General features: G+C 43.1%; 1 protein-coding gene across 1 annotated transcript; it reads left to right on the top strand.

Moving 5' to 3' along the window:
- Positions 1-9,588: 9,588 nt before the first annotated feature.
- LOC138545507 (E3 ubiquitin-protein ligase RNF170-like) lies at positions 9,589-56,610 on the top strand. Its single transcript, XM_069642073.1, has 6 exons — positions 9,589-9,920; positions 27,942-28,017; positions 30,107-30,215; positions 41,824-41,897; positions 43,824-43,934; positions 54,458-56,610. The coding sequence occupies exons 2-6, from the start codon at positions 28,006-28,008 to the stop codon at positions 54,755-54,757; spliced, it is 606 nt and encodes a 201-aa protein (XP_069498174.1). The 5' UTR covers positions 9,589-9,920; positions 27,942-28,005; the 3' UTR covers positions 54,758-56,610.
- Positions 56,611-72,089: the final 15,479 nt, after the last annotated feature.

The raw sequence follows: 72,089 nt of genomic DNA on the forward strand, positions 1-72,089 counted from the left end.
AAAGAAACTAGTAGATCCTTACCAAGCGGGTTTAGCACAAGGACTAGGGACTTCAACAAATCAATTAATATCAACAGCTCTAAAAAAACAAATATTGATGACCAAGGAACCCTTATATATGGCCTTTATAGACTTTTGACTAGCTTTCGACTCTATATCAAGGTAAACACTGTGGGAAAAACTGAGAGACGATGACTGCCCAAAACATATCTTGATATTGATATTGATATTTTATTTCTATCGTGCTCATACACAAGTGTTTCAGAGTGCGACAAGGCAAGGGATGGGAACAGGGGAGAACAAAACAACAATCTTACTAGGCCCAGTGACATTGAGAATGCGCAAGTGCATTGGAGATGGGAGGGGAAACGTGCATGCAAGGGGGGAGAAGTGGAAAGTGCGGAGAAAGGAGAAACAGATAAATAATAATAAATAAATAAATAAATAATAAAGGCAACAAACAGTGGTAGTGCAGCCAGCAAGTGGCAAGTGCTGGGTTTAAGGCAGCAGACAGGGCAGGTCTGATACGTGCAGAAAAAGAGGGAACTGTCTGGGTACAGATACAGACCCCAGTGCAAGGGGTGGCCCGGAAGCAGTGTGGGAGGGTGGCAGCGTGAGCAGGTACTAGGGCCCGGAGGAGAGAGGGTGGCCAGGTGCACAGTGCCAAGAGAGAACCGATCAGCAGGGGAGAGGGGGAGCGAAGGCAGAAGCAAAGAGGAAGGTCTTGAGGTGCTTCCAGAACCAGAGATGGTGCTCCTCAAGTTTTAGAGTGGCAGGGAGGCTGTTCCAGAGGGAGGCCCCAGCCGAAGACAGAGATCTACCCACAGCTCGTTTCTTTGAAAAATGACTGACCCTGAGGGAGGTAGAGGAGCGAAGAGTTCAAGAGGAGAGGTATTTGCGGAGGGATAGATGAAGGTATTTTCGACCCAGGCGCCAGAAAGCCTTGTGGACAATGCAGAGGGTTTTGATTTTATCCTTGCATCCAATGGGAGCCAATGGAGAGATTTCAGAGCTGGAGAGATACGATCCCAGGGCTTGAGGCCAAGGACAAGTCTCGCAGTCCTGTTCTGGATTAGTTGCAGAGGGCGGAGAGTAGAGGCAGGTATATTTAGTAAGTGGCTGTTACAATTAGTAGCAATACAACAACTCTACATAGAAACGACAGTTCAGGTGAAGCTAACGCAAGAAGGTCTGCTAACCAAACACATCTATACAACTCGTGGACTTAAACAAGGCTGTGTTTTGGCTGCAATCCTTTTGAACTACTACATTAGAAAACTTAATAACCATAGCTACACAGTAAGGGCATTTCCACCGAAACTGGATCAACAACTTGTATATCCTTTGCTATACACGGATGACAGTGCTGCTTGACAGAACTCCAATAGGTCTACAAAGACAATTGACAGCACTTAGCCACTTGGCGGAATAAAACAAATTGAACATAAACATAGCAAAATCACATATTATCCAGATTCAGTTACCAGCATCAATAAGCAAATGACAGAAGTTTAAATGGCAGATCCACAAAGAAACAGTAGAAATAACGAAAGAATATAAATACCTGCGGCTTAATACAAATAACCACAAAACAGAACTGCCCTTTAAAACTGCAGTAGAGGAAAATATTCCATCACTAATACCACAGGCAAAAATGATACAAAAGAAATATGGTATGCACACATATATTCCTCAGATAAAATACCATAAAGAAAAAGTGGTTGCAACAGTGATGTATGGAGCCCACACTAAAGCCCCAGAAGATCAACCAAATTGGAACACAATCGGAGGGCGATTCTGGAAAACGATCTTGCCAGTAACAAAAAACGTTCCTATACAAATAATATGTTACGAGCTGGGCCTCATAGCTATGGAAACAACAGTAATATGGAACACGATAGCACTTTATAGCAAATGCATTAATAAAGAGGCTAAAAAAGACAAGATGATACCTGTGCTGGCAAAACTCCTAGAAACAAAGAAACAAACACCTCTAGAAACATGGGAACAACATTGTATCACTCAAATGCAGAAAGCGGATATTGACCTAATGCTCTTGTGGTCAATCCCCACAAGAGCCAAAGACACATGCTGGCAGACCGCCTGGATCAACAATTGGGAGGAATGCAAAAAATATAAGACCTTTTCCACAGGAAATTTTCTGTTACAAAAAATTAACAGCCTAGCAACATATTTCAAGAAATTCCAGAGTAAAGAATATTGTGACCAAATAATGCGTCCAAGATTTAATCTAAGGCCAACGAACGCTGTACGCTGTACTTGCAATAAGAACAAAAACTCCTGGGAAAAAGGATGTCGATTTTGTGAAGCACCAGAGATAGAAGATCCACTGCAACACCTGATAACTGAATGTACAAAGCTATAAAAGCTACGCCAAGAATTCTTTTTCAGTTTCTTTGAATGCTATCGCAACATGGATCAAAAACAAATGTACGAGATGATCTTTAATGCCAGAAAAATATCAATAAATCTACCAACGATAAGATTTCTAACGAAACTGAAAATAGAACCTAAAAGAACACTGTGCGAAGTCTGTAACAAATAAATGAGAATGCATGAAAAAAGTCACTACAATCTGAATAGAAATAAGAGCGGAATAAAGGAAGTAGAGAACATAAACTGTGAATATGCGTAGTAACCAAACCCTAAGGAATTTAAGTTCTAGTAAGTGCCTGTGTAGCAGACTAGAGTTCTTAAGAAAACTGAAAACTCATGAGCTAAATTGGGTAATAGGAAATGGCACTATGGATAGAAGCTTAATTCCTGATTCTTTGCACACTAGCTACTAATTATTTTTAAAATGTGATGACTGTTGTGTATCTCTTACAGTCTCTTCCCATTTGTTTGAGTCTTTCATGATAGCGCACAGGAGTTATTTGTTGATACTTGTAGAAACAGCAGAAACCGAATGTAGCCAACAAACAATTATCTTTATAGATTTGGAAAGTTGTATTTCAACTGAAACAAATCTTTTAATAAAAAATAAAAAAAAAACTATGTTCATTCGTCTTGATCAGCACATTATTTACATACACCACAAACTCTACAATTAACTCATGGTTGCCATCTCCTGTGAGGGCGCGCGCTCTCACTCCTGCAGAGACGCTGCAGGAACAGCAGCAGAGGATGTGGCAGGGAGGACTCTGCACAACCCTATTCATGTGAAGGGGGACTGGTCTATAATTGCAGTGCACACCCGCTGTAAATCTGCAGTACTGCTCAAAGCAGGGATTTATTTTCATAATGTGTTTATGGCACAGAATGTGCATGTCGGGGCAACATGCAGATATGCACATTCTGTGCAAGAGGGATAGTTTGTAAATTAGTAGTTCTTCACATGCTCACGTGATCCTCATATGGGAAGTTTTGCTCCATTATACCCATTATGCTCTTAATTGGTGCATTGTCAGAACGTTGTTACACATTTTGACTGCAGTAAATGCAGTCAGGCTGTGGCCAGTAGATGATGTTTAAGATAAATCCTCACTGTCCCCAGATTATATAGGTTCTTGGGGCCCAATCCTTACCAATAAATAATGTGTTTGTGCTTAAGGGGCTGGGGCACCCTCAGGTACCACTTGATAAACACAAGTCAATCCAGTCACACTCAATGGAGATAGCCCAGAGAATGGCCACGGGGCTGTGAGAAACATGGTGCTTTGCTGCTGTTTATCATTCAGCATTTAGAATGTGCACCTGGGGCTCTAACCAGCGCAGTCAGCAAAACCCTTATGCAAATGATCAAAGAGACCCTTCTGAAAGCGGGGAGCAAAGGGATGTTGAAAAACAGTTTAGGGTTTTATTTAAAAGCATACATATTAAACTCAAGAGTGTGTGTGTTTGTACATAAGCAAACAATAAACATACCACTAATTCTGTCAACACTAGTACTTGACCCCTGATGTCCGCACTTAGCCTATGGTCTTTATTTATTTCACTGTTATCTTATGTTCTGCACTGCCCCCTCCGCTTTCCCCTTGCCCCCTTGCCCCATCCCCTGCACTTGCGCAATCTCAATGTCACTTGGCCTAGTAGGATCGCTGTCTGTCCTCCCTCTGTTTCCCCTCCCTTGCCTCGTCATGAAGTGAAACACTTGTGTATAGGCGCATTATAAATGCCATATTATATCATATCATATCATGTCATATTATATAAATGTTCAGGCTTTCAAACTATGTTAATTTTTACCAAACATGGCATGATTGTGTTATGTTATGTTCATTTATACCGTGCACCGCTACCACCCAGGGCCTGTCTGCAGGCGCACATGTTGCTCCGCAAGAAAAGAGGGCGGGGGTGTTAGTGAGGATAGGATAATAGGATAAGTTCAGAAACAGGACAAACTGGCACCTGTGTGCGTTATATTGCATGCGGGTTGGTAGTGCTGCCCGACTTGTTGTAACCTTAAGGGTAAGACTGAGTGCCTCGGTTGTGTTTATGTTGGGTGTGTGTGTGGCGTGCGGTTAGGGTGGAAGTATAATCATGTGGACTAGTTTGTAAGTATCTGACCACCTTACGCATCTGTTTACATGGCAAAAAGGGACTATGGCTCAGAATATTTTTTGGGTCACACAGATTGTCATATAAGCTAGTGGATCTAAATATCCTGATGCAATGCTGCACATAAGAAGCAGTATTTGGGCATTTTAAATTGCACTTGGTATGTGATGACAGCACCTGAGTAGGTGATGCTGTACCTTGCTTGTGATGACTACATCTGGCATGAGAGGGTTCAACTGGGTTACAATGTCATAATTTGGGCATTTGAGGCTGCACTTAGCATCTGAGGGCGGTACCTAAGTTTGTAACAGTGTACTTTGCATACAATAATAACACCAGGCTAAAAGGACTTAACCCGGCATAAGGTGGCAGTACTTTAGCATTTGATGTTGCATGCAAACTATGATTGTAGCTCATGCCATCATTGATTTTACCCATTAGCTACTCAGAATTTTAAAATCGAGTTGATAGTTATTATTATTGTGCTCTTTGATTTCATTACTGCATTGCGCCTTCTAGATGTGAAACTAAGGTAACCAGTGGCTCCCTTGGCCTTATGGCTAATCGTTTTCTGTCTTGTTGCTCTGTGCGGCTTGGAACTACATTTCCGATTGTGATTCTGTGGTTGTGACTCCCATTAGGACTTTACATTTTTGGCAAGTTCCTATTATTAACATCCCCTTCCAGGGTTTTGTATATGCGTTTCTTTTACCATATCATCTGATACTAACTCAAGTACTGATCACACGTTTAATACTATGCATTTTGACAACCCTTTTTACATGTGTCTTCTTAATACTTGCTCTGCCTGCCTACATAACACTGAACTTTGTGATTTTATTTCCACACATAAACTGGACATGTTTGCAATTTCTGAAACATGGTTTCACAAAACCTCCCAGATGTCTGCCAACAATACTATGCCTGGAGCATATAAAATGTACAGGACTGACCATATTGGCCACAGAGTAGGTGGTGTAGCACTTGTGGCTAAAAAACTACTTGACTCCCATTTTGTTCCTACTCCATCTTTAGAAGGCTGTGAAAAGTTATGCATTAAACTCAAAGTGCATCATCATTTCTCTGTGACTATAATTCTCTTATAACGACCTCCTCAGGCTCTACCTCTGTTTGAGGAACACTGTCTTGCTCTTCTAAATGACCTCCCTAATGCCAATTCCCCTGTTATTGTACTGGGTGATTTCAATTTATGGGCCAATGAACACTCTGATAGCAAAGCCCTATACATAATATCTGCTCTTGAAACCATTGGCTTCTCCCAACTCATAAAAACTAAAACCCATCAAAGTGGCCACACTCTCCATGGGATTATGTCTCGCAACTTAGCTCATAGTCACGTTTACACCGAGATTTGTCCTTGGTGTAATCCTTCATTAATTCATTTCAAGACCTCGCTACCTGCAAGCCCCACTTAGACTTAACAGAATCCACGGATTGAGGTCACGTGTATGAATCTCAAAAACATACTTCCAGTAGAATTTAGGACCCTTCTAGCAACGAATCAAAACTCCATAGAAACACCTGTGACTGCTTCTCTCTTGTCATCTCTCCAATGCTATTAAGACTACTATGGATAATATTGTGGCTCCTGAAAGAATGAAGAAAATCAAAACTGAAACGATAAAAAATTATTGCTTCTCTGACAACATTATTAATGCTAAGAAGAGGAAACGAGCATTGGAATGGGAATGGAGGAAAAATCCCGAACCTTCCACATCGGGAAAATACTAAAAAGCCACTGCATTCTATAAGAACACCATTATTGCAGTAAAAAGCTAAAAACCTTAATTCACGGATTAATAAAGCCAGCTCCTCCCCAATGAAGTATTTAAAATTCTTAAGGAATTTGAAAATGTCACCTATCCCTTCCCCTCTATCAGCAAGGATTCCACCTGGTGCCAATTAATTCAAGTTGAGCTCATTGCTAAAACTACTAGCCATCAAGTGAATATTTCTAAGCAACTGAGTCATCTTAACTCCAATGCTAAACATATCCCTATGTAGTCTAACATCTCTGATGCCCCTAGTTCATCTATTCCTAAATTTGAATTCTGATATTATTATGAGCCTCAAATCAACCACCTGCTCTGGGGACCTCTGTCCTACTAATATCCTGAAAGACTCCCTAACTGTGACTATCCCATGGATCACCAAGCTTATCAATTCATCCTTCAGTGAAGGCATTGTGCCAACCTCACTGAAGAGCGCTTGGATTACCCCGCTGCTCAAAAATAACTATTTCGACCCTTCCATAGCCAACAACTATTGCCCTATAACATGGGCTCCATACATATTAAAATGTCTTGACAGAGTTGCATTTTGTAGAAGAGAAACTTTTGGGCACTGATCAGTTTGGCTTCAGGGATCGGCACGGGACTGCGACAGCACTGTTGGACCTTAAATCCACCATCTCAAAGAATGTAGAGAGGGGCCATCCTACCTTGTTTATGTTATTGGACCTCTCTGCGGTCTTTGGTCTCATAAATCACAATCTCCTTCATGAAAGGCTGCTCAATATTGCTAACTTCTCAGTTAAAGCAGCTGACTGGATTTATTCCTTTCTGACCTAGAACGCCAAGAGTTGCTTTCAAGGTTGCCAAAGCCACTTCTATTGTCTCTATGTGTCGCTACGGTGAGGGGTGACACAGAGCTTGGCAGCGTTTGACATGTTTACCTAACTATATTGTATTGTATCTAGGTGAATGTAGAATGTAGCCATTGTATTGAATCTAAGAGAACGTACAATGTAGCCATTGTATTGAACATAGGTGAATGCAGAATGCAGCCTTTGTATTGAACCTAGGTGAATGTAGAGTGTAGACAATGGGCCTCATTCCGAGGTGGGCGCAAAGGGATACCGGGCACCGTTAAGGACATCGGTGCCGGTAATCCCTTTGGGCCCTACTACGAGTTCCCTTAGCGGGCCCCTTCCTTAACGACTGGTTTTACCTGGCTTCAAGGACGGGACCCGCTAAGGGAAATCAGAGCCAAAAACGGTACCGCAAATTGCGGTACCGTTATTAGCTGCTTCCCCCTTCCCATTGAGCCCTATGGGGGCTCAAATGGGAATGGGGAATGGTTTGGTGAATGGGGACTTACCAGTCCCAAGGTCGGACTGGACCGGTAAGTCCCCATCTCACCAAACCGGACACGGTACCGGTATGGGAGGTAGTCATGGCGCAAATAGCGCCATGACTACCTCCATACTCGGAATGAGGCCCAATGTATCGAATCTAGGTAAATGTAGAATGTAGCCAATGTAGGCAATGTATAATGCAGCCAGTGCATTGAGCCTAGGTGAATGTAGAAAGTAGCTAGTGTACTGAATTCTAGATGTATGTAGAACGTGGCCAATGTATTAAATCTTAGTGCATGCAGAATGCAGTCATTGTAAGAATGGAGGTGCATGTAAAATATAGCCATTTAACTAAATCTAAGTGATTCCAGAGTGTAGCCTATGTATTAAATTGAGGTAATTGTTAGAGTGTAGCCAATGTATTGAAACTATCACTCTCCATGCTTAGGGAAATTAGCCGAAGGCACGGCCAGCGACCCTCACGCATCTGCTAGCATACACTACTCTAAGACACTTCACACAGCACCTCTGCTGTACGAATGCAGTTACCCGTCATGACAACATTTTATAGGTAGCTAGAGCCACAATGATGCTCCTGCTCTCGCATACCCTCTCTAGACTACCTCTCACCACACATCCACATGCCAGCTTGACATGGGTGGCTAGCAGGGACTTGGCCACCCCTTCATAGGTTCGTACTGGCTGAAATCCACACCAGCATACTAGCCTTTCCTCGATGTTCCCATACCTGGACTTCGGTCCCGCCGCGGGCGTTCAACCTTCAGCGCGTTGCGACCATACCAATGGTGAGGCGCTATATAAATGGTGCGTAACATTACATTACATTACCCATTGCGTGCTCATAGCCATGCTAATCTCTTTGGCTATTCGCAACCACTCCTTGCCTCTCCCTGCCCAAAGTGCATCAAACTGGATCTGTTTGGACTAGCTTTGTCACACAGGAACATTAAACTTGATGCTGTAGAGGGCCTACCAGTGTTATTTCTAAGACGTTTTCTGAGAGTTAATGACTTAACTGTAGCTTTAAAGAGCTCCTGTTATAACACCATTGTCCTAACCAAGTCTGCCTTCAGCCACTTAATTTATAAGTAAGATATGTGTACTCACATATGTTCCTTGCACCAAAGTTCTGGTTGGCAAAGTCAAACGTTTTGGTGGCTTGTGTATGAGTGTTGCATAGACATTTTCCAGGCACTGACATATGCCCATGTACTCACACCATTTCCAACTTTTGCCACCTTATGGCCAGGTATTGCAGTGCATGGCAAATATCTACCCCCTTCCCCATGCCTACACAAACGCCCAAATGGTTTGGCTGTGCTAGTGCCCGTTTTCAATGCTGCCACTACAGTCACATGCGAACCCTTGCAGACTGATAACAACATATTCCGGACCTCTGAATACCTGCATCCTAAATGTCGGTGATCCAGAGAATAGCACACAATGTATATGTATCAAAGCACCCTGCACACAGAATGCCATGTTAAGGGCACTTGTAGAACATCCACTCTATTTACCAGCACACCCCCATCCGGAATGCTTTGATAACCAGAATTTCACCCTACAATGAATTGCCATGACAGACGCTGGTTTCTAAAGCATTATGAATATGATTGCAAAACCTCACTGCTGAACACACAGTTTGCACATTTGGTACGAATCTAAGAATCTAGGTAACGTCGGCACTCAAAGAGAAAGCCCCAGGGTTCGGCACGTACAGATCCCCTTTTCATAACGGTAACAAGGCTATTACCGGCACAGGTGATTCCCTTGTACGGGAATACATGCCCAGCTGCCGCAAGGACCCATTCCCCGTTGTGTAATGTGAGACAATCAGTCGCGCAGGGGCAGGTCAACAGGTTCCCTCTGTGGCCTGCTGCGGCCTATCGCACTCTGTGTGCACAGCGGCCGCCATGTCAGATGATCCGAAGACCTGTGACAGGGCAGCGACAACATTGACATTTGAGCACCGATTCGTTAGCATTGCAGTTGTTAAACTCGTGCAGAGGCGGGTCCTCAGATGGTTGCCATACCTTCAGAATCATGGCTAGTCCCGGGTTTTTTTCCACGGCAGAAGGGCTTCCTTCCTGCTGTTGCTACATTTCTGAAAACCTTGGAATTACCAGGCCAGGTTAATGTTTCACTGGCGTAGACAGGCTGCCTCTGAGAAATGCGCGCGGCAGGGGGAACATCACAACACTTTCTCGTCAGCGGGGGGGTGACTCGGTTGTATTGTCCACGACAGCGCCAGCCCTGCTCTCTGCGGTACCCCGGAAAAGAGGTAGGATTTGCCCATGAGGCTCAGCGGCGGGTGTCGGGGAGGTGAAGTGCCAAACAACGTGTAGTAGTACTTTTTGTTGTTGATGCAATTACTGCATTCCATTTCTTTTATATAGCGCCTACGCCTCCAAATTATGTTTCTGATCGCTATACTGAATCATTATTATTGGGTCAAACAGATCTGGATCGGAATAAGCCCGTTTTCCACCGTTAGTCTATAGGAATTAAGGCTTGCGTTGCCGAAATGTAGACCTTAAAGATAATCATACTGTAGCAGGTGTTTGTCATACGACACCGACCAATTGCACATAATGGCATAAGGTGATAAATATTCTCCCCGTTAATGGATTTTGATAATGTTCTACGCATGCCTGCACTGATGGAAATGCCAGCGGTAGTGAAGGCACCCATACATTGGTAATATCCACGCAGGTTTTCAGGATAACTATTAGGAATGTGCATATGACAAATGTAAATGTGTTGAATTTCATTGGGCATTATTTGTCTCTTTACTGGCTGGTTTGGACTTGGGAGGATAGCTCATGGGCAACGTGCTCGACTTGGAAGCAAGACGACATGGAGCAACACAGGATCCCCGAGTCCGCGCTTAGAAACCTCTGGGTATTAAGCGCGTTATAAATAACCTATCATATCATATCATTTGAAAATCAACTGGACTGTACTACTTGCTGAATGCAGAATGAACACTTTAAGCCAGCATTTATGAGGGTATACACGCATTTCGCCGACCTATTTTTGGTCGTGGGACTTTTCATCGACGACCCTTTCATCGCCAACATTTTTATTTTAAATTTTTTTTTTTTAGGGGGGGGTGTTTGTGCGGGTTCGGGTATGATTATTTAAGCAAGGGGAGGGGATTGGGGGGGCGCAGCCCCCCATAAAAAAATAAAAATAAAAAATGTTGGCGAAGAAAGGGTCGGCGATGAAAAGTACCACGACCAAAAATAGGTTGGTGAAATCACGTAGAACCATTTATGAGTCCTAGCGCTTGAAAACCTGCATTTATTATACATTTTCCTACTTGTACACAGCGGTCTTAGTGGAAGCTCTGGCGCTTGAGGAAACGCATCCGCAAAAGTGGCCCTGAAAAGTACTGGGTTATTCACAGTCTGTAAATGCATGTGCCCAAGTCCCAAGGCAGTATTGCAGAAACTTTGCATCAATGCGAGTGGAATTAGCACTAGAGCAAAAAATGCCACAGTGCAAACACGTTGGTGGCATTACAGAAACTTTGTACCAGTGCAGGTGCAATTAACACTCGTGCAGAAAAAGCACTTGTTCAGTCCATTTTTGCATGCTGGCAATGTTTGCCCTAGACTTTCACCCTTTCAGAAAAATGCATTGAAAATATAGTTCATATTACAGAAAATTTGCATCGGTGTAAGTGTAATTGGCGCTGGGGCAAAACATACTCCAGAGCAAAAAATAAATAAATATTCAATTAATGGGGTTTTGACTCACGACAAAGTAATAGGAAAAAACGTTTGCCCTGATGGAAAAATGCAGTGAACGAATATATGTTGAAATAGGGCAATTTTGCCCTAGTGCGAATAGAACTTGCACCAGAGCAACATTTCAATAAGACAGTGTCAAGGTTTTTGCACGAAGGCACTTTTACCCTGTTGCTAATTACACTTGCACCAGTGTACTGTTTCTGTAATGATAATGAAAATGCTACCCATTATTTAAATGCACCAGGCCAATATTTGCCATGGTCCTAATCCTTTACCTTTGTGCAAAGGTGCACTGAAAGAGTATGGTTTTGGCACTAGATACCTTTAGCCCCATTGCTAATTGCACTTACACTGGTACAACGTTTCTGTAACACAACCCCACAGTTTCTGGTTATTATATAGGACCAAGTACAGGAAACAAGCACATCTCCCGATTATTACCTCCTGCCCATTCACATCGCCATACATTCACTTAGTCACATTTGCTTTACTTTGCCTGTCTTTTCACTTCCCCTAGCAGTCACTGTGTCATTACAGCGGGAGGCCTCTGTTACCCTTCCTTCTTTTTCACCTCATAGTCTAACCCCTGTCACCTCTTTATCCTAACACTAATCGTTAGCTAACCAAAACCACAAACATTGCCACTTTCACAATGTGAAGATGAAGGCAAAGTAAATGTATGAAGAAGTAAATGTATGACAAAGTAAATGTCTGTCGAGATGATGATAGATTCAGTAAGGGTATGGTGAAGATGTCTAGGCAAAGTAAAGAGGGGATAACCTCAACAGCCTCCAAGCAAGTTTCTTTTCAGTGGTTTGTATTTCTTTACTGTCCTTTTTGTTACATGTTAACTACATGGGTATATAAGTTGTAAGATTATAGATCATAATTGTAAAATTGTATCACACATTTCAGTTTCAAGTAATCAAGGCCACTTGTGATAATGTGTGCTATGTGGGTCACATACTCACATAGGTTTGTGTTATCTAAACACGCGGGCAGTGAGAGCCGATTATTCTTTTCCTCCAGCAGATTTAGGTCTATATTCCTTCGGTGGGCTCACAATGTGTCACACTTCGGTCAAGCCAAGATGCTTGCAAAGCCGTTACAGTAGTGATTTCCTTTAAGGCCCTCAACGCATGCTTCACTCTTCTAGTGTCCCTCTACCCACCACTTCTTTCTTCAACCACTTCATCTTCTTTCCACCAAAGGGCTAACACGATATAGGGCCTTATTAGACAGCAACCCAAACGTTTCGTGTTCCATCTCAGATGAATTAGGAATGGGCTTGAATGGGGGTATAAGTGACCAAATGACAGTTAACAGACCCACAGCAGAAGTGTTCTGTGGTCCTGTGAGGTAACAGAAGCTCCACGGTGAATGGCTAGCCAATGGGTGGAAGGATTCCTATGCATGGAAGCAGAGGTTAGGTAAAGAGTGAGTTGGTGAAGTCTTGGCTTGAGCAGGGGTTGAGCAGGGGTTCTGGTCCTAAGCTCTTCCCGGCCACAACAGACCCAAACAGGGAGTTTCCGTTTGCTGCGTTTGGCCCTCAGCTGAAGATGGCCATGCTCGACACTCAGGGGAGACTGAATAAGGGAGGTAGTGTGTCAAGTGCCCTTCTGGGAGCCAGTCCCCGGGTTCCAGGTGGCTTCCACATATGCAGGCAGAGTCCTGGGTGTAGGCCCAGGGAGCTTCATCTTGTAGGCGGGACCCCTCAGATGGTGTACAGGGTTCACTGGCAGAGCAAGATGTGGCCAAGGAAATAAACACGTTATTGAAAAACAAACCTCAGCCAGTCAAACCTCGGGGAGCCAGTCACAGCGTTCCCAATGGCTTCGACACTTGCAGGCAGAGTCCTGGGTGCACATGGACCCTAAATATCACATGCCAGTTGAAGGCTTCATTGTCACATCCAATGTTTATTTCAGTAACTCCCTTAATGACTGATGCTAGTCTGTTAGAAAAGCAGCAATGGCAGTCTCAAAAGGTTAACATGTTTGCTGACACACTAGCAGCTGCCCTAAAGAACAGACTTGTTATCACTAGCAAGATTACACAAAATTTAACATTTGTTTTTATTTAGAATACTGAATTATATGCCGTACCTTCACTTGGCTATTTGGCATTGTTTCCGATACCACCTGAACAAACGTAACCTGTGCCTTCTTAATAAGCCTGTCTAATCAGCCAAAGTAAGCCTACCCACTACACCCAACTCAAAACACACCTGCAGAGGGGATATGCTCTTTATTGTGCAAACCTTCCAGTGTCTGGAGCAGCCTTTCTGGCCATATAATATCTTATTCCTGGTGCCTCGGCTTGAAGTACCATCAAAATATTCCTTTTCCCCAGTGGTCAAAGTGTACGAAAAGAAGTAGTGGAACTATGTTTGCTGCGGGCCTGCCCCCGCTCATCACAAGCTACATCACGGCGCCCCTCCCACGTGCAATCCAAACTCCCAAACAAATGTTCACTGCAGTGCACCGAAGTGCACGTTTCAACTTCTTTCTGCACTTTTATTTTAGAACTAAGCCATTCCAGAACGGTTTCCTTTAAAAGTAAAAGTATAGGAACAGTAAAACATAATTAAAAAAAGTAGAGTTCTGCTCCCAACTGCTCCCGCCCACTTCGACCACTGCTTTTCCCTACCTTGAGAGATGTGTTTTCCAGCTACTTGCTACCATCCCCCCATTCTAGGTTGAACACACATTCGCAAAAGATTCAATTCACTTTAACAAGAAGGAAATGAGAGAAAATGTAAAACCTGTTCATTTGAGGCCATAAACACCTTTCTTCACTGCGGCCTCCACGTGTGGTTCCATCGTCACTTTGTAGCACATACAAACTGCTAGGCTTTTTAAATAACGATGCCACCTCCCAATAGTTGCTTCGGCTGCCTGTAAATTGGCCATGATTCGACCTCTCTTTGAAGGATTCAGCTTTGACTACTTTTGTTCCCGATGCTCCATCGTTTTTAATTTGGCACAGGCCAGGATCATCTCCTATGCGCAAACCCTTGAAAAGTCCAGATGCATTCACTTGGCTATTTGGCATTGTTTCCGATACCACCTGAACAAACGCGATCCTGCCCAGCATCTTCTGCCAGTCGATACTCCAACATCATGAGTCAATACATTTGTGTATTGCCCCTTGGTCGGGGAAAAAGTGGGCCTGGCCCCCGTGCTGGGCTCGTACCTTAGCGGGGTACAGCATGGCATACTGTATGCTCCAGTCTCGTAGGGCTCTCTTTGTAGCCAGGAAGGAAAGGCGAGCCTGCTCGACCGATGGAGTGAAGTCCAGATTGAAGGAGACTCTGGCATTCTCTTACGTGAGGTCTCCCAGTTCCCTGGCCTTCCCCTACCACCTCTATCCCGTTAGCCTGAGGGTCCTTTCTGGCCTGTTAACTCAGATCTCGTGGTTTCGTCAGTTTGCCTCTCCTGCTGCCGGGCACTCGCGGTATTCCCAGCAGCCCTCACTCACGGAGGAATCTCTTCAATCCTTATGGTGCCACCGGCACCTCAGCGACCTCGCCGCTGCTCGTGGCACGATGCCAGGCAGTCGGTCAACCGGGGCCTCCTTATGTGCCGTGGATGCCTCTCCCCGCCGGGGGGAGGCTTAGTGTCAATATACTGCAGGGCCGGGAGCCATGCCCCTGTTACGATTGTGCGGTCATCACTTCACCAGGCCCTCTGGCCATGCACTACAGCTCCGGATCCCGGGGACTGGAGCTCCCCTGGAGAACACCTCGCACTTCTCGCCCGGGCTCTGCACACTCCTTAATGCCTTGCCTTCCTCAACACGGCCGGACCCTCTCCCCTGTAGAGCTTAATCAGACTGAAGCATCCAGCAGCACCGGGCGTGACTGGACTTTTGCCCTTTCTCCTCGCCTCAATACCCCCGGAGAGGGGCCGGCGCAGCGCCGCTCTGTTCCATGGGAGGGAGCACCAACTCCCTCCCGGCTCCACAGCGGGTCTCTGCTTAGAGTTTTCTCGTTTTTGTTGCGGCGAGGCTACGAGGAGCCTGCGCCTCCAGCCGCCCGCCCTGCAGGTGCTTCGTCACTGGGGCCGGGTCAAAGGCACGTTTCTCGGTCCCCTCTCCAGCCAGGCCTCTGGACCGCCTCCTTCCCCCACCAGGGCTCGGTCCACCGCCAGATTCGACCTGCTTAGGTTGGTTTGGCATCACTGTGTTCGGTCGCTCATACCAATTCAGAGGAATAATGCCCCTCCACTGAATGCCAACCGTTTTGGCGCTTTGTGTAAGCATGGGAAAGGCATTTGCCAGGCATGGCATAGTGGTATTAACTGCCCATCGATAGCAGCAGCTGCAAAATGGTGAAAGTACCTGGGCATATAATATCAGTGCCTGGAAAAATGCCTAATACTTATGGCTTTGCCAATGATTGTTTTTAACATGACTTCACTGAAGGACACAAATAGTGCTTATACATAGAGTGGCTGAAGGCTGATGTGGGTAAGACATTTTTATTACACCAGTAGTGTCTTTACGGCTCCTTTTAATTCATTAACTCTCAGAAGGTTGCTTTGAAAGAACACTGGCAGGCACTTCAAGCACTATGTTTGATGTAAGCCTTGTCAAAGATGGCTCAAAGAGTTCTCATGAGCATGCGATTTGGAAGGGGCTTGACCATAAGCAGTCAATGGGTGAGTACATAATCAAACAACAATACGCGTTTTGTGTCCATCCTCATATTACCTTTCTCCCTAGCTATACTCTAATGAAAGAAGCCAAAACTAAAAACCACCAACCGTCACTGATGCCATTTGCTCTGCACTTGCACTGCTTGCACTCATGCACATGATTTCAATCACGTGTGTTCAGGTTCTGCCATTGTTGCAAACAGAGCTGCTTAAACTAAGGGACGCAGCAGACTATGCCAACAGCCACTCAACCGGAATTTACTGTAACCAGGCAACGGTAGAACCACACCACTCACATAAGAAGGAAACGAGTAGCTCTTGGTTTGGAAAGTGTCTGGCTACAACGCGACATGTTTGTGTAGTAGATAACACCTACATGAATATATGCAGTTTACATTTGTTTTACGTGAAAAGCACAATGATGGGTGATTTGGGGAAGCAGCAATGACCTGGCACGCGCTGCACTCTGTTAATAAGAGCACGTTTGTCAGGTTCACGCTTGAGCCAAAATTCGGCTGCCAACACCCGCCTTTGACCTTGGACGTGCCTCAATAAATAGTGCGCAGCGCTGCTTGCCACGCCGCCTCTTCACTCTGCGCGACCGTGGGCCCTTTTTGCTTCGTAAATGGGTCAGTGGGGGGAGTTGGCCTTACCTTGACTCATTTCCATAGGCCAAGGACTAGTCGGTGTTCACACAGAACCTTTCTTTGTTGATAATTGCCCAATATTCACAGGTCAGAGTTCGGATCTATTTCTGGAAGAGGCGAATAGGGCGATGGGACATGGATTAACCCTTGAAGCACTATCCTCTTCACCTAAAACAGCCTTTCTCATTTAGGAAATGGTAGACGTGGTGAAGTCAGAAGTGATATGTTTTTCTACCATACACATGTTTTGAAAATACAGGCTTCTTTCGTTTTTAGATTTAAAATTCCTGTCTGTGTCCTATTGAAACTGTTACCTTCTTTTTAAACATTGTGTATAATTTGCCTTCAGACCATGACACCATTTTTTCTGAAATATGGTTGCAGCCTTGCCGTGGTGCTCCAGCCCACAGATCCTTATTCTGTGCCATCTACAACCTTAAAAATATCTTGTCTAAATGCCCAGGACAAACGTTAAAGATGTGTTTACATTTGTTTGAAAACAGTAATTTCACCAGGTTTGCTACATTTCTGACACAGCGGGCGTGATATATTTTTTGCACCAGGGGAGCCAATCAGTTGGCTGGAAAAGTGGGTTAGAACACACTGTGTGATGCCTGCTTTGTCCAGCCACCCAACGCCCTTCCCCGGGTGGCGCAATCTTCATTGTGCAATCTTTCCCTGTTGCCTCCCCGCCCTCAAAGACATCCTGCACCCTCTACCCGCCTCCCTCTCTTGTCCCCCACTTACCTGCTGGATCAGAGTTTTGTGCTCCGGTCCTGGCACTCCTGCCGCCCACAGCTACCATGGAAATAGAAAAGGTACTAAGTCAATTTTCCTATGGTGGCTGCCATCTTGATTTTGATTTTTTTAAGGGAGATTGGGCTTAATTAATACGCGTGGAGCCCATCTCCTGTAAAATATAAAAACAATTTAAAAAAAAATGCTCAGCCTGGGCAAGCCATGGGGTGCGAATAGCAATCACCTCTGCTCAGGGGGAACATATAGTTACAGAGGGCATATAGTTACCTAGGCTCGGGCTGTTACTGGCCCGGTACTCCCCTTGGGTGGGGGTGATTGCTACAAGCTACTGAATTTGTTGAAATTAATACATTTGACCAGCTGCCTCTGTTAAAGCATATTCATTGCTATCTCGATTAAAAACGTGGGCCCATATTACAGAACCATGAGGCTTATTTTAGCAGTACAGTCCATCATTGCACTGTCACAGGGTCTAAAATATGCCAGTTATTAGGTTAATTTCATAAATATCAGGGCCATTTCAAAATTACTACCAGCCTCAAAAATTGCCCGAATGCAAAAACATTCTTTTAATGCAGTTTCGCACCAAGGCAAAGTGCTCAAACCAATCCGTCATAGCAAATGGCCAAATGTGCAAAAAAGGCACAGAAAGAATATTTTTTTGCAACAGGTCAATTTTTGCCATAATCCCTGCACAAATAAATATGTTTGTGTAATACGACCCCAGCAGCAATACTGACTAAATGATATTGAAATGGCAACACATATATTTGCTGACCTCTAAAAAAATGCTTCCCTAGCTGGCTATCAACATGGTCACAATTTACAGCACTTCCCCAGGCACACAAGCAAGTATGGCTGCCGACCTTGCCTGTCTTGCCTCATATCATTCAAAGATATACCGATTGATCCATTTAAAACACGAACATGCTCCTGCGTTAGGGCCTACAGTTTGGAACACACTACCCAATACACCTTGAAGACACATCATCCGTCTTAAAAAATGTAAAGAAATCCTGAATTCAGAAAATATACAGATATTCTGCGTTATCCATTGTACTGTCTGTGGAGCCCATGCACTGTAAGCAGAAGTGAAGTCTATGATAGGGTCCCCGGCCCCTCAGAACCCTGCTGTGCAGGTGAACTGTCTTGCCATGAAGCGTTGGTGCTTCTTAAGCATTGTGGAGAATTTGGAAATGTTTCATAGTTCATGCACTAGTTTGTGTCGTGGGTGTAATACCCAGTCAGTTCCTGGCTAAACCCCCTCTGACAAAGGCCCTGGAGTATCCAGGATGCCAAGAGTGGAGTGCAAACTATGGCAAAAGCATGGTCAAAGAACAGTGGGAAACTTAACCAGCCACTTGCCCCTCTTTGCCAATACCACTGCAGTCTAGAGCAGTGGTAGCCTGCCAGTTTATAAAGTGGAGCGACCCATGAATTGCTCCATGGGTGCCCAAAGGGGAGCCCAACCAACGTATGTTCTTTCTCTGAAAACGTTTCTTAAAATATTAGGTTGACATCATGAATTTTGTAACACAAATTACAAAGATTTGCTCAAAAGCTGTAGAATTTACAATTGGTACTGGAGGGGGAACACACGAAATACTCTACCAGGCCGCAATTACTTTGAATTACTAAGTCCATTCTTAGTCGTTTCCTGAGACATGGGTTTGCATGGATGTTCTCCAGTTTATAAAAATGTTCTGGAAAGCCCTTATTAAACCTTCTTTACAACTCCCCCTCTAAATCCAGAAGCCCGTAAAAGTGTAAGATGATGCTCTTTTTTTGCAGAACACCTTTCTGAGAATTGCCCTTTTAAAGTAGATTCTTTAAAGTGCATACTGTTTTGACAAACAACAGGACCCTCACATGTTCTAAAAAATAATACAGTTCTGCTCTTGTTGGTGGAAACTCTTTAGGTGGAAAAATCACGGTCTCTACATTATCTCTACATTATCTCTACAAACTCTCAAAATGCTGAGAGTGAACTATCTTCCCTGACTGTATTTGGCTGTACAGTTGCATCTCTCGCTGCACCGCGGCTCCACTGCTTCCATAGGCCCGTTTGGCAGGGGCCAATCTCATCATTTCATAGTCCTGAGAAAGCACCATCAATTTTTCAACCACTGTCCTGGATACACTTGGATCCTAATGCGGCAACACTCTGCATCAAGAATGTCGTACAAGCAATAGGACGGACATGGCAACTATTGAAAAAAAAGATCGCAAATCACCTGTCAATGTTGTTGATTTGTTGATGCAATGCCCAAATGGGCTGATTAGCACCTGAAATAATTAGCCCAAAGCAGGAGTAACATGAATAAGCTGATTTTGGCGTAAGATGGAAAGCCTCATTGTTAAATGTATTCAATACCACTATATTGGTTTAGTCACAGGAATCAACTTATTGTATTGGCCCATTGCATTCTCATCAAATGTTAGGTTACTCATGTAGCGCGTAGCTGCCGCTGGTGTGGGCGTGTAACACAATTCACTAAGCATTACCCCGTTTTTATGACTCTGTTGAAGCATGTAACAACTCAGCTTGTTTACTACTATAATCAATTTGTGCACAACGACTCATTGATTGCTATTATTTTAGAAGGTCTATAATTCACCCTTCCGCATGGACAATAGGACACTAAGCAGCACTCCCTTTGTGGGAAATGAAGACTCAATAAATTAATTACTGCTGTTTGCTTTGAAACACATTTGGATGAAGTTGAGAACTTATGGTGCCTGCAATTGTGTTCTGGAAGCTTATTGTGTTGCTTCTCAGGATACTCTCTCGCTCGTTGAATCGCTGCCAACTTGGCTTGGTTCTTTGTTTTGATTTGTTGGTTTGCAGAAGAACTTTCAATGAAGGACCTGGGTCAAGGTCCCTGAAAGAAGATCTTGGTGCGCATAGTCCCACACCTTTATAAATCTTTTGCATACGTCATCCAATGTCAAGAGGAAAATTGAAGAGATCTTTGCTTCATCAGCGGGTTGGCAGTGCCGGGGTCCCCTTTGAACCGTATACTGTGTTTTAAACGATGCCAATTTCCTCGTATGCACATTACTCCTATTTCCCCCTCCCCCCGTTGTTTTCATTAAACCTTTTCTGCTTTCCATATATGTTGTGTGTTTGGGGGTAGGCAGGGTGAATTGGTGGGGTCGGTTAGATGCGGGTCTATGTAAGGATTTCTAATTTTTTTAAAACACAAAGTTGACGAAAACGACGCTAGGAAAAATGCACAAGTTGTGTGCAAACGAGGAACTGACCTCGTTACAAACATGCACAACCACTTGAACAGCTTAAGAGCTGATTCTGGGTTTTCCTTAGCAAGGGTAAATTTATGGTTTGACCCCAAAAAAAACTTAATTGCCAACACCAGGATTATGAAGTTAGATATTTGAGGATTCACAAGACCAGAATTAGGATTTTGTTATTTCACAGCTGCGAATATGTGCACACTCACCCAGTCCAAATGGCAATCCTGCCAAGCTGGGACGTGCTTTCCGTCATGCAGACCAACCGCATGTTGGCAGATCTTCCAGGGCGAATCCTGGTATCTTTCCAATTACTCGATACGCCTTTTGCTTTTCCCTGCCTGTAATTAGTCACCCAGGGGTGTATTCCTGCCATTGGCAAGACGACAGCATATGAGGCTGACCAAACAGAAGAGAAGGCGTGGTTTGAGGAAATGTGTATTGTCACGCAACACCCAGGAAGAGGCATGGACGCATCCGTGTAGAGTGCGTTTTACATCTTTGCATTTTTTCAGCACTAGAAGCAGAAGTGTGGACTTTGTCAATGCTTTGGGAATGCGGAATTCAGAAATCGCCAAGAGCAGGATGGCTCAGGGTCAAAACAGAACAGCACAGACTGCCCACAACCAGTAGGGAGCCCTTCTTTCAAAAAAAAAATATTATTAATTTGTTGTAGCTGAAAATACAGCCTTTCAAATATACAAAACAATTTATACATAAAATAAATTTACAATAAAATGAATATTTTTTTTCATCATAATAAGAAATATTAGTGATTCATGAAGCAAGACATTCTAACATTATTAAGCCATTCTTTTGGAGGCAACATAGTCCTGTAGTGAATAATATCATGTTAGCCAGAACTCATTAATTATATAAACCGAGCCACATAAAATGTTACACCAAAAACCCTGACACCAAGTTCAAGGACTACATGAATAGAGCCATCACCACTTTAACTCTCTAAAAGTATTTCCCACTGCAAGTCAGTGTCAAGAATTTGGTCATCTTCAAACAACTGTCGAAAAAATCTTGTTCTTTGGGCTTGTAGCGGTGGGCATTCAGCAGTCAAATGTAGGGAGCCCTTCAATCATTTTGGTACAAAACCCTGATTTCTACACGTTTTTGACGACAGAAATGTCATTGCAGTTTTATTTGCTGCAAAATATAGTGTAGACGCTGCACCTCTCCAATCACCCAATCCCCATCTCACATTGCCTCAGCCAAACCCACCTCCAGCATTTTTCCGGCAAAAAGTCTGTAAAAATAAGCGCGAAAAAATAAATCTATGGTGACATTTCTGTGGGAAAAAGACTAGTCACCAAATGAGGTCACACGATAAATAATGTGTTTCAAATGAGAAAATGGCACTCCTGTTTAATAGTGTATGGTGTGACTGCATGCTGCAATTAGTGTTTTCTGGATCAGAGGATGTAGGGTGTGATGCATGCTGCAATTAGTGTTTTCTGGATCGGAGGATGTAGGGTGTGACTGCATGCTGCAATTACAGTGTTTTCTGCATCAGAGGATGTAGGATGTGACTGCATGCTGCAATTGGAGTGTTTTCTGGATCAGAGGATGTAGGGTGTGACTGCATGCTGCAATTAGTGTTTTCTGGATCAGAGGATGTAGGGTGTGACTACATGCTGCAATGAGTGTTTTCTGGATCAGAGGATGTAGGGTGTGACTGCATGCTGCAATTAGTGTTTTCTGGATCAGAGGATGTAGGATGTGACTACATGCTACAATGAGTGTGTTCTGGATCGGAGGATGTAGGGTGTAACTGCATGCTGCAATTAGAGTGTTTTCTAGATCGGATGGTTGAACTGAAGATTTTTCCAGAGGAAAGAAGGTAGGCCATTAAGATGTGATGATCTAATGGAGGAATCTGAGGGATGGCTTTAACAGCGTTTGAATTCCACTTTAAAGTAAAACATGCCTATTCTGAACCAGCTTTGATGCAGGCCTATCAATGTGCAACAAATCAATGCTACCACTAAGGTGGCTTTCTATGGTGTGAGGCTCCTGTGAAGAGCTCTTCTAAAGCTACCGGCTTAGTCCTGGGCTGAGGTGAGAACAGCATTAGTTTCTGGAATGTTACAACACTACCTCAGGGTCGATATGTTGCCGACGTGGTCCTAGCATACGTTTCGGGAGTGCTACGACAGTACCTTAGGGCTGACGTGGTCCTAGTATTCGTTTCTGGAGTGCTACAACAGTACCTTGGGGCCAACGTAGTCCTAGCATTAGTTTTTGGAGTGCTACAACAGTACCTTAGGGCCAACGTGGTTTTAGCATTAGTTTCTGGAGTGCTACGACAGTACCTTAGGGCCGATGTGGTCCTAGCATTAGTTTCTGGAGTGCTACGACAGTACCTTAGGACCAACGTAGTCCTAGCATTAGTTTCTGGAGTGCTACAACAGTACCTAAGGGCCAACGTGGTCCTAGCATTAGTTTCTGGAGTGCTATGACAGTACCTTAGGGCCAACGTGGTCCTAGCATTAGTTCCTGGAGTGCTACATCAGTAGTGCAAGGTCAACATGGCCCTAACATTAGTTTCTGGAGTGCTACAACAGCAGTTCAGGGCCGACACCGTACTCGCATTAGTTGCTGGAGTGCTAAATCAGTATTTTAGGGTAGACCTGGCCACAGCATTAGTTCCTGGAATGCTAAAATGGGCTCTTTGAAACAGTATTTGCTTCCTGTATAAGCGCCTAACTAGCAAACAATAAATAAATAAATAAGCCAGTAGTTTAGGGTTGACGTGGTCCTAGCACTAGATAATGGACTGCTAAATCAGTAGCTTGAGTCAACGTGGTCCTAGCATTAGTTCCTGGAGTGCTACATCAGTAGTGCAAGGTCAACATGGCCCTACCATTAGTTTCTGGAGTGCTAGGACAGGATTTCAGGGCCGATGTAGGGCTAGTATCAGTGCTTGGAGTGCTACGCCAGTAGTTCAGGGCCAATGTGGTCATAGCATTAGTACCTGGAGTGATAGGACAGTAGTTCAGGGCCAACGTGGTCCTAACATTAGTTCCTGGAGTGCTATGTCAGTAGTTTAGGGCCGACACAATCCTAGCTTTAGTGCCTGGAGTGCTACGACAGTAGTTTAGGGCTTATGTTGTCCTAGTATTAGTTCCTCGACTGCTACAACAGTTTATGGTTGACGTGGTCCTAGCATTAGTTCCTGGAATGCTATGCCAGTAGTTCAGGGTTGATGTGGTCCTAGCATTAGCTCCTGGAATGCTATGCCAGTAGTTCAACGTTGACATGGTCCTAGTATTAGCTCCTGGAATGCCATGTTAGTAGTTCAGGGTTGACGTGGTCTTAGCATTAGTTCCTGGAATGCTATGTCAGTAGTTCAGGGTTGACGTGGTGTTAGCATAAGTTCCAGGAATGCTATGTCAGTAGTTCAGGGTTGACGTGGTCCTAGCATTAGTTCCTGGAATGCTATTTCAGTAGTTCAGGGTTGACGTGGTCCTAGCATTAGTTCCTGGAATGCTATGTCAGTAGTTCAGGTTTGACGTGGTCCTAGCATTAGCCCCTGGAATGCCATGTTAGTAGTTCAGGGTTGACGTGGTCCTAGCATGAGTTCCAGGAATGCTATGTCAGTAGTTTAGGGTTGATGTGGTCTTAGCATTAGTTCCTGGAATGCTATGTCTGTAGTTCAGGGATGACGTGGTCCTAGCATTAGTTCCTGGAATGCTATGCCAGTAGTTCAGGGTTGACGTGGTCCTAGCATTAGCTCCTGGAATGCCATGTTAGTAGTTCAGGGTTTATGTTGTCCCAACATTAGTTCCTTGAATGCTATGTCAGTAGTTCAGGGTTGATGTGGTCTTAGCAAGAGTTCCGGGAATGCTATGTCAGTAGTTCAGGGTTGACGTGGTCCTAGCATTAGTTCCTGGAATGCTATGTCAGTCGTTCAGGGTTGACATGGTCCTAGCATTAGTTCCAGGAATGCTATGACAGTAGTTTAGGGTTTACGTGGTCCTAGCATTAGTTCATGGAATGCTATTTCAGTAGTTCAGGGTTGACGTGGTCCTAGCATTAGTTCCTGGAATGCTATGTGAGTAGTTCAGGGTTGACATGGTCCTAGCATGAGTTCCAGGAGTGCTATGACAGTAGTTCAGGGTTGACGTGGTCCTAGCATGAGTTCCAGGAGTGCTATGCCAGTAGTTCAGGGTTGACGTGGTCCTAGCATTAGCTCATGGAATGCCATGTTAGTAGTTCAGCGTTGACGTGGTCGTAGCATTAGTTCCAGGAAGGCTATGTCAGTAGTTCAGGGTTGACATGGTCTTAGCATGAGTTCCAGGAATGCTATGTCAGTAGTTCAGGGTTGACGTGGTCCTAGCATGTGTTCCAGGAATGCTATGACAGTAGTTCAGGTCCGACATGGTCCTGACATTAGTTACTGGAGTGCTATTACAGTAGTTCAGGGCCGACGTGGTCCTAGCATTAGTTCCTGGAATGCTATGTCAGTAGTTCAGGGTTGACATGGTCCTAGCATTAGTTCCAGGAATGCTATGACAGTAGTTTAGGGTTGACGTGGTCCTAGCATTAGCTCCTGGAATGCCATGTTAGTAGTTCAGGGTTGACGTGGTCCTAGCATTAGTTCCTGGAATGCTATTTTGACGTGCCATGTTAGTAGTTCAGGGTTGACGTGGTCCTAGCATTAGTTCCTGGAATGCTATGTCAGTAGTTCAGGGTTGCCATGGTCCTAGCATTAGTTCCAGGAATGCTATGACAGTACTTTAGGGCTGACGTGGTCCTAGCATTAGCTCCTGGAATGCCATGTTAGTAGTTCAGGGCTGACGTGATCCTAGCATTAGTTCCTGGAATGCTATTTTGACGTGCCATGTTAGTAGTTCAGGGTTGACGTGGTCCTAGCATTAGTTCCAGGAAGGCTTTGTCAGTAGTTCAGGGTTGACATGGTCCTAGCATTAGTTCCAGGAATGCTATGTCAGTAGTTCAGGGTTGACGTGGTCCTAGCATGTGTTCCAGGAATGCTATGACAGTAGTTCAGGGCCGACATGGTCCTGACATTAGTTACTGGAGTGCTATGACAGTAGTTCAGGGCCGAAATGATCCTAGCATGAGTTTCTGGAATGCTATGTCAGTAGTTTAGGGTTGACGTGGTCATAGAATTACTTCCTGGAATGCTATATGAGTAGTTCAGGGTTGACGTGGTCCTAGTATTAGTTCCTGGAATGCTAAGTCAGTAGTTCAGGGTTGACGTGGTCCTAGCATGAGTTCCAGGAGTGCTATGATAGTAGTTCAGGGTTGACATGGTCCTAGCATTAGTTCCAGGAATGCTATGACAGTAGTTCAGGGTTGACATGGTCCTAGCATTAGTTCCAGGAATGCTATGACAGTAGTTTAGAGTTGACGTGGTCCTAGCATGTGTTCCAGGAATGCTATGACAGTAGTTCAGAGTTTACATGGTCCTAGCAATACCGAAAATACATTTTGAACACGGGCTAATAATAATTACTTGTTTTTGATATAGCACTTAGATTAAAGCTCTTTAATCAAGACATATTTACAAACATTAATATTATTACCCAATCGAATTTGGCACTCATTTATCGAGCTCGGAAGGATGAATGGCTGAGTTGGTCTTGCTGGGATTCGAACCTGTGACGTGCAGATGAAACTTAGATCACAGCAAGGAGCGTTTACTGAGCCATTTTACCGGCATTAATAATACACCATGGGCCTCATTCCGAGTATGGCGGTAAGGGATAGCGGCCACCGCTAACGAGAGCGGTGGCGGTAATCCCTTACCGCCATACTCCGAGTTCCCTTTGCGCCATGGTGGTTTTAACACCTGCTTTTAGCAGGTGTTAAAAACCATGGCGCTAAGGGACCTTGATGTTAATTACGCCACCGTAATTTACGGTGGCGTAATTGACGCCTTCCCCACTCCCATTATGCCCTATGGGGCAAGAATGGGAATGGGGAAGGGTAAATGGGGATTGAGGAATTACCGCCCCGCCAAACTTGGAATGGGGCGGTAATTCCGCCATCCACCAAGGCGCTGCCGGTCCGGGTACGGCGTCAACCAAGGCGTTAATAGCGCCATTGGTTAGCGCCGTACTCGGAATGAGGCCCCATATAAAATACAATACATTATAAATACTAAGTTTGGAAAAACTAAGTTTAATCAGTTTATTAAAAGAAGGCTCCTTAACAAGCATGTTACAACTATTAAATTGATGTTGCACAGTGAACAGAAGTGATAATTTTCAATAAACCTGACAAAACAGCGGCCTAGCAATGATGGGCAATGGGGCACTGGCCTACCGTTATGGCGAGTCCGCCACTGCTCCTGTCACGCAGAGTGACCCCTCTCAGTAAAACTGGCGTTGACATTTCTGCCTGACAGTAGTGTCTCCAGGGACGGAGGGGTGGGGGGGTGGCTAGCAGGCTCTCGTGTGGTGCTGTCACACGTGGTGACCCGCAGGGCTTCTGCCCCCTGCATGCAGTAGGTGGTACTCTGGGGGCATGGCCCACATGGAAAAAGCAGAGCAATAGGTTTTTGTCGGTACCTCAATGAAAGCGTAAGGATTCGATACAACAAAACATTTTGGCTAGTAAACAATATGATAAAGATATTCTAGGATCTGCCGAAAAGCCCAAAAGGCAATGCTGCAGCACTAGTCGCGGGATCTAAATCCAGTAGATCCATTAACGCCACACTCAGCTAGGTGTCCACAATCATTTCGAGTAAACATTCGCAACATCCATAGGTTTCTTTGGGGGAAACACGTGATGGTGGGTCAGGTTCAGAGCGGATGGTGTTCTGATCAACTGAGTGCTCATTTAAATGCGTGCTGCAGTGAGGAAGTCAGAGTTTTGGAGTGAAAACCTCGGGTGCACTGGCACTGATGGTGAAATGGGGCTTTTGCTGATTTTATTAATAGGAACAAGGATCACAGAAGATCCATTCAAAAAGCAGGTTGTTAATGTTTGGGACTCTAATTGTGGAATCTTTTGGATTTGGCAATGCCTGTACATTTTGGATTTGGCAATGCTTGTACATAGCATATGTGTTTTCTTTAACCAGATTGGAGATTTCTGATATAATGCATTTTTTCCTATTGAAAAGTAATACTTTGCATAACTATAACAGCTACGGTGTAGTTCTAAATATATCTATAGTGAGTGGTACAGAAAAGGGAGAACATTCCCGTCCTCTTGGTGCCTAATGTAATTAATTCTACATTTACAGATTTGCGCATGTGAACAAATCGAAGAGGATCAAGGCACTTGGAGACAGTAGACTACTTTCTGCTATGAACCACAGGGTATGTCTTGATGTTTTTTCATCATGTTTTTATTTGTATATATGGCTCTCTATTGCAGAATTGGTACGTTCTGTTACATTTTGTTAAACAGGTTTTCTAAAATACCCCATATCTACTTTTCATGGCTGTTGGCTATAGCTGACTACAATTAGCACCTGGGGCAGGTGGGCGGGGACCCAACCAATCAGGTTGCTTGGACAGCAGGCTGAATCTACCGATCCAAACATGCATTCCAAGTAACCTGAGGGGTGTTCCTCCACCCCGCCACCTCCCCTGACCCCCTCCCTTCCCTTATGTTCAGTCCCTCCCACCCCCACTTAACTGATTACTGCAGCTGTGGCAGCACCCGCCACCGCTGCTGCTTCTACTCCGTTGTCCATGCTGGCCGCCATTAAAATGGAAGAAGGGCTCCGGGTTCTTTACTCATGGCGGCCATCTTTAGTGAGTATTTTGTTTCAATTAACAAAATACTTTGCTTTTAGCACCCTGGGTTTCCGTAGTGGAATCCCATGGTGCTAATAGCCGTATGCACCTGTTCCACAGGATTGAAAGGGTGGCAGCGGCACCGGGACCCTCACTAAAAGCCTTTTCCACGCTCGGGCCTATTAATTCAAGCTCTGTGCCGTTATCACCTGTCCCAGCCCATGGAAAGGGTGCATATGGCTAAAACATAACTCTTTAGACCTCATTAATAGTTTTAGTTTATTTTCTTTTAAAAACAACCAAACTAAAATACTGTGTTAAGTATGCGCTAATGGGATTTAAGGTCATGCAGACCCTTCAGTTATTACCCATGTTATTGTCCATAGGATTCCAAGGGGATTGCAGATTACTGTATGCGGTAAGTACTGCACACAGGAATGGTTTTGTGGAAGACATTACCGCTACATGAAAATAGGCGGTTTTTAAGGAGCTCGGTTTTGAACCTCTAATGTTATCAGTGCAGTAAAAGAAGAAGTGATCTTGTTACCGCCACTTTTTTACCACACTGAGAAACTCTTAATGAGGCCCTGTTATGCAGTATGGACATTTAGAAAGCAGTTCCATCACTAACTTCTGTATGCCCAGCAGATATCGCAACTCGTGTGCAGTACATTATGATTTAGCTATATTTATTTATAAACCCCACAGGGAAAGCAATACATTTTTTGCACAAAAAACGCGTACAAAATGTACCATTGAAAACAGAGCAGAGGACATTGTTCTATACACCGTTCCTGTGCAAGTTATGGAACTGACTTTATACAGACCAGAAAACAAACTACTTCAATTTGACCTTTGCAACGTCTGGGTTTCCCAGGAGCCACATCGGCATACCATATATAGCTATTGATTTCCCACGGCTAAGGCGAACAAGGCCTCAAACGGATAGTACCTGAATCCATTGAACCTGTGCGCTCCCAGGGTCACACCTTCCATAGCTACCAATCTGCACGCCCGACGCTGTATGGCAGTTATCACACAGTGAGGTGCTGCTGAGCTGATCATTAAACAGGGATGACGTAGAAGAACGTGGCGTGCTATGATCTGCTGGGAACGTGCGTTAACATTGCTACCACGGCCAGAATACGCGACGCCTACGCTACACACCCCAGAGGCCTCTTTCAATGGCTGGCATCATTACATATTTGCAGAGTGGAGTCCCTACCCTATGACGTTCAAAAATGTGTGCCTTGAAGCCAGTGAAAGTACAGAAGGAAATTTGAACCGTGTATTTTTAGAACCCAGGCCCCTGCATCATGGGAGATGGTAATGACGTTTGGTATTTTTCTTTAGAACAGGCAAAGAATACTTGTGAGATTAAAAGTTGAGTAAGACATCATCTGTATATTGTTTGCATTTTCAGTTGAGGTCTTAGTGTAAGCATGTTTAAATTAATAATATTCTTATTTTGTTTTTTGTATTTTGCAATAGTGTCCTACACGAATATTTTAGTATCAAACAAGGTTCTTGCTCACTGGGGTGCAACAATAAAGGAATGGATTCTTGTACCCCATAGGGGGAATGGGACGATACATACTGGCGTTCAAAGTAGACTCACCAAAGCCTATAAAATGGCTATATTTCTTTCTTTTTCATCTGAAAACAGCAATCCCTGAAATACTGGCAACCCCGCTACCACAGTGACTTGAGCTGCCCCATATGCCTACAGACAGCCGCCCTCCCAGTGGAAACCAACTGTGGGCACTTATTTTGTGGTAAGTGACTAGAGTGTTTGCCGCATCCTTATCGGGATGTGTATAACATGGAAAGTGAGTGACCACCACATTTACATATGCACCCTAAAGCCATGCTTTCATGGGAAACCATGTTGCTCAATCTTTCATGAATGTTTGCTTTATATATTAATCAACTGAAAAATACAAAATCTCAGACTCCAACGGTAGGCAGCATGAGTCGCCTAACTGGCCAGCAGTAACTCAAGGTCTACATTTACCAAACCTCCATTTTGGCTCCTTAGGGATCTCATTAAGTGATCAAACACAACAAATATAAGGCTGAATGGGTATCCATCCCTTCTGAGAAACTGTAATAGTTTTGAAAATGCTCTTGAGGAAACCACCTGCAAATGATTATAATAAACACAACATGCTCTTGTATTGTTTTTAACCAAAATCACTAAACTCAAAAAGGCTATTAAAAGCCACAGATCAATTTGGTTAACGACAAGGGCCAAATCTGAAAGGCAGATCAGTTTGATGATGCAATGGCGCCTAGACAAGCATAGTTAATTTTGGATGTGATTATCTCTCTGGGTGCAGTATCAGGGCTTAATCCCTGGTATCGTCTCTCCCGAAGCCAGCACAACATTCTCCTCTCCCCAGTCCTATGCCTTCCCATCTACAGCGTAACCTGCTCCATTTTGTTCTCTTAAATCAGGGGTCTGCAACCTTTGGCCCGCCAGATGTTTTGAACTACTGTTCCCATTAGAACTACCCCGCGTTGTTAGTGGTGAGATATCATGGGAGTTGTAGTTCATAACATCTGGAGAGCCAAAGGATAAAAACCTGTGCGTTATAGTATATATCCATCCTTTCCAGGTCTTAAATCTCGCCTTTTACAAGTAATTCCTCGTTTTCTCCCTTTCCATGACCCAAAGCTCTCCCCTTCCTTATACCCGGCTTTAGCTCCTGCTTGGAGTGAAACATGACTCCTTGTCCTACTCATTTGTTCACCCTCCTTCTAATTATTGCAAAGCACCATCCAGGAGCGAAATAATTCAAGGCATAGAGTCCTATCACAAATACTAGGCAGCAACCCAGACCCTAGAGACACACACATTCTTTAGTCATGCAACACGCTATAGACATTCTGAGTTCTGCTAAGAGAAAGAACGTTCTACGTGTCCTAATTCCTGGCCAGAAAACTGGGCGCAGAGCTCACTTGCCATTGTGACACTGTAAGCAGGCGAGGAAGAGTACAATTCACATCCAGCTCCCTCTACACCCAGAGTCACCTAGAATTCGTATCAATATCCAGTATGCTGATAAGAAAGATAAATGTTGATCCCCTGGGAAGATTTGCTGTCGATGAAGGGTGTACGGCCCTGGTAGAACTGCAGGGCGTGACCGATTTGTGGAAACCTCTTGGCCATGAAGTGCATTCAAGCGGCCTACCTTATGTGCAAGGATTTCTGAATTTGTCTTCTGGGTTTCCTAAGGGAAATGTGTTGGATATTAGCCTGCGGTGGAGGTTGGCCATTGTTTCATGTATGTAGGTGACCCCAGAACATGTTCAATTGTAATCCGGTCTCTGCATCCTAATTGCACTTTCAGAGTAGTGTCTGTTCACTGAATCTGGGTTGGCTAACGCGAATGCTTTGAAGAAGTCACTCGTTGGAATTTCTTATTAATTACCCGTTAGTATAACTTTGTTTCATTGAAGTTAGAACTTCTGCCTCATTTTAAATGTTGTCCAATACCAGTTAAGAGCAAGGAAACCCGCATGGGACACTGTCTCAGCTTTCCGCATGCTACCACAGGTGTTGTCTGCCTTCCGTCTTAATGGATATATTTTCCTTTCCCACACTATTCCCCAGGCCGCAAACCGACTTGGCTTGGACGATTCTGCAGGCACTGGATCTAAGCATAGCACTCAGATCCTTCCTGGATGGGCCGGTCTCTTTAAGATCCTCTTCATGCACAAGGCCATCCATGGAGGTGCACGTCAAGACAGCTACAACTAGGGGTTGCTCTCCTCCAAAAAGCGATATTTAGCCCTCAGAAAAGAATGAGAATGCACACATGCAAACATTATCCATTCCATTCGGGAGACACTAGTCCAGGCCTGGTGATCACTTTGCACTCTGAGACATGTAGGTCTGGGTTTATAATGAGAAACTCCAGGACTACAAGACCCAGAGTGCACACTTACAAACGATACTGGACTAGTTTCTCAAAAATGTAATGGATAATGTTGGAATGTATGTCGGCATGTATGTGAGAACATAATTGGACATCATTGAAAAAACAGCATCAGGGATATTTAAGCCATCAGCGTAGGCTACACCTCAATCACTGAGTAACTTGCCCCATAGGGATGCTCTCTTTGGGTAAGAAGTAGGCCTGTTTGCTTGAACACGGTTGGATTTTGCCTCTATCCTTCTCCCGTTCTCCTTCTTGCTTTTGAATCTGCCACAAGTTGTGAATAGGGGAATTGGGGCGCAGGAGCAAGAGAAGATTCACTTTATGGTATCTCTGGTAGCGGTAGGCCCCTCTCCTGTTAACATCAGCACCCATTCTGCAATCCCTCTTGTCACATCATCGGCCAATTATCCTATTCGGTCGTGGTAGTGGCAATAAATAGGAGTGATGAGCAGCATGGTGCTAATCCCATGCAGTGACTCCTCCACTAGGGTGGCGGTATAGCCGTAAATTGATAATAGTGTGACTGCTCTAACTTTTTAGTGCACCTTAAGACTTACTATGTTTTAGTGCATTCTTGCTTAAATGCAAAATGGCTGTACCATATCCAGACCTTTGCTATCTTGGTACTACCATGCCACAGCTTTCATACACTTGTGCATAAGTGCAGCCTGGCCTTACTATCATAGAGTTGCTGATGACTTATTACATTGTGGGCCTGTTATGGTAGCCTTTGGCTTTACTGTACAATGGTTTGACAGTTTCCTAGCTTAGTAGATTCAGTCCTTAAAAAACACCTTTCCTTCAGGTTGGCCTCGGCCGGCCTGACATCTAAGCGCTCTCTTTAGAAAGTGTTTAATGCTGTAATATAGTCATTGGGTGTCAGTCATGTGTGTTAGTATACTTCCCCATCGTTCAGTATTTCCATATTGTCATCAAAAACTGTACACCCTGGTTTTGGTACATCCTAATCTTAGTAAACTTTGGACTTGCGCTTTCAGCCTTAGTATGCATGGCTACAATGGATATACAATATCCTGGTCTTTGCACATTCTGCTGCTAATACAGAAAAGTACAGAAAAGACACTCTGAGATGGTCCCCATTCACTATTTGTGCACTTCTAACTCTACTTTCAGCAGCACAGCACGCCATTATATATGAGACGAAGAACTACCCTAAATGGACAACATTTTTAACAGACCATTGATCAAGTGAATAACATAAAAGTGATTCCTTCCTTGCAAGGAGTGTTATTTTACTGTAGGATGGGTACTCTACTTGCATACAACTATAGAGAGCACAGGTGTCCCGCTGAGTTAGAGATCATGTGTGTATGTACATACACATTTGTTGTGTATGAGCTGTTGGGTGGAACGTGTCGTCTTCATAGGCATTCCTCTGGGTGTGGAATAAAGAAAGCCCACTATAGCTTCTTTCACTTGAGTGACCTTTTGAGTGGAGAAGGGCTCACACAGGTTGGTGTGAAACAGCCAGACACACACACACCCGCCCCACCCATTCGGAATATACCACCTGTCCTTGAAGTCAGATGAAAAAACACTTGTCGAAGGCCCCCTGGCTTTATAGTTTCATAATCCTCACACGCCATATGCTAAGACACTTGACAGCACATCTGTCCTTCAGGATTTCTTCCAATAACCATCATCATCGTTGGTTTTTCTCTGATGCAACATGGCGAAATATATGCAATGTGTGGCAAATTGATTTAAGATGAAGTCGGGATAATGACAGCCTTGCCGCACCCCTTCATGAAGCGCTGTTTGTTCAAAGAAGTGATTAGAAATGTGTAGTATCAGTAATCCACAATCCAGCCCGAGAATGCAGGGCTCGTGGTGAGGCCAGGCAAGCACGAACGGAGATCTGATGAAGCACGTCATAGTGCGAGGACGGCGGAGACGTGGAACGGGCGGAGATTCAATTGCCAACGGGAGACGCTCGTGAGCTGGTGGAGCCCGATAACAGAGAACTACTTATTCCCCCATGTAACCACAATAAATATATATATGTATGTCATACCGTGTTACGCGCCTTAATCACTTCAAGTGGCGACGAGGATTCGGGCTCCACCGCCTCCTTTCACCTGCGCCTCCAGCTCGTGGAGAACATTTCATGGGAAACCGGGCCACTCCGCTCCGTTCCCTGAGCGTGGCAGTGGCCCAGTGATGATGATGGCCGCTCCGTTCCTGCGAACGTAGCAGCGGCCACCGTATTAATCCATCCGCCTGCCGAGCTCACATCAGCCAAGTAAGTGCCTTCGTTGTTTCTGTGCGAAACAGTCCAGGAGCAAACCCCGCCCACTCAGCCAGCCCACAGCCGTGTACACGGACATTGCATACCGTATATCATGTTATAGATGGGCACATGAACACTGTTTGGCACATTACACTTAACAGTGTGGCAAATGGAAATACAATTAAGACTATAAACAATACATTGTGAAGGGAAACACTGAAGTGGAAAGGTGAATGTGAACTATAATAATAATAATAACAAAGCTAAGTCTTAAGGGATTGTTCAAAATGGCATTCAGTGGTGTTCCGCCTCCCATGTTCTTTTTGACGGATGTAGGGGAACCCTCAATACCGTGGAAGAGATGGATTAAAGCCTTTGAACACTATGCAGGAGTGGTGTGTGGTCCAAATTGTAGTATAGAGAAAAGAAAATCTCTTCTGCTACACTGCTTTGGACCAGCTGGGCAAGAAAAATTCGAAGATTTACCTGAACTATTGCCTGAAGAGAGTGCGGATTTAAATGACTATGAATGTTCAGTGAAGAAAATGGGCAAACACTATGAAAAGAAATTAAGCACTATTCTAGAACGGTACAAATTTGGAAAGAAAGTTCAAGAGGAGGGTGAAAGTGTTGAACAGTACATAACTAATTTAAGAAAATTAGCCAGAACATGTAAATTCAATGCACAATTGGATGAGAGACTACGAGACCAATTCATGTTAGAATGCAGAAGCAGCAAAGTGAGGGAAAAGTTATGGGCTGAAGATGATCCACCTCTTGACACAGTTCTTAGGATAGCCAAAGAAGTTGAACATACGGAAAAATGTGTTCAGGAACTGGAGAACAGGATGCAGTCTGTAGAGATCAAACAGGAAACTCCAAAGAATAATAACACGATGAACATAAATAAAAGCAATGAATCAATAGCCCAGGTGATGGACGCATCTGGCAGCAGAGACAAACCAGGAAGACCTCGTAAAGCATCGTGGAATGAAAATAGAAGGGGCAGAGGTGGACCCAGAGTAAATGAGAAGAGAAGAAGTCCACGTAGACAAGGAGGCAATCCACGAAGAAGAATTGATGGGAGATGTTTTAGATGTGACAGTACTGAACATTGGGCTGATAATCCTGAATGCCCAGCTTTGAAAATTATATGTGGCAAATGCAAGGGCAAGGGCCACTATGCCAGATGTTGCAAAGCATCAAATACTTCCATGAATTGGATCGGCAGTGATAATGACAGTAATATTGATGATGATGAATGTGTTTTTGCTATATCCGATGAAGAACAGGAGGAAGAAATGGAAAGCCCTAAAGCCATGGTGTGTATAGATGGGGTGAATATGCACATGATGGTTGATTCTGGTGCCAAATATACACTTATACCACAGGAGATGTGGGACAGAAAGAAACATGAATATTTACATGAACCTGACATTCGACCCAGAGCCTATGGTGGAATTAAAATAGATATCATCGGATGGTTTTGGGGTTCACTCAAATTTAAGAACAGGAGAGCGAATGGGAAGATTTACATTACAAAATCTGGGAGAATTCCTTTATTAAGCTGGACTCATCAGAGCAAACTCAGAGTAAAATTGGACGCCAATGCTGATGAGTCAGTGATGAATATCGAAAATGACGAAACAAGGAAACACGGAACACATGAGAAAAGGGAGGAAATGATGAAGAAAGTTTTCAAGAATGAAATTGGGTGTTTACGTGGATATTCACATAAAATCAGGATGAAACCAGGATGTGTTCCGGTGGCGCAGAAATTACGGAATGTTCCTCTTTCTATGAGGGAAGAAGTCAAGAAAGAAATAAAAAATTTAGTCGACCAAGGAGTCATAGAAAGCATTGATGCCAGTGAATGGGTGTCCCCGTTGGTTGTTTTAAGGAAGAAATCTGGAAAGTTGAGAATATGTGTTGACATGCGTGAGCTGAATAAATGTGTAATTCCCGACAGACACCCACTTCCAAATATTCATGAAATAGTTTCCACGATTGGTCCATCGAAGCACTTCTCCACCCTTGATTTAACTTCGGCATACCATCAGGTGAATCTACATAAGGAATCCAGAGGCATGACAGCGTTTATTACGCCAGACGGTCTATATCAGTATAAGAGACTACCGTTTGGGCTTATATCAGCTGCATCTGTCTTCCAGAAGGTCATGCATAAACTGTTTGAAGGAGACCATGGTGTTATATGTTTCCAGGATGATATTTTGATACACGCTACCAACCAGGAAACACATGACGAGAAAATACAACAGGTATTTAAGAAACTGTATGAAGCGGGAATGACTCTTAGTAATGAAAAATGCAAGATAAATTGTGATATAATTGAATATTTGGGACATACTATATCAGCAGAGGGGGTAAGACCCAAGAAACAACTGTTAGAAGCAATAGAAAACATGCCAAGGCCCAAATCCAAAGAAGAAGTACGCACATTCATCGGCATGGCCGAATACTATTCAAAATTCATGCGTGATTTTGCTACACATACTGTCCCTCTACGTGAACCATTGAAGAAGAAAACATTTGCATGGGATACAGAATGTGAAGAAGAATTTAAATGGATAAAACACGAACTGAATAAGGCACCATCATTGAGGAATTTCAAGAGTGGAAAGAAGACCGTTATCACGACAGATGCCAGTAATGTAGGCCTTGGTGCAGTCGTCACACAAGAAAATGATGGTAAAGAGAGGTTGATAGCCTTTGCTTCCAGATTGCTGAAGGGAGCTGAAAAAACATATGCAGCCATTGAAAAAGAGATGTTGGCCATTAAATGGGTGGCAGAGAAGTTTCGGAACTTCATTTGGGGTACAGAGGTGGAGTTTCGCACAGACCACAAACCATTAGTCCATGTCATAATGAGTAAGGGTTTGGACAATGTCTCGAATCGTATGAAAAGATGGGTCGTACTTCTACAAGAGTACAACTGTGTGGTGAAGTATGTACCAGGCACGAAAAATCGTGCTGCTGATTGTCTCTCAAGGCTCACAAATGTCTCGGAAGTAGATGACGGTGAAGATATGGAATCTGAGGTTGTGTTAAATATTGAAGAACTATCTATATCGGAGAAAGAATGGAATGAAGCAGAGGAATTGGATGAAACATTCAATAAGTTGAAACGCATCATTATAAGTGGTAGTTCATTGACCAAGGCCAAGTATGAAGAAAATGGGCTTTTGGAATATTGGAAAGTTGCGAATGAACTGAAGGTAGAAAATAATAGAATTATGAGGAGTGACAGAATTATTCCACCTGTAAGCCTACGCCGGAAGATCATTGAGTTAGGTCATGAGGGCCACCAGGGAATTGTAAAGACGAAGAGAAGAATACGAGATGAATTCTGGTGGCCAGGATATGATCTACAGGCTGAGAGAGTCATACGTGACTGTATCCTTTGCAAAGAGAGTGACAAAGGATGTGTGAGTGAGAAATACCCCATGGTAATTACTGAACTTCCAGGTAACATTTGGGAAGACCTGGGTATGGACATAATAGGTCCAATTCACAGTGAGGGAAAACAACAGTATTGTATAGTGATTATTGATCTTTTGACTAGATGGGTTGAAGTCATGATTAAACCATGCATGACTGCAAAAATGGTAGTTGATTTCTTAAAAGAAGTATGTGGAAGGGAAGGGTTACCCAAAAGCATACTAACAGACAATGGAGTTCAATTCCGTTCAAAAGAAATGCAAACATTTTGTGTGGAAAACTCCATTGTACACAAGAAAAGCGCCATATATCACCCACAGACTAACGGAGTAGTCGAACGTTTTAACAGAGTGCTTAAAGATGCTGTGAGATGGGCTTGGGCAAACGGTATGAAATGGGAAGAAGCTGTTAAACAAAAGATTAATGCACACCGTTTCACAACACACTGTACGACAGGCCTGTCGCCGTTTGAGATGAGTAGAGGTAGGAAAGCTAACACTAAGTTAACACCATCCTGGTTAAAAAGAATGACCGTGTTAAGGAAGGATTTCGGAGATGCATGTCAGAACATCAGAGTTATGCAATTAAGAAACAAAAAAAGTCATGATGTGTCTGTAAGTACTAAAAGAAAAAAAAGAGGACCACCATTGATGGTTGGGGGGCTAGTGAGAATCAAACTTCCACCCGTATTGAGAAATGGTCCATGTAAATGGTCCAAGCCAGTTGGGGTCGTAGAAGTGTTTAAACATGCGGTGAGGGTTGAAGATGGAAGAGTCTGGAATATGGAGAGAGTGTGTGTGTGGGATACTCCTGTGGGGGATGCAACAATGCATGGTAGTCGAGGGGAGTTTAGAGAGAGAACGAATGCAAATGGTACCAAAGATGTTGAAGAATATCAGAGAGATGTAACACAAGAGATAGACTCATCAATGGTTTCCTTGCCAAAACCTAAAACAGATATCTTGCGCATATCAAGAAGAGGGAGAGTCATTCATCATCCCTGCAGACTGAAAGACTTTGTGTGTGAACAATGAGCCCAATACAATTTGTAAAGGGACAGACTAGTTGTGTTTTCGAATGTTTAAGAAGGGGAGATGTGTAGTATCAGTAATCCACAATCCAGCCCGAGAATGCGGGGCTCGTGGTGAGGCCAGGCAAGCACGAACGGAGCTCTGATGAAGCACGTCATAGTGCGAGGACGGCGGAGACGTGCAACGGGCGGAGATTCAATTGCCAATGGGAGACGCTCGTGAGCTGGTGGAGCCCGATAACAGAGAACTACTTATTCCCCCATGTAACCACAATAAATATATATATGTATGTCATACCGTGTTACGCGCCTTAATCACTTCAAAAAGCAAGAACATTAGACCAGGGAAGTGCCCAGTTTTGAGCTACATTGCTTTAAAGTGTTACTTTATTTGCTCCATGCATCAGTGTTGGTCATATTGCCTATAGTTTGACCCCATATTCCCGAAAATAGGTTAATACATTCAAATGCAGCCTAAGCAGGGTAGGACTAAGAAGGGCTGGGAAAGAAGTGTGTTTGGTCAACCCCCCCACCCCACATAGACTTGGAGCTTCCTAGGATGTTAGATGGTGGACAGATTTCCTACCAACCTTCTAACAAATAAACCGACCAAGAGACTTTCCAGCGTGTAGATCAGGAGCCTGTAACCTTCGGCATTCCAGATGTATTGGACTACAACAACCATCAGCCCTAGCCAGCTTAGTAAATGGTCGAAATTGATATTCCAAGACATCATTTGGAGAGCCACAGGTTGCAGTGACCTGCTGTAAACAGTCCACTCCATCCCAGAACTCAGAACATTAGCAGGTCACACGCATCCCTTATGCTGGCAAATGAGCCTGATAACACTGGGACTTTTGCCAAAGGGTTCCTTCCTGTAGCTTCCAATCAGCAGACACATGGTCATGTTTTTGTCGCGGTTATAATCATTTGGGAAGAGATGGCTTTGACACACATGAATTCTGCTTGGCTGTTGCGTTTCAAACACAATTAAGGCTTACACCTGTTTGTATAATGAAGATGTGTGACTGACGTTTAGCTTTAATAACGTACACTGTACAAGCAGCTCTTGGAGAACAGTGAACGGTTTACTCTCCAACAAATATCATCAGGGAATACATGATATGTTGAAAATAGTCTGCACTAGCGTATTCACAAAGGATATTTGGGATTAAACACCCTTAAAATGTCACAAACAAGTGCTTACAATAGTCAGTTTAATGTATTGATCCAATTTATGTAGGTTATATTCTCACCAAGCACACCAAGGCTTGCACCGACCGCTGTTTAGGTGCTGTCATATTTGGGGATTTGTACCGCATATAGAGACTTTCTGAAATCCCCATTCAGATGTAACTGTATTGGCCAATTGTGTGTGCCTTGCACAGACACATGCAGACAAAGCATTGGCATTCTTTGGGTGGGCTGATTCACAAAACCAAATATGCGTGGGAAATGCATGTGCGTGGGGATCATATTCACTTTTGATCAGGCTGCCTACAGAGAGTGGGAAAGGTTGGACCTGCCTCTGAACAAAGTCCGGCATCTGGCCATGGATCCAGTGCATATTTGAGTTTGGCTATACGTTCACCACTTGAATATGAATGGAGAGGGGGCTGGCGTTCATGAATGGGCACATGCGATAGGGGTGCACTTGTATATGTTAATGTCTTCCTAAAACACACATTGTATTATACAAATGATACTTCACCAATATTAAAGGTAACTAGGCTGCATTGTATTACAGAAAATCCACACAGATTCTGACGGGGACCCCATGTGTCTTTTACATCATCCATCATCGGTTACCATCACCTTGACCCTTGCAGAATCCAATGTCCAGCTGGACAGTCCAACGACCATGCCTGGGCTACATTTCTACCAAATGGGCAACCTGAGGCGCCACCCCCCCCGTCCACGCCAGCTTGGCCTACTGGGCGTGAGTGGACCCCTCAAGCCACAAACCGTTTAGCAAATACATAGTTCATCTTAGTTCATCATTTTTGATAATGGTCCGAACATTTTCATAATCCATTGTGTAGATCCCTGTCAACAGCGCCAATAAAATGCAACACTCAAATAAACACACAGTATAAGTTACACACTCTGATATTCACAAGCAATTTGAAATGATCCAACAAACAGTTCATAGCTAACAACAACTGCCAACATAAAGGGTTTGGAGGGTGGGCTAACTTTGTCCTGAAGGCACGGTACAGCGGGGGAAAGAGGAAGATGCCTGAGCTTGCCTGTCTTAAATACCCTGACCCCTTTTCTGCCACCGAACCCTGCCCCCTTTGCATTCCCGGAAGCCCTCATTGCAAACTAAGGCCCCAGCCATTGCCCACGAGGCTGCCCCTAATGGCCCTGCTGTTGTAGGGCCATGGTGTTGCCACCAGGCAATACATACAGGCACAAAGGTTTGAGGGCAAAGTGTCCCCACCTCTCTGCAGCCACAGGTGCTAGCTAATGTGCCTTGATTTGATAATATCTAATTAAAAAAAGGATGAACGATGAATATTGCCCTTCAGAGATTTACTCCAAAGTATGAGCACTTGACTGATATTGACAAATGTACAGATTTTGTAAGATACTTATGTTTTCTTCAATCTCTGCAAGGACAAACGTGACATGTGTAGTAGAAGAAAATGTATTTAATTTATGGCAACAATTACTTATACAAATATTGCTCTTCCTAGGTTCCTGTCTAATGGCCTATTGGAAGCATGGTTCCTGGCTAGGGGCAGTTAGCTGTCCTCTCTGCAGACAAAAGGTAACACTCTCTGAACAATGCCGCTTGTTATATAGGTGTGGATGTAGAACAGAATGTGCAGCTTGAGATAGGACTAGGAGTTATGGATCCAGTCCAGCCACCATCTTATTGTCACCTCTGGCAAAAAAGGGGGGACTCAGTTACCTGGATGAGGAATCTTTCCTGATATGCACTGGGACTAGTGTGGAAAAGTGGCCTTCAAGAGGACATGGCTTTAGAGGGGCAAGCTACTGTCACACTTGCCATCTACCTTCATGTAAATTCTATACCAAAAATTATCCAACTAATCCTCCTCAGTTATGATACGATAATAATATTCAGTGTTAACAATTATGCATTCTGTAAGAATAACCATGATTATTCTCATACATGCCTGATGTTCACATTCTCAGATTTTCCTTTTTTGGCATCAAACGAAGAGGCAATATCTTAAATGAGATGTACAATACCTAATGTTGTATGGCCAGATTCTCCCCAAATCAATATTTTCTAAAGCAAGGTTATCTGACTCCAGGCCTCTAGGGCCAGATCCATGTTGTATGTTCAGGACACTCCTCATTAATATTCATGAGATAAATTTGCATACAATGATTCCAAATGCATGCAAAGTTTGTCTCATGAATATTAATCAGGGATATCCTGAAAACCCGACAGGTCCCTGGCCCCCGAGTCCTGGAGTTGCACAACCCTGCTCTAAAGTATGCCATCGGAATTTTTAAAACAGTCTCTCATTCCATAATGTGCTTTCCACAAATGTTTCAAATACTAGCATGCAGGATCGATTTAGTGACATAGTGGAAGGGCTATTTTAGGAAGTCAAACCGCCTCTAAAAATGTATAACATCTGATTATGGAAAACAAAAAAAGGCTTGGACTGGGCAAGCGTGTGTGTAAATTGTGTGATGGGATGAATGTGGATGGTTGGTGTGAAGAACCGAAATTGATGAAGTAACACATAAAAGAATTCTCTCGAATTTCCAAAGACAATATCTTTGCTTTACATTGACCTTCAATGGACAAGCTCTTGAATTTACATGGCCAATCACTGCACTTTCCATGACAATCTCTTAAGATTCTATGGTTCTTCTGTGCTGGACCACCTGTCTCTTTAGTTACAATAGGACAAGATGCACCCCATGGGAGAAGCTATCTTATTTTTTGAGCCACTCCATTTTGTTTCATTTTCTTCTTTAGATAGCTGAGTCATACATTAGAAGTGGGTTACATTTTTTCCAAAAGACTTGTCAGATATGTGGAAATAATAATCTGTGTGAAAAAGGTTTCTCGAAAGATTTACCTTTTCACTTAATATACAAAAAACCACAGCAAAAGCACAATTGAACATAAAACAGGGAATGTGTACATCTATTTTCACATGCCCATTTGGCTTCTATGTTCCTCTTTCTCGTGGATTAGTTTTACCCAGAGAAATGTGTTCTAATATTGTCCCTGCAAAAATACAATGGTATTTCTTCTGAGAATGTTTTTGGAAAAGGTTACCACTCCTTTGCACCTATCCCAACTTCAGTGGTCTTGTGGGTGAGAGTCAAGCTTCAGATATTCTTCAGCACTACAAACAATACCTGTCACAAAAAAATCTCTGATTGCACCTGCCGCTAGGTATGAGCTTTACTCTGACTCTAAGATGAATCCTCTGGCTAGGCACAGTTTTTCAAAAGCATGACTAAGTTACTTTCATATATTTTAATCTTCTGAGGGTGTCTACACAGCTAAGGACTGCTTGTTAAAGGCTTCATAATCACTAAATTGATAGAGGTTGTTATAGTTTAATAATTACATAGGAACATTGGTAGAGGTTGTTACACCCATGTCATGTGATGTGACATAATTAGGAATTTGATATATCTTGTTTATTTGTAATCCATTGGTCTGTATCTACATTCTGATTATCTGTGTTTGTTTCAGGTTTCCGGTCTTCGTACCCTCTTTTGTGAACACCAGCAGGATAAGCAGAGCCGAGGAATCGTGGACAGCATTCTGGATTATAACAGACGCTTTTCTGGTCAACCTAGACCTGTAAGTAAACCAAGTGATCCATTAGATATGACGCAGAATCTTAAGAAACATATTTTTTAGAGACTTTCCCGTGGCTTTTTTTTCTATTTATATTTTGAATTTTTTTACATTCTACAAGAGAAAAAAATCAACCCCCAAACCCAATATAAGCAGTACAAAGCTAGTAAATAGCCAGGAATCTACTCCAGATTTTCTCAAAATACCCAACCTATTTCTGTCGATTATAAATCACCCTTTCCATGTTTGCAAGTTTTGATATTTCTTCCAACCAGCAGTTCTTTTCAGGAGACAATCTTGACTTACATCACCTCAGTATTTGTTTCTTGCCATCAATGAACCATTTCCTCTGGGAAGTAAACAGGCCATCCAACATTTCATCATCTTCGAGAATTATTAGTAATCAAATCATAATCCAGGATTAACCCCAGTACCTTGTTAAAAATAGTGCCAAGTTTCCTCCAGAAATATCTCACCCTCACACACTCCCAGAGCATATGCTCTAAAGAACCCACTCTGTGAGTGCAACCCCAGCAGTCATCAGTGTCAGACAAGCTCTTTTGTATAATCGCTCTGGCGTCCAATAGACCCTCTTTAAGATCTTAATTTGTTGCAACCTTTCCCTCAAGCTTCAGCATAAAGCCGCATTTTATGACCAACACTGCCATAATTTAATCCTTGAATCATTCCCTCCCTTCTAATTGCAATGGCTAGTGGTTCAAAAGCAATCACAAATAATAGAGGTGAAAGGCATCCTTGTCTAGTGCCATGCTGTAACTCAAAACACTCAGACCTCATACCATTTGTTCCCACATCTGCAGTAGGGCATGAGTATAACAACTTCACCCAGTTTACAAAGGACTCTCCAAAACTCATTCTTATCAGTACAGTGTACAGGTAGTCCCAGTTAACCCGATCAAACGCTTTCTCAGCATCCAGTGAAAAAATTGCAGCATCATCCAAACTGTCAACAATCTGTGTAATTGTTTGTAATAGCCTTCTCATATTGTTTGCTGCGTGTCATCCCTTAACGAAACCTGTTTGGTTTCCATGAATCAATCTAGGTAACAACAATTCCAACCTCCTCGCCATTGTTTTTGCCAGAATTGTATTATCTGTATTCAGGAGACTAATTGGTTGATAGTTTGATGGTAGCTTCTGATCTCTATCTTTCTTTTTTATCAATGAAAAAGACGCGTGATGGGTTGTCTGTGGTAGCATTCCAGCTGACAGTGAAGCCATATACATGTTGCGCAGAAGTCCAAAAACTGAGTCAGGCATACTCCTATGAAACTCCATTGGGAGACCATCTGGCCCAGGGAACTTCCTTAAATTCAGTGAAACAACTGATTTCTTCAATTCTTCTATAGTTAATTCTACCTCCAAAGATGTTCTCTCTGTGGTCGCTAATTTATGGAGTTGTAGATCTTCACCAAACCCAGAAAATAACCAGAGACATTAATCTCATTAAAGTACAGAACCATATAATAGTTCCTGAAAACCTCATTAATCTCTTTAGGGTTGAACGTTATGGTGCCACCCAATGTAGTAATAGACAGAAATGCTCTGTCCGCCTCCTGTCTTCTTAAGCGATGAGTCAACCAACGGTCATAGAACTTCACCCTGAACACTCATCAACAGCACAATCAGCTTGCCCTCCTTGTCTGAGAAGTGCTTTAGTACTTGAACTGCAATATTCTTATGAAGTGAGTTAAAGGAAGAGCCAAACACATTTCCAACCCACCCTTTCCTCAGATTATCTGTCTCCTCTTGTGTCAGGTGTGTCTCCTGCAACAGGCATACGTCCACCTTAAGGTCATTCAAGTGACTAAGGATCTGTTTCCTCTTTAGAGGGCTATTGATACCATTCATGTTCCATGATATGAAACGTAATTCATCGTTAACAGTAGCCATTTTTGCTGTGTGACAAAATCCAGAAGGTACCAACTCTGTTTGCAAAGTACAAAAATAAAAGAATAAAGGAACAAAATAAAAGAAAGAGCCCCCACCCTCTTAAGGTAACGGTCTGAGGATGCACCGACCTTAGTTATGTCATGTTATGTTAGGTAGATTTCTTAAGCACACAGTCACCCGAGGGTATCTTGGCGCTGGAGAGAGTAGCAGAGTTCGGAAAGGGTGTCAACAGGTAATAGACGATATCTAGAAAAGTGGCATTTTGAGTGCTTTCCTAAAAGCTAGATGATTCGGTAATTTTCTAATTGATAGTGGCAGTCCATTCCATAAATTGACAGCCACTATGGAGAAAGCACGGCCACCTATCCTTGTGCGATGAAACCTCGGAACAATAAGAATATCCGCAGATGAGGATCGTAACAGGCGCTTGGGGTTGTAGCAAATGAATTTGGTCTGAAGAAATTCAGCGCCTTGAGAGTGAAGAGCTCTGTGAACTATGCACAGGGCTTTAAATCTTATACGTTGGTCCACAGGCAGCCATTGCAAGGAGCGAAGCACCAGAGATATATGGGCACCATAAGGTGTGCCAGTGGCCATCTGAGCAGCAAGATTTTGAATATGCTATAGGTGCTGCGTGAGACCCTTGGTTTGGGCCAAATACAGCAAATTGCAGTAGTCTAAGCGAGATAGAACCAGAGCCGCAACCACCGGAGGGCGAAGGGGCTCGGGTATGGAAGGGAGCACTTTATTCAGGACCTTGAGTTGGTAATGACCTGCCTAACAGACTGCTGCAACTCGGTTTGCCATAGACAGAGAAGCTGCGAGAATAACCCCCAGATGTTTCACTTTACCCACCAGAGTGGGAAGGGGGCCAAAGGTGGAAGGCCAGAAAAAGGACACCCATAGTGAAGGATCAGGGGGACACCCTACCACCAGGAACTCCATCTTGTCTCCATTCAGTTTGAGCCAGTTGTAGTTCATCCACTCACTAACGGCAGTCAGGCAACGCTGGAGGCGCGAAGACACCTCATCCCGATCCTGATCAAGGCCGATCAGGATTTGAGTGATTTGAGTGTCCTCAGCAGAGGAGTAGCAATTCAAACCGTGGGAGCGGATGAGACATACTAGGGCCCATATGTAGATGTTAAACAAGATTGGAGACAAATACGAGCCCTGTGGGACACCAAAAGTGAGGTGACAGGGGGTAGACCAAAAAGGTGGCATAGAGAGAGACTGCGTGCGATCCGCCAGGAATGAGGTGAACCAGGCCAGTACCTGACCAGAAATTCCTATCTGGGCAAGCCGAGACAGCAGGATGGAGTGGTCGACAGTGTTGAACGCCGCTGATAGATCTAGTAAAATCAGGGCCCCCACACCACCTGAGTCTACTAGCTTGGACATGTCATGCTGGACGGACACAAGCACACTCTCAGTGCCTCTGCCCAGTCTAAAACCCACCTGTGCAGAGACGAAAATATTAGAGGTTTCAAGAAAGGAGGAGAGTAAGGGTGCAACCAGAGATTCAAGTAGTTCAGAGAAAAAAGGAAACAGAGAGATAGGATGGAAATTAGCCAGTACAGTCGGGTCTAGTGAAGGCGTCTTGAGAAGTGGAACAACCGTAGCAGATTTCAGTTTGGGTGGAATGACCCCTGATTGACAAGAGTCATTTACAGCAGCAGTTAATGCTTCTAAGAGATCCGGTGCAATTTCTTTCATAATCTCTGCTGGGATAGCATCTGACGGGGAAGAGGATTTACTCCTTTGAATCGCAGCAAAGGCTACTGCTTCTGTGAATGGTTGAAAAACGGACCATTCAGCTATGTGTTCTGCTTGTGCAATAGTAGCGATAGCTTTCGAATTACTAGGGGACATTGCTACCGATTTAGCAATATTAGTCCAAATATCATTAATTTTGGTAGCATAAAAACGAGATAGACCGTCACACCATACTTGTGTAGGTTTAACCCTCGCTATAACAGAGGATGACAGTGACTTAACAATGGAAAACAATGTTTTTTGTCAACACAAAGCTGTTTCAATCTTCCAAGAAAAATGGAGTGCTTTGGAGGCTATTAATCTGCCAGATAGGTTGAGAGGCAAGATTTATAGGCTTCTCTGAGAAGAGGATCGTACGATTTGCGCCACTTACGTTCAGTCTGTCTGACCTTCAATCTGGATGCTCTAAGTTGATCTGAGAACCATGGCTGAGAGGGCAGTCTGCGTAGCTGCAACAGTTTCGAGGGGGCACGTTTATCTGCAGTGTCGTGAAGCACCTGAGACAGCAATGACAGGGACATAGGTAATAAGGAATTGCATCCAGTTGTAAAAACATTATGCCTCCACCCCCTCCCTATAATTGGAGCACCTTAATACAATACAATTCTATAGTTATACCAACAAACCTCAAAATGATCTCACACAATGTTATTCAAATGTCCCACCCCTCCGACTGGTACATAATAAACATGGGCCATGAACGACACACACCAGATCCAGAACATTTCATCACAATCTGCCCCCAGTCCCCACTGAAGACGACAATGTAATGATGTATAAGGCTACACCTGCATATTCAATAACTAGCAATGTTATAACAGTAGTCAGGTATTAAGTCATTGCATTTGCAACAGCCTGCAAAGAAAGGTTAATTAATGCAAACCTAAAAAAAATCAATAGTAACATACATTGTTTCAAGAAGGACCTGTAAATAAATGTGTAAGCATATAAATAACAGCCTTCGAGATTCAATCAAATAATATCCTGGAGTAGAAAGTAACAGTACAAACTTCTCATCAACTAAACCCATTTAATGCTGGCATGTATATCTATAATGCATTATGCATATCTCATTGACTCAATTAAATCACAACTACCTGCATATCTGTCTGCCCCCCCACATGGGTCGGTAACGTAATGCTATGCAAAGTTAACAAGCAGTGTATTCAATCTGCTGCAACGTCACAACATCAACAGTCATTAAGTCCGTTCTTTGCAATTGTCTGTAGACAAAGGTTACATAATACAAATTCAAAACAAATGACAGTAACAAACATTGTTCCAAGAGGGACCTGCAAATAAAATGTGTTAGTTTCGAGGTAACAGCCTGCTCACTAACTTAACCCATATGCCTCAACCAGGCAAAGCATGTATGCATATCTAATATGCCCAATGTATATTTCAATGTCTTGACAATCCAGTAAATCATAGCTGTATGCACACAAAGAAAAAGCAGCGTGAATCTCCTTAAGGAACTAAACATCAACAGCAATGAACCCCACAACTGACACCCAATCACCCTTCAAGTGCGGTTCTGTAACTAACTTGTGACATTCTCCCATCCCATTGCACACTTGTAAACTCTCCAGAGCTTCCCGTGTAGTGCTTTAGTAGCCTGGGACATTTTTATATCATAATGACACTGTCATAATATTGAAGCCATATTTACCGACTACCACCACAGACCAAACACGCCCATTGTACCAACAAGTCACATACAATCCATCGGTTCAACGTTATTGACATTTACCAAAACCGAAGGCAATGCAGTTCAACAAAGAACAATGGTAAGGATAAAACTTTCAATGAAGATATCGAACAGATGTATAATAATTACAGACGGCTTGCTGTTTCAAAGATCTTGACTCCAATCATATGCGCTTGACTCACTGGGCGATCGACATGCTTCCTTGTCATTGTTATATGACCTTCCAGCAGACCAACATTAATTGGACTTGATGTAAATCGCTCATTCGTATTCCCAAACTTCTGCTTTGTTCCTTTGCATAACGCGGAGACCTATGTGAACGTGCACACGTCTTAGGGTCCATTCCTCTTTCTCTGTATGCGAAGAGGCCGCATTGCTGACGCCTCTAAAGAATTCACGAGCATGCTGCAAGCAAGTCTCGTGTACACAGGCGAGGCACAAGCACATAAATTGAGAATAGACTGTTAACAGTCCTTTAAAATAGCCATCATAATAATGACTGTGAAAAAGTAAAGTCAAATTAAAATTAAAATAAGTTAATCCAAAGGCAGGATGGTGATGGGTGGATGCAGCAAGCCGGTTATAAGGTGCACCAAGGGGGGGGACAAGACAATGTAAACACATACCTCACTAATCAATACTGTCAAACCATGCAGTAACCCCCAAGTCTAACTTTCTAAGCCAGAGTCGAGCTTCAGCAGCATCAGTCGTTGATTTTTCTCCCTCAGGTAGTGACAATTTCAGAACACCAGCTCTGTTTAAATATACCTTTACACCTTTCTCTCTGGCAAGATTCTTAGCTGCTTTAAAGGACATTCTCTTGTCCAGAATTTCCTTTGGGTAATTTGTGAAAACATAAAGAGTCTTCCTTCCCCTTGAAGTTGACACTGCCTTTGTTTCTGGCAGCCTTTAGCACTTTCTCTCTCACTCCCACACTGTTAAGGGCCACCACAATCTGCTTGGGTCTGGATGTGGAGGGTTTTCCACCACTATATACAAAGTTCATATCATTTTGTGAAATTAAATCCAGTCCAAGACAATCATTGAACGTTTTCAGTACAAAAGTAAGCATATTTACAGCCTCTTCTCCAGCCTCCTTCACTCCAACCAGCCTTAAATTCCTCCCTCGCAGTTTCAGATCCGGTTCAAGTGATTTCCCCTTTGTCTTCTGGAGATCCGCTTTCAAGTGATTGTAGGCCCTGAAGCTTCCTGATATTTTCAACCCCAGGGAATCAGAGCTGGCCTTCAGTCTGATGACTTGATTTTCCAAGTGTGATACCTTCTGACTGAGATCAGATAAAGAGTTATTGACATCACCCACATCCTGAGCTACTTTCAGCAGCAAAGTATAAATAACCTGTGTGCCGGGTATTTCAGTCATCTCCATAGTCTGCTTAGGCTTCCTAGGGTTGGGGTTTTCAGCAATTTATATCTTCTTTTTGGTGTTCATAATCCTTAGAATATCATTCACAGGAGAAGGTACGGGAGCTGCAGGTTTAAGCTGCTGCCTCAGCGACCAGCATTCCGGAATATTTTCCCTTGGCTTCACGATTACAGATGAATCATGCTTATCTCCAGGTTTCCTCGATCGGTCATCTGTGATCATGTTTTTTGGCATTGTTTTTCTCAGGGTTGCAAAGGGGTTCCTAATGAAAAAATGTAAATCTATATTTAGCCCACAGCCTTCTCCAGTACTGTAATTTATGGCTAATTTGACATAAAAACAGAAACTTGTTTTGCAATAATTGACATGATCACAAAAATACAACATAGGAGTCACTCATCCCTCTTTATTTAGTGAAGGGGGAGTCACAATCTTATAATTTTTTATTCAAGTATTTTATTTTATTTCAAAGGGCAGCAACATCTTTATTAAACATTACAAAATATGCAGAACCCAATCATAATAACATAACATGTATTGTTTGTTTGTTTTATTTATTTGTAATGTGTGCCAGACCCGAGGGTATCAGGGCGCAGAAGAAACACAAATACTTTCAGCTTAGGGTTACACAGCTGTGTAAGAAGAGAGACAAATATATACAGAAGGATAAAAGGCAATGGGTTATTAGAGTGGTATATGCATACAATGGGCAAAAAAAAAATACATCATAGCATAATTAAAGTTTCAGTGTCAACAATACATTGAAAAAGGCAGAAACTATATACAGTGCAGGATAATGAGTTAAGACGGTTAACTGTGAGTTAACTGGACTGTATTAGGGGTCATTTTCCTTAATCCAATTGATGATGTTGTGTCTAAAGTTCTGGTAGGTTTGGTCTGCCCTCAGGGAGGCGGGTAGGGAGTTCCAGAGCTGAGCAGCTTTGACTGAGAAACTACCCCCACCCCCCTCCGCTTTGGTCAGTTTGAACCTTGTACAATCAGGCAGTTTGCGTTGGCTGTTCTCGTTGGCCGGTTGGAGGATTTTATATTGGGTCTCTCTATGAGTTAGCGAGGTGCAGCATTGTTTAGGCACTTGTGTCTTAACAAGGCAGTTTTCAGCAGGATTTTTCTCACCAGTGGAAAGCCAATTATTCTGTCTCCTTATTTCTGATATATGTTCTTTTTTTTGCTATGCCCAGAGCTGCTCTAAGGGCATTATTCTGGAGAATCTGAATATTGCCAATTATGTACTTACTGGCACCAAGATATAGTGAGTTACAATAGTCCAATTTGGAGAAAATTATGGCTCTGGCTAAAGTAGTGCAACTGTTCTTGCATAGGAATGGCATGCCGGCTCTGATTAGCTTACATGTGTATGCAGTGGCAGAGGCCAAGGAGTTGACCTGTTTGGCAAAAGTGAGGTTGGCGTTGAGATAAAAACCTAATGTTTTTACTTCTTTGGCAACTTTAATAGTGTTGCCATCGATATTAAAAGTGTTGTATTTGTGGCCAAGTTTATTGAGGTTAGAGGTGGTTCTCAGGATGATGAGCTCAGTTTTGTCATCATTCAGGCATAGACCATGGACGGCCACCCATGCCTGGATGATGAGGTATATTCTATTCACCAAGGCCAAATCCTTGTCATAATCCCCAGTAAGTGGTATGATAATCTGGGTATCATCTGCATAGTTAGTGTAGGTGATACCAAGACGGTCAAGATCATCGAAAAGGGGCTTAGTAAATATATTATACATTGTGGGTGTGACACACTCCACGAGTAATGGGAATGGGGTCTGCAGCTGCTGAAGGTGAGAAGACTTGCATAGTCCTTTTGCTCAAGAAGGATTGGATCCAGCCTATGGCCTCCTGAGGGAAGTGAGCTGCTGAGTCCAGGTGATTGCATAGTACCATGTGGTCCACCAAATCAAACGCAGCTGATAGATCAAGTAGAAGTAGTAAGGCAAATTTCCCATTGTCCTTAAGGTCGTCGATTTGGGCCTTAAGATCGATCAACGCCGTTTCAGTCCGATGTTGGGGCCTGAAACCTGACTGACAGACTCCTAGTAGTTGGTTGTGTTCCAAATACTCCTGTATTTGGAAATAAGCTACCATGTCTAAAATTTTGAGTAGAAATGGTACTGTAGTAATAGGCCTGTAATTGGTGGATATGGTTGGATCTAATTACTGTTTTTTGAGGAGAGCGAGGACCCAGGATGATGAGCTTTGATATAAAAGGTGATAGGTCTCTGGCAGCATCTTTGATGATTTGGGGTGGGCATTTATCGCCCTGGCAGTTTGAAGGTTTTAGGGAGAGAATAACTTTTTCAACCTCGAGAATTGAAACTTTAGAGAAACTAAAGCGGAGTGAGGGTTTATGTGGAAGCGTGGGAGTACTGACTGGTGGGACCAAATTAGGTAGGTTGGCTTTTTTGTTGTCAATCCTATCCTGAAGGGAGGCTACTTTAATGGATAAGGCTTTTTGTATATTCGTGCACCAGTTTTTATCCTTCACACAGTTGTCTGCAACACAGGGACCGGAGTTTCAAGTTCTTTGAGGATTACAAAGAGTTCCTTTATGCTTTAGTTAGCTTGCAGGATTCTATTGTTGTACATTTCCGTTTTGACAAGAAATATTTCTTTCTTATAGAGAGAAGATATATTAGTAAGGTTGGATCTGTTATCATCAGAGGGTAGTTGCCTCCATGTGACTTCACATTTTCTTTTTTACATTCTCAATGTTTTGAGGTGTTGTGTGTGTGTGTGTGTGTGTGTGTGTGTTGTAAGGGAGTAGGTTACTCAATTGTACTTTGCTACTGAAATCAGGTCGGTAGGAAATATGCTTTCTAGTACATTTACACACTACATTAGTAAAGCACCCTTGTATCTTAAAGGGTCATTCAATGCACAAATGTGTTTCTGGGCCATGTATATATTCCAAGACTTACCTGCTGCATCAAGGTCATTGTTTCAGTGACCAACATACAACCCCACTTTTGGTTGAGTCCTAGTCTGCACCTAGCTCAAAGTAAGGAATGACTCAGAAGTTTGGTGGAGGGATGCCAGACCAGCTTAGGGGACATAGGACTCTCCCAAACCTTGTGCCCTGTTGATGTCCCAACTTTCTTTCAAAGAAATAAGACACTCAGTTGGGTGGGGGGATCGGGAATGTGCTGTACACCCTCTACTTCTGCATCTACAGGGTTCTTGTTTTCTGTTAGCAGAAGGACACATCGCGGGTATGTGAACTCTGGGCCATGACATTGGGAAGGTAAATCTTGCTGGAGCAGTGAAGTGGGGGCAGTACTGGGTCAAATTACTGCATGGAAAACACTTCAACATGACAAATGGGGGCACAGAGGGTTCCGACGTAGTAACAAATTGAAGAAAATGGAAATTCCAGTGGCCCGTTATGAGTATATCATTATATGGGCAGGAAAAAGAGGGAAATAGGAGGCTGGTGCGTTTACCTGGGTAAAACACAAACTGTACTATGATGCCAATCTCTGGAGCATAGGGGTGAATGGAGTTGTGTGTTGAATGATACTAATGGCCACACAAGATTGTTTCTCAACATGCTTTTGTTTTGAAAAACTAATCCCTGTGAAATAATCAAATAGCAATTTATTTCTACGAATATTTAACATTATCTAGAAAATATGGAAAATGTAAACACATATTTTGTATATGATGCAAATCTTTGCCTGCTGGAATTGGACATGATTTTAAATAAAATCTTTCTTTCAGTTTACAGATTACCTGTATGACCTTCCGCTGCTCCTCCATCTTGCCTTCAGGGCCATCTTTACCATGGGCGCTCTTGTGTGGATCTTCTGCCTGAGGATTCTCCTATGCGCATTTGGGGCAATCATGCGCCTGCCCTTTGATGTGGTATCCGAACCTCTTTGTGGAGTCCTTGGGATGGTGGACGACTTAGTGGTTATATTCCTTCTGCTTCTCTGTATGCTGAACATCTGCCAGCAGATTGATAGTGGAGCTGTGGATATGCCTCATTCCACAACGCAGAGCGTCTTAGCAGAATCTTGATGAACAAGGGCTCGCTACTTGGATTTTACCATTGAACATTGATTGGGATCCTTCGTGAACTCTTGACCATGAGATTTCTGGGTCAGAAAAGGAGCTGTTGGGAATGGTGCCACAGAAGAGATGAACTTCTTTTTGATAGTACGGGCGTTATCCCATGTGAATAGTTTGTACAGACCTATGCAGTATGACTTGCCATTTTGTAAATACAATCAAACATGTTAGATGCTGGTGCATTTGCAGTTGATGCTCCCATTTCTCTGTACACATGTGCAATGAGGTGCACTGAAAGGCATGGCGAGGAGGCCCTCTGCGGTGGGTTCCAAAAACACATTGCCACATTCCCAAGACTTAATGGAATCCAGGGCAGATTAACTTATCACATCACCATTTTAAGCATGGAAGTGACCTTCATGTCACTTGCGGGTGAACTCGGATCTCAGCATTTCAGGATACTTCATGCACAGAACATTGGGAATTTTTTGATAAATGTTGCATCCTAAATCTTACTTTCCTTTGTAACCAGGGCATATTAAAAGGTAAGGGTCTTTTTGGTGGTGGTGGCAATATCAGGCATGCCCTAAATGTTATGTGGGAAGTTGTTACAAATGCATCCGGTGTTGTCACAAAACTCCAAGAAGCATGGCCACAACCGTATAGAATAGAGACTCCATCAACTTACAGAGAGCGGTGCCACGATAAGATTGTAACACATAATATTGTAATACCTTCAAGTTTTTTTTAAGCGAATTAAAACTCAGGTCCGTTGTTAAATATTTTCTTCCACCTGTCCACACACTAATTTCAAAGTGTGTTCAAAGCTCCGAAGACACCTCTCCATGCCAACTTGGTGACATTAAAGATTACAGGACTTTCTACACCAAATACATGTGTTTGGTTGCAGATGCCTGGTCTTGGAAGATAGAAAATGTGAGTGCCGGTGTGAAAGTGTCACCACTTTGTGTATGTTACTTCAATGAGACTTGTCACTCCTCCTTTCAATCTCATGAAATCTCCCACCAGTCTTTGACCACCACAGACAACTACAATAGTGTTACCTTGCTGCACAGTGCAAAGGGAAGGAGAGCTCAATAAACATTCCTCTGATTGGTAGAAATCGTACCTCCACAGCCAGTCTATGCAGATGAGCCAATGAGCTGGTTGAGCTCTTTTGATTAATCACGTCGGATCTCTGTTTAGTGCTATTGGCCACGTTTCAAAGAATCCCATGCCTTTTTCTGAAGAGAAGTTACTGGCCGAAGGCAATTCTTCCTGTTGGCTTACTCCCTTGCCAAAAATCCAGACGGGTTTTCTAATAACTAACAAGTATGCAAACAACTTCTACTGAAGTACGTTATATGTTAATGAGTCTGTGTATATTCATTGTGGGTAGCCTAACACACCTGACTTGATTTGACTGTTTGCTGGGATGACAAGCTCCGCCATGATTAGAAGTGCTTATCTGTGGCAGTGTGAGAGAAGTGGACTTTTTGATTTTGTGAAATCCTGAACAGGCAGAACATGTATACAGTAATGTGGGCACCAAAGAAGGCGTTCGCCGAGAGTAGCACACATTCCTTTGCACTCACAAGTATTGTCCATTGAGAAAACACAAATTATGCCGCAAGTAAATAGTTCACCTTTATTTTTTAAATAATTGTTGGTTGTGACAATGTTTTGCAACCAGCACACATTTTGTATGTTAACTGTATATTTTGTACAGAAGTGTGTATATAGATATGTATATTTATTGTTATATTAAAATGTTACATTGGAATTGCTAACTGCACCTCTGCCTTTCTCAATGTCTCTATTTTACGCTCTGAGAGAGAGAGAGGAGAGAGAGAGAGAGATAGAGAGAGTATATACAACCTGCAGTGTGTAGCAATAAATCAAATCATGATTACATCACAATAAACAAAATAATTGTATTAGATTATAAAAACGAAAGTGTAAAAATACATCACACATTTGACAGTTCATGCTCTAGAAATTAAATTCCAGACATCAGTTAAGTAAAATAGTGACTCTGGTCTTAATATAAAGTAGAATTCTTCTGGGTAGATGTTAGGCAAATGTATTAGGAACAAATGTAAATTATAGTCTCCAGTATGGTATCTAGTACTTCAGTGCCCTCCAATCAGCGCATATAGCTAAAGGCTTGAAGGCCTCGGCGCGACATGTTTCTGTTCATATTCCTCTGGATGGTTAACATTCCTCAGGAGATTCAATCAATATGGTCACTAGTGGTGACTGAACATGTGACCGTTTTGATCCAGTTGAGTCATTATTTTTTAAAATTATTGTTCAAACTGTTCCCACAGGGAAGGCCGTAATTAAAAACAAAACATGGCATTAGTGCTATTAATGCACACCGTCCAGTTTAGGTTAAGGAGCAACCCTTGACCTTTTTCATGTACAGTATATCCTTGTGCCTATAAGGTTTTTTTCCTGTACGCTCTGAAAATTCCTTTTTGGATATATACTACCTATATATCTACATTATACTAACTACTATATAATAGAGTGGTGCCCACCCTACACCCCATTGCATTTTGAAAGGGGTACCAACCTTTCCCTCATAATCCTTGCAACCTGCTCTTTGGAAGTAGGATACCCCCCATTCCCACATCTGCTACATCCCTCTATTACCCTCCGACCCCGTATCTGAACTCTCCGCCCCCCCCCTCACTATGGTCTTGTTCCCCTTCCACCATCTCTGCATGGCTGCCCCTTTGTCCCACACTCCTCCTGTAGCCCCCAGGGCCTGATATCTTAACTCACCTGCTTCGCCATTGCGTTGTGGCAAACTCACATGTGGAAAAATCAATGCAGTAAAGACCTGCCTGCTAATGTGGCTTGGGTAGGACGATGTGGCTTCACGATTCAGGGCTAACTTAGGTTTTCATCTCATCTAATTCACACAAGTGCCAATTTATGCACATCTATTTACGAAACTAAAGTACACTTGTAAAACACATTGCTTCATAATGATTCATACATTATTTCATTTATTCATTATTTCAGTTGAACATATATATATATATATATATATATATATATATTGTCAATTCTACCTTAGGGTAGCCAAGTCGAGCTGCACTCTCCATAAAGCCATGCTTGCCCAATTTCCACCAAACAGCAAACAAAGGAGGGGGGGGGGAAGTAAAACTCCACACCAACCGCTTTCCGTTTTGTTAATTTTCTTCTTTTATTGATCCACACGGGAAAAAAATATTTATTTATATATGTACAGGTATATTCGAGAAAAAAACTTTAATAAAGGGATAGTTAAGGTGAATAAGTTCAGTGCAACAAAGTTCAGTGCAACAAAACCCTTGCAATTCGGTGAACATTTTTTAGTTGCAGTGACGTTAAGGTGCTGATTTAACGTCCCAAAACTGGCAAATTATGCAGGTGCTGGAACCTAAGCCACCTTAACTATGAGGCCCCCATTGAGCAATCTGTAAGCACCCTGATGACATCACTGATGATATAACATATGCCATCACTGCATCGTACCATTTCACGTGATTTCACAATTCGAGAAAAGAACTTCCCAAAGAAACTCTGTGAATCGAGAACTACCTCAAAGAACTACAACCAAACACAACATGTTTTTAAAGTTTACCCTGGTTGTATTCCCCACTCAAAACAAATTGGGAATGTGTAAGGTTATGAAAATTATTCAAATGGTACCGAGGTGAAGACAAGTAGATTGAACATGAATGCTAATAAATTCTCAATTCAAGAGAATGTTGAATGGGTAGAGCAGCCAACTCCACCCTAGAAGTACCACTGCAGGAGTTTGACACATTGCCTGTGCTGGCAGTACTTCAAATTACTGAATACACTCCACTTTCGGAATTTGAAAAAGGGCAGTGCATGTTTTGTGGTGATGTGCACAGGAGAGTATTCTCTATGGTTCCCGAGCAGAGCTTTAGCACCATATTGTTCATCAACCACTTGATACATTACCACTTGCGTGAATGGATGACCGTTTCAGGAATAGTTTCTGACAGCAGGCAATCCGGATTGGTTGCATTACTTTGCAACCCACCTCCAATCCTGTAACGTCACAAGCCACAGAGGAAGCAGAATCAGCACCACAGACTGCATCATCATCTGAACCTCTCCCATCTACTTCATCTGCTGCCAATGATGTGGGTGCCTCATCTGCCGTCTCTGCTTTGGTCTCCAGAAGATGGCGTTTTCATCTGCAGTAAGTGCTATCTGGCGATAGCACTGCATGCAATCAGTTTTGAGGAAATTGAGGATGCCTGAGTGAAGCACAGGTCAGGTGGAATTGCCAGTAGTTTCTGTTTTTTGATAGCTTTTTACTCCCTTTTCCAGGTTTGTTTTTACTGGACTGTGTTAATTAAATAAAACGACAACAAAAAAAATGTCAAACATTTCTACTTTTCATCTATCTTTCCTATATCAACATCCTCCCCCTCTCACCCCCTTCTTAACCCCACAACTGTTCCTTTCAGGACCATCAAAAAAGGGGGATGTGGGTTTAACATTAAGCACTGCAGCAATAGCCTAACCATACTGGTAACTCCCCGCCATCCAAGTTAAAGGTACAAATGAAGCAAGGGACCCTTAATGCAGGATGCTGAATTATTTTTTAAAAGATACCTTGCGGTGCTCCTTCATGCTGTGCACCAAGTTCCCGAAATACATTTTCTCTGTTGATGGCCGTCACGTCAACAGCAGGGAAACTGACTTTGGAGCAGCACAGCCTCACACTGCAATGTAATGTTTTAATTAAACACACTTAGAAACTGCATTGGAAACTACATGGGCGCTGGGAGGGGAAGGAGGCGCATGGCACTGGAGAGCAGCACTCAGGCTGCTCAGAGCACAGACTTATACAGGAGAATACAGTCCACGTTCAGAGTACCCCTATTGCCAAGAGTCCCCTTCCAGGCAGCTAATGAAAAAAAGAAAAACTTTCCTTTTAGCTTATAGTGCACCACTGCCCAATTCTCCTGGAGGCTTTTTTGTATAAACATAAACATAAGAAAGTTAGCACTAACACCATTAACTTCTAATATACAAATATACAATCTGAATCGAGAATCACGTTGGCAAACTAATATCCATACATCTTTTTATTTTCAGAAAATAAACTTTAATTAAACAGATCTTGATCTCCTAAGAAAGTTAACACACCATCTACTTCTAATATACAAATATACAATCTGAATTGAGAATCAGAGTTCTACAACTAATACCCATGCGTCTTTCATTTTCAGAAAATAAACATTTATAAAACAGATCACAATTTCATTTTTTATATTTGATAATTTATCTTTTTTACATTTCTCTTTTCGTTAGTCACGCCTTACGAATCAGTGCAGATTTATCTCAGTGCCCACTGCTTCTTTTCCAAAACTGACAATACCAATCAACCTCCTTTATACCCCTCAAATCCTTGCTTTAAACAGATCGAACATTAAAACCTAAAATCAACTTTAAAAAGGTCTGTACAAAACCTGACTTTGAGAATCGCACGGAAGAGAACACTGAATCGAGAAGTGTTCCTTCAGATCATGTGAAAATGTCATCCAATCAAAACAAACCACATGGTAGCCACGGCTCAGCCATGAATGCATCTCAGTGACGCATTTCATATTCGCAAAACAAAGTTCAGTAGAAAAAAGTATTATTACAAAAACACAGGACGTTAAATCACCTTAATACAACCCACTACATGTGAAAAATGCTTCCTCAATTAAATAAAAATACTCCTCTTCCCCTAATTACCAACCACAGTGATTGCCACATCTCAATTGTGTAGTTAATTTTTTTTTGGCTGTTTGTGCTGCATCTTGATCTCAGTAAAAAGCTCCGAAAAAATCGAACGCTATCAATAAGCCCCAAACCTTCACCAATTATCCTTTCTTACCCTGCCCACATGCTCTCTGCCAATTTACACCCCTTATATCAGAGCACTTTCAATGTTCTGTAAGTGACTTCAATGCAGCACTCCAACTAATTCAATGCCTAGTCTGGGAGGCCCAATGGAAGCCCTTATTTATATATTTTTATGTCAAAGTTCTTTAAATCTGGATGATGAACCCTTATATAACGCCCCTCTCTTTGAATCCCCCTGACCTCACTGAGCCAAGAAATAGGTTTGTTTTGCAAATTAAAAAATTTATTTTAAGAATTAAACAATATATATCACACTTTTATTAACACAATAATATTTGAATAGCACACTTATGAATATGGACGGTAATCAACAATGGGTAATATTACAAAATTAACAATCTCTTTACTCACTTGGAGTATGAATATGGAGGATACGGTATCAGAGAATACTTTATGTGATTCAAGGAAATGCAATAATGGGAAAGAATGCAACACAGAAATAGACTCGATATGATTTCAATCCAAGATAATATGGTCACTTTTTCCCCTGTGACTACTCACTCCCCCCTATGCAATATGAAGAGATGGAAATGAGGGTACACAGGTTTACGGAATACAATCAAGAAGGCAGTTCAATTCCAGTTACCCCAGCAAGCTTAGAGAAACAGGTATGATTTTAAAACAAGCAAAAATACTTTTGAATGTGATTGCGGTGAAAGTGAAAATATGCTAAATGTATTGTAATTCACTAAAGGAGATTCAGCACTAGTGAGAATTACTTTGGATTGACACAGGTCAACACTAGCAATGATTCATGAATGATTATCAAACTGAAAACGAATTTCAGCAATTGAGAACAAGAAACAGCTATTTTGACAGAAAATGAAATTGAACCAAATTGCAATTCGCGGCAATTTTTCTGTGTGCGTAAACCACGATTACAGAAAAACAATAATGAATGTCTGGGTTTGTTGGAACGCCTAGGATCTTAGCTTTAAAATGACAGTCACATTTTGCTTCTAGGACGTGCGGTTCAAACGTTACGGAGGTTTTTGTGAAGGTAGATTTTTCAGACATAGAATCAAGATGTCAGAAACGACAGATGCACTTTACAGATTTGAAATCAATCGGATGGACACAAGATTCTAATGCAGTTCTGAACAGGTTGAAATGGATGGAAGAGGATTACTTTAAATTAAGAGCTTGTTTATGGACAGTTCTAGACTAGATACTCACGCCTAGGCTTTGGAATGGAATGGGCCTCATCACAGATATGGTCAAGGGTTTGGTCTTCACTCTCGCCACCGGACGGTCTCAGGCACTGGGTTCTGCTCACAGAACGGCCTCTGGACTGGGTCTGACGGGTTCTGGATACAGTGCTGATTTCTGGGTCTGAATCTTGGTTCTAGCACAGGGTTCTTAGCTAGAAGCAAACAGCACCCCCGGCTGTTGAAATGTTTGGTTAGGCCCTGTGGAAGTCTAGGGGTTAGAATCAGGTTTGCAAAAGATTCTGAAGCCTGCTGAAACGGATTCAGCTTTTGGTTTAGGCCTCTCTGCTTCAAGGTTCTAGAGTTTGGGTTCTAGAGTTTGGTTCTATCTGTAGTCTGGATCTATCTGGAGTCTTCTGGCAGGGTGGTCTGTGAGTAGTGGAAAAGAGTGTGTTCTCTCTGGGTCTCAGCAGTCCCTATTTATGTGTTTTCAAAGTGGGTGGGAAGGCTGATTCTACATGCCCAACCCTCTAAAGATTTGATAGGTTAGAGGATTCCCTGTCCCCTGATTGGAGAAAGGATCAACGTTTCAGAATGAGTCTGAGTGATGCTATGTTTATGGCTTAACTGAAATCCCTCCCCTTTGCTTTTTCATAGAAAATCAATTTTTCCCAAAAACATATTTTCCAGATACACAAGTTGCTCATAATACATATACACATCACAGATTAATTAAGGCATGTCTCTGTTCAAGTCCCATGTTCCTATGAGCTTGGGTTCAGAAATGACAACATTTCACGCTTTTGGTGGGTTTCCCAATATTCATTCTGCTCCAAATTTTACACAAACATACACACCCTCTCTGACCATATTACTGTAAGTTTTTATGTTTCTAGCATAAACACTGTATCTACAATAGGAATAAATTCCGGGGTTTAGTCTCAGAACATCGCGCGGAGTTCAGCTTCGTCTCAAACTGTGAGTGAATTTTTCATTTTAAGCGTCTCAAAGTTGTACATTTTTGTCAGCTTGGTGCACTTTGTTATAAGCAATTTTATAAAACATATATTTGCTGGGCCATCTGAATCCACAATGGTTTCTCTCCGCCCCCAGATCTGGCTGACTCAGAGGGTCACATGTCCTGTCTCTCCCAGAGCAGTTGTTGACCAGTCACACGCAAATCAGCATATTCCTATTCATCCCAAAGCCCCCATTGTCTTGACTGAGAGCAGCAGGCCAGGGTGCCTTGGCTAGTTCCTGTTCACACCAGTCTGTCAATCTTTTGGCCAAGGGCTGGGGAAAGCCTCTTTTGTCCAGGGGGAAGGTGTGGAATCTGTTTGATCCCAGTGTGGGAAACTTCTTAACTCTGTAACCAATGTCTACAAATTGTCTTTTCTTACAATATAACCCACATTTTTAATACATACATTAAACAATTGCTTTCTTCAAGCCTTTTCAGAATATAGTTTCAAATTGTCTCCACCCCCTAGGCTTCTGTGATGGCAAGTATTTCTTTGGCATAGTTTGGGGTTCCATGTTCAACTTTACAAAGAATGGTTTTAAAACGCCGGCTTCTTGGTAGAGGCGAGTAACGGTACTGCACCCATTTTTGACAGCTGCCTTTCATCAGTATCTTTAAAAGGGGATTTTGCTCTGATAGCATAGGATTCTTGCTGATATTGTATTTATGTGGATTCTTGAAGTAGAGTAATGTGGAACACCCAACAAAGAGGTTGGATCTTTTAGGTGCTTTGTGAGCCATGATTTTAGCACATTTTTGACAATCAAGAAAACGGATTCCCAAACAGCTCTGTGTTTCTTTTGGCAATCAGCATTGCTATTTCCAAGGGGTTTCAGGCTACTTTGCGGGTAGCCCAATGGTGGTTTATGGCAGTGGTCTCCTGGGCTCACTAAGATAGGCAAAAGTGGATGGCGGCCTGTTTTTCAGGTTATCACTGCGCATTTCCTGGTGATTTTGAGGGAGCAGCATGCTTTCTAGTGGCCATTCTGATGTTTCTGCTGCCAGCAATGCACAGTGACAGTGATGTTGCAGGGCTTGGATGAGTGGGTTGATACATCCCACAGTTCATTCTCATTTTGTTTCTCGAATCGTGTAATGGTGGAATTTCAGAACTGAAAAACCTTTCCACCAAGCAATGCATCTGCCACCCTATTAAATAAATAATAAATATATATGTGTGTGCATATATATATATATATATATATATATATATATTGCACGGCCTGCGGGCGTGTAGTTATGGTTAAGTTGCTCAACCCATAGGAAGAGCACTTTCCCGGTGGCTTATAACTTAGCGCCCCCCCCCCCTGGACAAATCCTCATGAAACTTTGCCAAAACATTTTATGCCCCCGATTCAGTTTGGTGTTTTTTCGTCCACGGGGGCAAAGTTATAGGGGGTCTCAAAATGTGTGTTTTTTCCCCATAGCTGCAATGGAAAAAGGCCCAAACCGCTGGACGGATTTTCACTAATTTTGCGGCCGGAGCGGCGGCTTGGTCCCAAAAGCATGCTTTTATAAATTTGGCGTAAATCCATCCAGTAGTTATTTTTTAAACTACCAAAAAGTAGTGATATCTGGGTTCAGACTGTGGACTGACTTTCTTGTTTGGTCCGCAGACGGGCCTCCGATTGGTCCAGCGGGGGACGTGCTGCCTGCAGACATCGGACACGCCTGCTGATTGGATGTTGAAAAGCATGATGTGCGTCATATTTTTGGAAATGCTGCCATGTTGGATTCACGGACAGCCACTGTTGTCCATGGACATCGAGGTAAAAACATATTAAAAACCCCATCATTGCACTTGTCTAACTAAGGAAACAATCTCTGGAGAGGTTAGGGGTGATGAGGATGGGATGGTATATGGCCTTAAAAAGCCCCAAAAAACTGAGTTTTTTCAACTCAGACATCCGTGAGTATCCAGCATTCCTGTGATGTTCACAAACATCTGAGATGTTCGGGCACATCTATGCCTATTTCTGCATTACAGGGTTGGTGGAAAGCAGTCTTTGGATGGCTTATAACTTTGGCGCCACTCAATGAAACTGCATGAAATTTTGTAAATTCAATCTAGAAATGACTCTGAATGGTTCTGCAGTGTGTTGGTGTTTTGTCAAGAGCGAAAACAATTAGAAGTGGGGGTCCCAACATATCTTAAACGCTTATAAATGTGGTGCCATTTGACGAATCTGCACACAAGTTTTCAAAAATGAATGTTTTTACATATTTTGGTGGGATTTTGTCAAGAGGAGGCATAATTAGAGGGGGTCTGAACATTTTAGATGGCTTATAACTTTCTTGCCATTTGACAAATGTGGACAAGGTTTTCAGAAAGATTATAGACCCAACCTTGAATTTGTTTGCAAAGTCTGAATGGATTTTGTCAAGTAAGCGCCTAGTTATATGACTATTATGTACGTACATTTTGACACTTTTCAAAAAATAAAACATGGGCAGATTTGCAGCAAACTCATGTAAGGAACATTAGCGATGATAGTGTCATAATATAGGGACAAATTATTGTGATATACGATTGGTGACTGAGGTGTAGCCTGTGGCCATGGGCAATGGCTAGATGGTCCTGGTCATGGCATAAGGCCATGACCCGGACAATCTGGCTACTGGCCATGACCACTTCATTTATAACACGCACATGATGAACCAAACCGTATAGCGGCACAAATGGAAAAACACACTCATGTATAAAAGCAGAAGAAGACTCCCCAGAAGAAAAAGCAAAGAATGAAAGAAACAGAGATCTAGATGCAGGTCTACCTAAACAGGAAAATCTTCAGGGCCCTACGGAACTGGTATAGTGATTTAATGGTCCTAATTTCAATTGGCAGTGAGTTTTGGACCAAAAACTGTGAATCTTCTGTCTCCTCTTGTTACGTACGCTGAGTGAGGAACAGACAATAGATGGCAATCTTTAGAACACAGAGATCTTATAGGCGGGTACAGTTGAATCAGTGTGCTTAGCTAAGCCGGAGCAAGCCCATTCAGACACTTAAAGACACAGCAAGCAAAAATCTGATACAATCTTCAACCACTAACCAATGCAGGGCATTACGAGATGGAGAGACATGGGCAGTTTTGCCCATTTTAAAGATGGTCCTTATTGCTGCTATTTGAAGTCTTTGGATTTGTTTAAAGGAATACCAGTCAGTTGACTATTACAGTAGTCCAGATGTGCATTAGTCAAGGCACCCACCACTGAAGCGTGATCCTCCTCAGGGATGTAAGGGAGCACCTGTCATAAAAGTCTAAGAACAAAATGCACTGTCTGGACTTTGGCTCCAACCTGGCACTCACTGCTCAAGTCATCCTGCCAAATGCAGCCCAAGTTCTTAACCTTAGACACAAATTTTAACTTTGTTCCTAGAAGAGTCGGGACAGGCAGCTTCTTAGCAGCCATAAGCAAGTGTTTTGGACCGAACAAAATCAGTTCGGTTTTGGCTGCATTTAATTGGAGCTGGTTATTGGACATCCAAAGATCCACTTCCTTCAAACACTGTCCTAACTTTTCAAATGCTTCATCTAGGTTAACAATTCTGATGAAGAACTGGGTGTCCTCTGTGTAGGACTGGAAACTCACCCCATGTCGTCTCAAGTTCACAAGAGCTGCATGTATAGATTAAATAGTAAGGGTGGAAGCGACGATCCCTGTGGTACTCCACAATTTAGTTTAATAGAGTCAGACAGGAACTCGCCCAATTTCACCTTTTGATGGCGGTCTGTCAAAAATGATCTGAACCAACCAATGGCATGCCCTGAGACCCTTCCCACCACTTGCAGTCGATCCAAAAGGACAGCGTGGTTCACTGTGTCGAAAGCTGCGGACAAGTCCAGCATCACCAAAAGGGAAAGCTTACCCTGGTCCGCGGCCTCCAGAAAATCTTTCTGAACAGATAAAAGGGCAGTGTGTGTTCCAAATCGGGGTCTAAAACCAGACTGAAACTTATCTAACAACAACTTCAGTTCCTCAAACTCTTGAAATTGGCCAGTGACGACTTTTTCAATAATTTTTGCAGGACAAGGCAGCTCTGCTATAGGGTAGGTTTCTTCAAAAGTGGTGTAACTAAAGAATGTTTTAGACTCGAAGGTACTATCCCCTGCATCAGAGATTTGTTAATGAAGCTGGTCACAAAGGGGGTCAAGTCCAAAACAAGAAATTTGGCCACATAGCCCGGAAAAGGTAACAGGGAATCGTTAGTAGGTTTAAGAGACTCCAGTAGTCGGCATAGATCACTTTCTGATACGTGCCGGAAGTCAAAGCTAGGCAATGGGCTCTGTCTCTGCACGTCAATTGGTTCCCTTGAAATGCAGTCAATTAATGATTCAGGTAGGACTATAGTCAGAGTTTTAATTTTAGCCGCAATATCCATCTGTCACGCTCACCTGATTCCCACGGAGGCGCTGGTCTGGCTTCGAGTGCAGATGCTTCTTCAATGGTGAAGCGCAGGACTCTGAAGATGGACTCACTGGCTCGCAGGAATATTCCCCTGTGCGTGAAAAGGGAGTATTACCTACTGACGGAATAATGCTCAAGCCTCCCACTCCCTTCCAACCCTCCACGATACCCTTCCTCGATTCCCCGCGAAGTCTCACCTTAGGGTCAGGAAGGATGAGCTCTCCATCCTGCTTCTGATGCAGGGGCGCGTTGAAACCCAGTTACTTCACTAGATTGAGGTTTGATGGGAGTTCAAATAAGCTCGACTATTCAGGTAAGGCGCTGTAAGAGTTCTGTAGCAAGTTCAAAAGTTCAAGCTTAATAATAATGTTCATTGTCTTATTGCAGCAAGCGCTAACGCTTATGTCTTTTTCCCCTTAGGGGCCGGGGTTCGGAATGCCGGATATATGGCGCTGACCCGAAGTGAAACGTGCAGTTCCAGTAAATGACAGGTAAGTTCTGGATGAGCGTTCGGGTAATGTCTTTGTCTTTTTTACCCATAGGGGCCGGGGTCCGGAATGCCAGGAAGCGGCAGGACCCGAAATGAAATGGGAATTACCCAACAGGTAAGTCTTAGAAGGAAACTGAGCTTTTCCTATTCCCTTCCTTCTCTCACCTTGTGTTCTTGTCTTTTTCTCTCTAGGCTCTGAGAAGTGGCTGCGAATCTGGATGATCACTGCTGAAGATGGAGGTGCCCAGGAAAGGTGAGTGAAATGCAGCGCTGCAGCGATCGAAGCGAAATGCCTTTAAAATGATGTCTTCCCTTTCAGGATTGTCGGTGTGATGTCTCCGTGATGCTGCTTTAGCAGGCAAGGTCTTCTTTCTCTCCAATTCTCTCTTAGCAGGTGATCCAGGATGCTGACAGGCGTGGCTGAAGTCCAGAAGCAGGAGCTGACACGGTGAGCGTCCAGCTGCGAGGAGCAGAACAACGCGAAGCGTGAGTTGCTGATCGGGTGTGGTTTAAATAGCTTTGGAAGAAGTTCCAGGAATGTATCCTTCCACCGATCAGGTATGTGTCCTTCCCCGACCACACCCAGGGATAGTAGTCCAACAGGTAAAGTAGTTCCATTCAGGCCTCAAGAGGGCCTGGATGTAGCAGCATGGTCTGCATCAGGTAAGTGCACATAAACACTTGAACACATGTCTAGCTTTATGAGCCTGGCGCCCAAGGCGCCAGGACTGTGTCCAAAGGGTCCCAGCTTGGGCCCGCGGGCACTTCCCTGGGGGAAATGATGCCTGCCTCTTGCTGCTGGGTCAGACCTGGCTCCTTGGAGGTAGGCATCATGACACCATCTTAATTTGATCAATTTTATAAATGAAGAAAGAATTGAAAAGATAAACCTGCACAAAAGACGGTTCAATTGAAGTAATATTGCAAGCAGGATTACAGAATTTAGAAACAATAGAGTTCCTTAGGTAGATTATTGGCGGCCTTTTATTTTTTACAAAGAAACTCTCTCTTTGCTTGGAAAATTGCTATTTTGTAATGAAATAAAGCACTCTTAGCCTGATTAATAGTTTTGAGAGTTTGTCTCTTCTGCCATTTTCAGCCGGTCCTACTCACTAGTCTACGCAGAGGAATTGAGTTCTGCGTAAAACAAGGTTTAGAAATCTTTGTTTGGTTAGGTTTTAAAGGGGCGCTTTTGGCACAGACAATGTCTAAGAGTTTACTTCCGGCTATGAGAAATTCTTCACTAGAGAGCAGGGGATAGATAGAGGCAAGAACCTCCTTAATCTCTCCACCAGTTATTCTATCTAAGTCCTTAATTATTCAAAGAGTAAAAGACTGGTCCATCCCTAACACTAGCACTGTCTACCTTAGGCAAGGTCAGTGAAAATAATTGGACAAAGTGATCAGACCAAAGAACTGATATAGGGCCTGATCACGACCTCGGCGGTAACCCTTAAATCCGGTGGCAGTGCTATTACCGCCGGATTTAAGGGTCAGCTGAATCAGGGCTTCAGCGGATTTCACCCCAGCTCTTGGCTAGGGGCAAATCTGCCGAAAATTTGCGCTATTACCGCCGACGGAAAATCCACTGGCGGTAAGAGCGCAAATTTTCCCCATTGAGCCCAATGGGGAATGGGGCATTCCCGAATGGGCTCAATGGGGAATGTGGACTTCCAAGTCCGCCCAACTCGTGATCCTGCACTTCTAGCGCCGGGGGCTATAGCGGTCGCGCTAATAGCCCCCGCGCTAATAGCGTTAGCGTTACCGCCGAAGTCGTGATCAGGCCCATAGTCTCCTTTATGGAGGCATAAACGCCCCTTGCTATGAGTACATCCATAAAGTGGGCATGGCCACCAGGCACCAGCTATGTGGTAAAGTTTTCCAAAACTGGGATAGGTTTCAATGGGAAAAAAATTCTGCTTGTGGGTACAGGTTGAAGTGATGGATGGGATTGCAGCAAATATGCACTTCAAAGCTTGGGTTTGCAAATATGTCCTGTGTTTTATTTTTTTGAAAGTGTGAAAATGTAAGTACACACCACAGTGATATAACATTGGTGTCTGGCCAATGGGCCTGGCCGTCAGCAAGGAGAAATGTGTACTGTAATTTGCTTATTGGGGCATGTGGCTTGGCAGAAGTGGTAGGTGTGAATAGGAAAAAATATTCTGCTTGCGGTTACAGCCTGAAGTGGTGGAATAGATTACAACAAACTTGTGCGATGACCTGAAAGCATGTTTTTGGAAATGTCTTGTGTTTTATTTTTATAAAGTCTAAGAATGTAAGTAGAAAAACTAGTAATATACATTTCATGTCTGAGTAGTGGGTCTGGCCCTCGGAAAATGCAACTGTGTACTGTGATTTGCTTATTGGGGAATGCAGCATGGCTGAAGCCCATGCCCCATGGATTTGGAGACTGGCCATGGGTGCAAGCCATGAGCACTGGCCATTGGTTACATTATTATGGAATTGTGGACATGAGCTAGGATTCAGGGTAGGTGCAGTGAATAATAGGGGTGGTTTGGTTGGGCTGGGGTCATGGTTGAGCCTTTTGCCGTAGGCAGTTGAGCGATGATTTGCGTCCCCAGCATGCACTGCTGATAACGACAGACATAAGTATATGTTGCAAAAAATATGTTTCTTAAAGGAGGTTTATAGTTATTTCATATATATGAATTTTCATATATATGAAAAGAGGAATTATGAAAAACTTACATACCGTAATGTAACACCATAAAACGTTTTCACTTATAAAATCCTATTAAATTGACAGAAAAATCTTTGTTAAAGGGGTGTTATGGCTAAGATGCATCCCACCCTTTGACTCCTCTGCTCCAGTAGTTAGTTAGTGGCGTCCCACCTTGGCATCCCCTGACATTTCCCTCCTAGGTTGTCATGAGCACTTGCCCATCCATACTGCCCCTTGTATTTATGTACTTCTCTGACTGCACACTGCATATGTGCATTTATAGGAGCACTGTGTACAATTATTTTGTATAAGTAAGGGACATGCACATGCAAAAGATTTGTAGAAGGTTGTTAAGTGGTAGTTGGTGTGTGGAAGCTTAATATGGTCATAGGGTTATATGTACAGTTTTTGGAAGTGATTGGTGGATGGATGTGTGACTGCTTGAAAGCACGCATTGAGGGAGTGTTACAAATATAAAGAAGGGCTACCCTGTGCGAAGGTGTGCACATGCCATCCGGGTCGTTTAATGATTCATGGCCTGGAAAGGGGACTGTAGAGACCGTGGATTGTTATAAAGGTCCATCGATTATGGTCCTTATTTATGCAAAAGAAAAGTGTTTGGGACAGAAATGAGAAATACTGAGAAATGTAAAGTAGACAGAGTCTATAAGATTATTTCTTTAATTGTGTTTTTTAACTTTGAAAGGTGTTTCCTTACGGAACCTTTTTTTGGGTGTTTTTTAATTTTATTTTATTTGCAGGAGAGGTCAGAAAATAAGGTGGGGAGGTAAATGAGGGAAGAGGCACCAACCACAAATATGGAGGGGCAGGTGGACAGGGAAAGATCTTGCACGTGTGTTACATCTAAAGTAGGGGGCAGTGTTTCTCATGCTCCTTGATTACAGCTTCAAAAGCACTTCAAAATTTCTCCCCACTGCAGAGTGGTGTGTTGCAGTATATACCGAGTACTGTTGTCTTCGAAATATATGGATGAACAGCCTCTTTTATCGCTTGCAAGGTAGCTGGTGGGATTTTGTCTGCGTGGTTACATTATTGGTTGAGGAACGAGAGGTGGAGGAAGACAGCCTACTGCTTGCTAAGAAAGGAACAACCTTTCCGGGAGCATTGCAGTGGTTGGATTTGGTGTGGCGGTGCATGGAGGTGGTCCCGTAGGAGTACTCTGCAGGTAGTCCGCGACTGAGTACTCCGTGCATTTCACCTTGGTAGCTTTAGCCTTTGGTACATTCGCAACAGTGGTAAATAACTGCCACACCCATGATTCTCTCTGGGTGCTAGAGGTAGGAACATTCTCTACCTCATCTTTTTGGTCCTCTTGATTGTCTTTTGAATTATTGCGCTTTTTTTGTTGTGTAGGTCCTCCAGATGGTGATGGTCATGGCTCTTGGGCAGGAGGGTTGGCAATAGCTGATGCCATTTTTAAGAAAAATAGCCGTTTTTCTAATATTCTTTCAAGTATGTGCTCTGTGCTAGATTGTTAATGGATAATGAGTAGGAGCTGTGCAAGGGTACATTTTGAGCTTCAAAGTTCCTTCATGAGCTGAAAACGCAGTCCTGAACTGTTCCAGAAGCACAGATCCATTCGCAAAGTGCGGCCGAATTTGAGAACATATCATCATGC

The sequence above is a fragment of the Ambystoma mexicanum genome, chromosome 1q (genome assembly GCF_040938575.1).
Source record: "Ambystoma mexicanum isolate Mex_15411 chromosome 1q, UKY_AmexF1_1, whole genome shotgun sequence".
In the NCBI taxonomy this organism is placed as follows: Eukaryota; Metazoa; Chordata; class Amphibia; order Caudata; family Ambystomatidae; genus Ambystoma; species Ambystoma mexicanum.

Coding starts and splice junctions, on each gene's coding strand:
- LOC138545507 (XM_069642073.1), top strand. Junction 30,216..41,823: donor CTGTGGGCACTTATTTTGTG/GTAAGTGACTAG, acceptor TGCTCTTCCTAG/GTTCCTGTCTAATGGCCTAT. Junction 43,935..54,457: donor TTTCTGGTCAACCTAGACCT/GTAAGTAAACCA, acceptor TCTTTCTTTCAG/TTTACAGATTACCTGTATGA.